Source organism: Acartia tonsa, chromosome 14, assembly GCF_053477335.1.
Source record: "Acartia tonsa isolate MP-2025a chromosome 14, ASM5347733v1, whole genome shotgun sequence".
In the NCBI taxonomy this organism is placed as follows: domain Eukaryota; kingdom Metazoa; phylum Arthropoda; class Copepoda; order Calanoida; family Acartiidae; genus Acartia; species Acartia tonsa.
In genome coordinates, this window is record NC_137273.1 from 31,290,938 (window position 1) to 31,363,026 (window position 72,089).

At 32.0% G+C, this 72,089-nt stretch overlaps 4 protein-coding genes across 6 annotated transcripts; 1 reads left to right on the plus strand and 3 right to left on the minus strand.

The window, feature by feature from the left end:
• Positions 1 to 555: 555 nt before the first annotated feature.
• LOC145305412 (uncharacterized) lies at positions 556 to 12,606 on the minus strand. Its single transcript, XM_080147030.1, has 10 exons — positions 12,554 to 12,606; positions 10,074 to 10,143; positions 9,597 to 9,929; positions 9,163 to 9,170; positions 8,677 to 9,034; positions 8,094 to 8,183; positions 7,444 to 7,548; positions 4,075 to 4,086; positions 1,491 to 1,533; positions 556 to 748 (listed from the first exon to the last, which is right to left on the minus strand). Exons 1-10 carry the CDS (start codon positions 12,604 to 12,606, stop codon positions 693 to 695), a joined length of 1,128 nt encoding a protein of 375 aa, XP_080003156.1. The 3' UTR covers positions 556 to 692.
• On the minus strand, positions 12,550 to 40,798 carry LOC145306283 (aquaporin-7-like). 2 transcript variants are annotated; one of them, XM_080148356.1, is made up of 15 exons: positions 40,599 to 40,798; positions 29,912 to 30,005; positions 29,036 to 29,085; positions 27,465 to 27,529; positions 25,919 to 26,004; positions 25,412 to 25,517; positions 24,932 to 24,994; positions 24,418 to 24,541; positions 23,559 to 23,645; positions 22,130 to 22,175; positions 19,906 to 19,975; positions 14,989 to 15,078; positions 14,307 to 14,380; positions 13,506 to 13,554; positions 12,550 to 12,654 (listed from the first exon to the last, which is right to left on the minus strand). In XM_080148356.1, exons 1-13 carry the CDS (start codon positions 40,657 to 40,659, stop codon positions 14,309 to 14,311), a joined length of 1,014 nt encoding a protein of 337 aa, XP_080004482.1. In that variant the 5' UTR covers positions 40,660 to 40,798; the 3' UTR covers positions 12,550 to 12,654; positions 13,506 to 13,554; positions 14,307 to 14,308. The 2 variants fall into 2 exon arrangements, with proteins under 2 accessions (XP_080004482.1, XP_080004484.1); XM_080148358.1 differs by having other exon boundaries at positions 15,016 to 15,078; positions 40,599 to 40,797.
• Positions 40,799 to 50,685: 9,887 nt separating this feature from the next.
• On the plus strand, positions 50,686 to 56,140 carry LOC145305975 (uncharacterized). The gene is made up of 8 exons (XM_080147889.1): positions 50,686 to 50,848; positions 51,931 to 52,004; positions 52,163 to 52,221; positions 52,907 to 53,075; positions 53,873 to 54,127; positions 54,386 to 54,452; positions 54,960 to 55,035; positions 55,388 to 56,140. The coding sequence occupies exons 1-8, from the start codon at positions 50,691 to 50,693 to the stop codon at positions 55,457 to 55,459; spliced, it is 930 nt and encodes a 309-aa protein (XP_080004015.1). The 5' UTR covers positions 50,686 to 50,690; the 3' UTR covers positions 55,460 to 56,140.
• Positions 56,141 to 60,273: 4,133 nt separating this feature from the next.
• LOC145305653 (uncharacterized) lies at positions 60,274 to 66,040 on the minus strand. 2 transcript variants are annotated; one of them, XM_080147359.1, is made up of 8 exons: positions 65,796 to 66,040; positions 65,077 to 65,213; positions 64,168 to 64,254; positions 63,764 to 63,855; positions 62,090 to 62,714; positions 61,284 to 61,344; positions 60,813 to 60,937; positions 60,274 to 60,296 (listed from the first exon to the last, which is right to left on the minus strand). In XM_080147359.1, exons 1-5 carry the CDS (start codon positions 66,010 to 66,012, stop codon positions 62,639 to 62,641), a joined length of 609 nt encoding a protein of 202 aa, XP_080003485.1. In that variant the 5' UTR covers positions 66,013 to 66,040; the 3' UTR covers positions 60,274 to 60,296; positions 60,813 to 60,937; positions 61,284 to 61,344; positions 62,090 to 62,638. The 2 variants fall into 2 exon arrangements, with proteins under 2 accessions (XP_080003485.1, XP_080003484.1); XM_080147358.1 differs by having other exon boundaries at positions 63,764 to 63,879.
• Positions 66,041 to 72,089: the final 6,049 nt, after the last annotated feature.

The following is a 72,089-nucleotide window of genomic DNA, read 5'->3' on the forward strand; positions in this document are numbered from 1 at the left end:
TGGGGGAGAAGAGATGGGGGGGGGGGGAGAGATGAGGGATATAAATGGGAAATAGGGATGGGGGAAGGGATGGGGAAGAAGGGATAAGAACTAGAAGGCCCATAATCAAATAATTCCACCCCTTAAAACGCCCTTTTTTAAAATTAGTATATATAATCAAAATGCCCCCCCCTAAAGCAAAGTGCCCCCCCGGGGCACTTTGATTTAGGGGGGGGGCAAAATTTTACAAAATCTTCAAAATGCCCCCCCCTAGACAAAGTGCTTCGCACGCCACTGGGCCCAAGTAACAAAACTGGTATCAATTTTATGATTCTTATTGAAATATTTAAAGTAAATTGTCAGTAATATGTTGCTATACATGATTTTTCAGTATGGCCTGATAACCGGTTCTAATCGGTTTCGAAGCCATACTGAAAAAAACACTGTAGATCTTTATACTTTGTATTATTACACCAGACATAACATTATATCATTTTTATTATTTTTTCAGGATACATTTTTTTAGAATCTAAAATTGATATTTCGTTAATTTTGAGCAAACTGTTATTTTCTTAAAAGATAAAAATGAAATAATGTTAAATTCTACTCTAACTATTGATGAAAAAATATATTCTCTGTTTATTTTTTTGACCACTTTTTTGTTGGCTAAAAAGTCCAAAAGTTTGCTAATTTGATTGGTCCTCTTTTGGGTGTTAGAGCGACCATTTCTTGAGCGGAGTCTCCTCCGAAATTTTGGAATACGAAGTCCCTGAAATAAAAATAAAATTATCTAAAAAATAAAATAAAGAATTATTTGAAATAAAGGGGGGGGGGGTGGCGGTGGGGTGTTTTTTACTATGCCTAACCACTGCGGGGGACTCTAACCCTACAGGACTATCCATTACCTTACCTAACCTGACCTAAAGTAATATGCAAACAAACAAAAAAGTACAACCAGTATTTTCAATGTATTCCAAAATAAGGGGAATTTGGGCTGATTTTCTTTTCTCCAAGGAGGAAGACAAAGGGGTGCCCCCCCCCCCAAAAAAAAAAAAAGCTCCAATGTCCTTGGGAGTGGCTACTCTATAAATAAAGCCATGGTTATCAGTTGAAAACACTCGTTATAATCTTCTCCCCTCCCCCCAACCCCCCAAAAAAAGCTTGGACACCCTCTTGCGTAGCTTCTCTATAATTAAATCCTAAAGAAAACTCTAATTTGCAGACAATTATTTACAATATTCAACGAGGTTTGGTGAATATTTTTTTAATACCATGGAAGACAATTATTAGCCAAATTTATTTAGTTTGCATCTTCTTTTACGCCACCAACGCAAGTATTTATTTAGATTGCATCTTCCTTTACGCCACCAACACAAGTATTTATTTAGTTTGCATCTTCCTTTACGCCACCAACGCAAGTAGGTTTCGTGGTTTTTTCCTAAAATTGTTGACCAGACAGGCGTTCCCTAGTCCTTGGAAGAAGCTTCCATATAATTAACGCCATAATTTACCTGTCTCTGACTGTGGAATACGATAGGCAGAAGAAAATTCATCCTAAAACACAAAAATTAAATAATATCGTTTAATTAAATCTTATAATTTGAATAACTTTGGAAAGTTGTCTGTAATGCGATGCGTTAAATAAATATCAAATTTGTTTGTGTTTAACAAATACTTTTTTTTTTAACTTTTTCTAATAAATCTAAGTGGTAAATTTAATAAAACTTTTCGTCTTTTTCTTAGTTAGGGCGAATTAGTTAGACTTTTTTTGTCATTCAAGTTTATTTTTTTCATTTCATATATTGGGTAATAAACATGCATTAAACTACTCTATAATATGAACAATAAAGATATCAAAATAAAAATATCTAACTACGCTTCATTACCATGGATCTTAAGGGATAAGACAATGGACGATAAATTGATCAACATCCCCAATGATAATAAACAAAATTTCCATTCTCTAGAGAAAATTAGGGGTTGAAAAGTTTGGACACTGCTTGGTTGAACAAACCAATCAAATATTAATAAAAGTAACCTTAGTTTTGAAGGCAAAGAATGAGAGAATGTATTTATAAAACTTTGGGTACCATTTTAATTTACAGCCCTTTGTCCCCTCTCTCCCTGTGAAGATGTAAAGTTAATAGATTCCCACAGGGGCTTGAAACTTGGTGGATTGGAAAGAGAGGGGTTAAGCTTATTCATTATTGATCAAATGATAAAAATTTATAAATGTTGAAGAAATAAAATGTCAAACTGTCAAAAACATATAATTAAAAATCTCTATCAAATAAAAAGTAAAAGTAAAATAAATTAAGATTAAATTTGATTTATAGGAAAAATCATCTTTCAAAATTCTTAAATAGATAATTAAGCCTTAATTAAGACCTTAGAGACTTTGAATCAAAATGCGACAGCTTTTCTAATAAGTAATTAAATTGACAAAGCCCAAATTTTGTTGAAATTGTGTCAAAAATGATCCACGTGACGTAATAAAAAGAGATGGATAATCCTTCATTTTTATTATATCACATGGATCATTTTTGGCACAATTTGAACACAATTTTGGCTTTGTCATTAAAATGGCTCGAAAGCCACGTGTAAGCCTCAGTAAAGTCGTCAAATTATAACTTTGAAATTTCAGCTGGACGTCTAAACCTGTACCTAAACAGACAATCCATCTTTTTAGACTTTTTTTGCACAAAAGTAGGTTAAATTTGAGGCTCTTGCGCGGCTGCCGAGCCCTGTAAATTAATGGAATTAAAAATACAAAATATTGTATAAATATCTAATTCACTTTTAAAAGCATGCTAAAAATCATGCAACAAAGAAAAAGCAACAAAACAAGCATATACATATATATATATTATATATATATATGTATATATTAATCTTATTATTTATTATTTCAATGCTTCTATAAAATAATAGGATACATGTGTTTTCAACACGGTTCAGAACCGGTTTGTTTTCAGTCTTTAAAAAAGGATCAGTTGTCAACTTAAAACATGCTAAAAGTGTCACTAACATTTTGAGTATTTAATGTATTTTTGACTTTTTAAAGCATTTAACACAACTTAAATGCTAGTTGATTTATCCTTCATTTAAAGCAAAACAATTTTGCTTTACATTCTTAATCACTATTACTTATATTAAAGTAACAGGATCTGGCCCTTTATCTGAACGAATGGATCTCACTAACTACTGAACCAATATGGTTCTCCTTTACATTTTAGCTTTTCCTAAGTCCTGGGAGGGTATATAACTATTTTAGGGGAGGGTACAACCACCCCACCAAAAATGAGGTCTCTCGGGGCGTAACAGAAGAAAGATAGGATTTTATGTTTTTGCAACAAAAAAAAAAGTTGGTTAAAAGCTGAGCATTATCCAAACAATTAATAAACAACACAACACAATAAAACAGGGTAAGATAAATTGAAGATTAATATCTCTCCCCTCATTTATTAAAACTACAAAAGGCAGACTTTTGCACGTGAGTAGTGTGGGAAAGGTTAATTTTCTTCCCATTACCAATTATACCAAAAAAAAAACTAACACCAAAATATCAACAAAACAGGTTTTTTTTCAGGGATTAAATGAACAATTGACTGCAAATTGCACTGGTACCCAACGTTTTATATACACCTTATATTCATAACTTTAGGTGCTTATTCAAATTGATTGGTTAGTTCTAAACTAGTAGTATCAAAGCCAATAGTTTCATTTAAGAAAAATAATTATAGGTACCAAAGTTTAGACATTGCAAGTTTGTACCAATCAATTAAATTCCTGTAAAAGTATCTCAAGCCATATATAAGTAAACGTGTCTATAAAAAGTTGTGTACTTGTATAATTTACATTCCAATGTTCCCTTCAAACTTAAAAACAAAAAATTCAAACAAAACATGTTTTTTGGGGGGTATATATATTGGCACGCGATAACTTACCACAACATTACAACAACAACAACTGCTGCTACGCCGCGCGCGTGCAATGCCGAGCAAGGGAGAGTGGAGCTAGAGAGTGTCACGTGATGTCTAGTTTTGGCTAATCCTGTTTTTTTAAAGTCCTGGACACCTTAACCACGTCACTCACCTCCTCGGTTGCCTGGAACAACAGTTTTTTGGCGTTTGGTTTGGTTTGGCATACAACACTGAGTGTGCATTACAGATCATCATTTACAATACGCACAGACCAGGTCACCTTGGTTCGATGCCTGTTGGTCACACATCCGCACCTATGGACAGACGCACACGGTAAATTTTGGTTTAGATTCAGTGTGGTCCAAAAAAACTCATTTGATACCTATATTTGCGACAACTTTTATTACACATGAACTGCTATTTTTTTACACCAAAAAATTTTCGTGTTTCTAATAAACTTATGATTATTACATCTGGGGATCATTATTAACAACCTACATCCAGATTTTTTAAGTAGGTTCTTAGGCAAAAAATATCCCAAAGTTTGCAGACAACCAACCTTTAATTGTACAATCTTTATTTGGAAGACCTAATTATGCAGGGTAAAGAGTTACACTTGTTTGAATTATCTAGCCATCTCTTTATGCTTATACAGGTATAAGTTTAACATCTTTAATATGATGAAGCTTGGAAAAGACAACGGGTAAATGTTTTATTTATATTATTATGTTATTTAACTTATCTTAAATCAAAAACTAATAATTCCATTCACACAATTAATATATCCATCCACGCACATGTTATGCAAGATAAAAATAAAGAAAAACTTTTTGTCTCCAATTACTTTTCCTTAAGCCAATAATAATCAGTATTTGTAATAGTATAAGAAAAATTATAATGGGCAAAATCCTTCAAAATGGAACAAGTTGGGTTTTTTATAAGTCTTACAAATTATTTAATATCTGAAGAAGGATAGCCTAGGAAATTTTTTAGGATTTTGAAAATTATTGGCAAATTATTTTTTTATACATTTTTATTTTTAAAAATAATTTACCACATATTTTTACCTACACAAACATTCATTTACTTTTCTGATGAAACATTTTCTAAATATATATCTACTAGTAATACTATCAATTTATGTAGCATATTCCACAACATACATACATACATATAAACATAAAGACATTCAATGCATTGATTCCTAAGTAATGTGTTTACATAAGCCAAATCAATTGTTTCTTGATTGGACAAAAGCGTTTGATTGTTGTCTGTATAATTCTCTGATTAAAACTATTTCATTTGTGTTCAGTGTCTTTCTAGCTATAGTTTGTTGTTAAAACATTATACATACAGTGTGATCATGTAAAATCTTTCATTTTAATTGGAATTTATGGATTAATATTAATCTATTTTGTCTGCAACTTTTTGGTCATAAAAAAAAGTTATTAATATTATAGGAACATATCAAAAACAACTAAATATTGCTTTACCTTTCAAAGACAAAAAAAATAGTAATTTGTGTGTAAAAAATTCATACTTCATTAGGCTTCAAAAACTGTTTAGGTAAAAGTGTTTAAGGATCACACTGTATACAGTTTAATAAGAAGATGCTCTACGCCTGGCATCTTTATGTTTAAGCAATAGCAGATGTTCAATGAAAGGGAAATGATATCTGATAAAAAACAATTTCTCCAACTATTCTCTTTTTAAAAAAATGATTAAGACAGAATGTTTTTTTTTCAGTATGGGTTCCAAACCGATTAATATTCGCTTGATTAGAACCGGTTCTCAGCAACACTAAAAAAATCATGTACATCATCGAATTGCAAACAATTTTCCACGAATATCAAAATCAAAATCATAAAATTAATATCAGTTTTTTTAGCCCAGGCCTTTGGCCCCTCGGAACATAGCTAAACTGGCCTTAGTCTTAAAATTTTTCATTATAAATCCGCAGAAAGATGTCTAAAATACGATGCAATAAATAACTGTTCTGCATTCATTTGTGCAATGTTTTAATTAAAAAACTGAGATTTCAATGGCATTAAGGGACACATTACAAACTGTCCCAATTTTGTATAACTTTTGCGGAACAAGTTCCATTTACGTCATATTTTTCTTTCCCGAAAAAGGGAAGAGGGAAAGAAAAAAAAGGGAAGGGGGGAAGAAAAAAGAGATGGGAGAAAAGGGAATTTTCCCCATCTCTTTTGAAGAGATTTCCTTCCCCCCTTCTCTTTTTCGGGAAAGAAAAATATGACGTAACTAGAACATGTTCCGCAAAAGTTATACAAAATTGGGACAGTTTGTAATGTGTCGCATTAAGGCCAAATGTTTTTTTCAGATATCCTCACCCTGTCTTTGCAAATGTTATTGTTGCAAATTCTGGATGCAAATCCGCAAAATTATTTGAAATGTGTGCAAGAGGCCACAACACTAGAAGCTTGTGTATGTCAGGTTGACGAAACTTTACACCAAAGTATCTTTTAGATTTTTTTAGATATTTAACATAAAAAAATTTAGGGGGGGACCGGGGAAGTTGGGTGTCCCAAAAAAATTTAAATTATTAACAGTAAAGCTTAAAATTATTATTTTCAAATATTTACTCTCATATTTCTAGGATCTAAAGGGATAAGACAATACCCGATAAATTAATGTACATTCCCAATGATGATACACTTTTGTAGAATTAGATTACAATTAGGTGTTGAAACATTTGAAGACTCAAGTTAATGAACCAACCAATCAAAATTTAATAGTCCCCAAAGTTGTTGAGCCAACCAATAAGAAAATGTTATTATAAAACTTTAGGTGCTAGTGTGATAAACAGCCCAATGTCCCCTCCCTCCCTTCTACTAGTTTGATTAGAGAAGAAAGTGTTTCAAAATCTTTCTATGGTCATTCCATTTTTGTAAACAAATAATCAGAAAAATAGGATCTGTTTCTGTCTATACCGAAGGATCTATTTTGGGGGAATGTACTTTGTACAATCACCCCCGAAAAAAAACTTTTCGATATATGGGGTCGAATTTAACGCATCATATCAAGTGCCCCTAGAGGCCTCTAGTGAAAAAGAAGGCAGTAAGTTTCACCAACACATCTATGCATCTTGTATACAGAAAGTGCAGAATGTTTTTACTTTAACATAAATTGAAATAAATGTGTAGTTTTTTTTATGCTTGAGTGTGGATGTATTTACTTGTCAAGTGAAATAGATTAAAATTTACAGAACAAAAAAGGCCTTTTTAATGTTATGAATACAAAGATTTTAGCTGCTGGTCCGTCTGTCTGTAGGATTTACTTCTTAATTTACAATTGCGTAGCAAAATGGGGATAGATATCACTGCTTTTGGCCTACCTATTCTATTTACGTCATAATAGAGGGAAAGAAAAAGAGTTTGGGGAAAGAAACCCCCTAGAAAAGATATGAGGTATAGGACATTTCCTGACGCCAATAGAATAGGCAGGCCAAAAGCAGTGACATCTATCCCCATTTTCCTAGAGCACTAAACACAGCTACTCCAAAATATATTCTGCCTACCTGGGCAAGAAGTAGGGGGGATTCCCTATCATGGATATGGGCAGGACAGTCACACATAGACTCTTGGTCGGAGGGGAAGTCTAGCTCCTTCTCCGGGCCATCATCCTAGCAGAAAGATAGATAAATAGACTCTTGGTCGGAGGGGAAGTCTAGCTCCTTCTCAGGGCCATCATCCTAGCAGATAGATAGATAGATTGTTACATAGATAGATACATAGACAGGTAAATAGACTTTTTGTCATAGGAAAAGTCTAGCTCTTTCTCCGGGCCATCATCCTAGCAGATAGATAGATAGATAGACTCTTGGTCGGAGAGGAAGTCTAGCTCCTTCTCCGGGCCATCATCCTAGCAGATAGATAGATAGATAAATAGACTCTTGGTCAGAGGGGAAGTCTAGCTCCTTCTCCGGGCCATCATCCTAGCAGATAGATAGATAAATGGATTCATTGATTGATTTGTAGATAGAAGGATAATTGACACTAATTAATTGATTTCTTTATTAGATTGATTCATTTATTAATTAATAGACAGATTCATTGATTGGTTGATATATAGATATAAAGTTAGATTGACTGACTGATTATTAGACAGATAAAATATTTAAATCGATAATATTAATAGAACATGCTTTGCATTTTGAAAAAAACTTACCACTTCTCTGCTAGCAGCTTCCCTGCTGGCAGCCGCCGCATGGGCAGCTGCAGCCGCTGCTACAGCCCTTTCCTGTCTACGTTCAATCTCCTGAAAGTAAGAAGACCAGTTGAAGAGTAGCAAACATATAATTATTTTTATAAAAATTGTATTTTAATTCTTTTATATATTAATATAAGATATTTTCTTTATTTGTTCATGGTTTAAATTCTTTCAGAAGAACCTAGTAATAGTGTCTAACTTTTTATCTTTGTGACGTAACAAAAATCGAAGGATGAGAGGGGAGGTGGGAAAGGAACCCCTAAAAAAGAGATGGATTTTTGTTACGTCACAGAGATAAAAAGTTAGACACTATTACTAGGTTCCTTTCAGAAGGAGTACAGAAGTACTTTTTCTGTCTTAGTCATGAACAGGGATATGGCACATGGAGAAAAATTATTGAACTTCCAAAAACTTTTCTGCCGGTGAAAATCAGCAATAAATATATTAATCATAATGTAGTTTTGATTATTGACTAGCGGAAAAATTTGTGGCATAACAGGTTTTCTAGGTGCCCCATCCCTTCCTGGATTTAATGTTCTACCTGTTCAATTCTGTGTACCTGTAGCAGCTTGATGGTCAGCTCATCCCCTTGCTCCATTACATCCCTCCTGTCCTTCACTCCCTTCCCTCCTCTGTCTTTCCCGCCGACCGCCTTGTCCTTGCGCTCTCTGGGCCTCTCATCGTGATGCGCCACCATCATACCACTACCCCGTGGCTCCCCACTTCCTCTGCTGTGGTGCCGTCTCTCTCCCCCTCCTCTCTCCCTCTCTACCGCTCTCTCTGCTCCAACTCCGCCGTAGCCTGCCTGATCTGTTGTGCCAACGCCTCGGTCTTTCCTCTCCCTTTTTTCGCCGCCTGTTGTTGTTCCGCCTCTCTCTTTCCTCTCCTTTCTTTCTCGCCTGGGGGTTATTTAAATGTGTTTTGCAAGATTTCAAACCTTTAACGTCAATTTACATTTTTTTAGATTTCAACATTTTTAAATTTTAACTGTTGAGCATAAGGGATAAGATAATGGATGATAAATTACTTTACATCCTAAACGAACATTATCACAAAATAGCATTTTCTAAAGATAAAAATCATTGATTGTGTCCATGCTAGTGTAAACCATCTAATCAAAAATATTCAGTATTTTATAAGCCAATGAATAAAAAAGCAATCCTTTTAAAACTTTGGGTGACTGTATAGTTTATAATCCAGTGTCCCCTCCCTCCCTGAAATTATTAATTAAAAATAGCTATTTTTAGAAAGAATTTCAATTGAAAAAATATTTGAATCTACTTTTTCTCATAAATTCAACACATTTCAATTCCTGTCAATAGTTTTAGTTAGATTAGAAGATTGTTGAACAATTGTTGAACTACTAATATTATAGTGCTGGGGTGGAAGGGGGGCAGACGCGTGGGCCATTGCATTCCCGTTAAAATTGGGGGGCGGCGGAGCCGTCGGGGGATAATTGACCTGCGGATAATTTGACCGCTCGGGCGGGGGATAATTGGACGGGGAAAATGTTGCTTTGGTTGGGGAGTAATTTTTGGAGGTTTGCGGGGTTAGGTTGTAGTTGGGGGTGGTGGAGGGAGCCGTAGTCGGCGCGTACGTCGGTTTTGAATCCATTATGGGCATGGGGGGTGGAATTGGAGGGGTTAGGGGGCGAGGTGCTGCCGCCGGTGGCGGCTTTACTGGGGATTTGTGGGTGTCGGTGGAGGGCCGCTGTTGGTGCTGGGTTTGAGACTCAGCCTCGCAAGAAGGTTTAGCGGGGCTGGCCTCCACCTCCCGAAATTCAAATACTTCAACCTTCATAAAAGAACAAGATTAGTTTTCATTAAAACGTACGCTTTACAATATAGAAAAATTTTAACAATAGTTTTAAATAGAAAGGACAATTCTAAATTGACGATTAATAAGGCTTAGAAACAGATTCAAGAAATGTATTTTTACCTCAGTTTTGGGAATTTCAGATAGGTTTGCTGTAGAAGAATCATTTGAGTCTCCGGGTATTTTCTTTAAGCTGAAATATTTATAAATAGATAGATGGATGGTTAGATGAATTGATAGATAGATAGATAGATGGAAGGATAGATGGATGTATGGCTGGATGGATGGATAGATGGATGGATGGATGGATGGATGAATGGATGGATGGATGGATGGATGGATGGATGGATGGATGGATGGATGGATAGACGGATGGATGAATGGATGGATAGATTGATGGATAATTGGATAAATGGATGGATGGATAGATGGATGGATGGATGGATGGATAAATGGATGGATGGATAAATGGATGGATGGATGGATGAATAGATGGATGGATGGATGGATAAATGGATAAATGGATAAATGGATAAATGGATAGATAAGTGGATAAATGGATGGATGGATAGATGAATTGATAGATAGATAGATGGATGAATGGATGGATGGATGGATAGATAGAAAAATAGACAGATAGATAGATAAGTAGATAAATAGATAGAAAGATAGACAGATAGATACATAAGTAGATAGAAAGATAGATAGATAAGTAGATAGATAGATAGATAGACATATATGAGAAGGGAGATATTAAACAAAGAAACAACATTAAAAGTTGTCCGGGAAATATACATTTTGTCTACAGTTGTTGATTTGTTGATCAATCCTATATTATAAAAGTAGTAAAATCTTGGTCTTTTATATGGGGAGAAGTCTTTTGTTAAAAGGGAAAAACACTCGAAAATTTACTATATTTTGCAGATTATATCCTTATTCATTACAACATAAATTATTCAGAATTCTTATTAATTTAGATATTTAACCTTAAGGTTTAAGGTTGTTAATTTGACAAAAGAACAACCTTAGTCTAACTTGTATGGTTGTGATTTTGTCCGTCCCATTAGATGTAAGAATGGATATAGAATATGCATGGATATTATGACAAGGGAAAAATTTCGTCAATTTAGATTGCTAACATGGAAATCTTTTATTGGTCAGTTCGTTCATCCAGTAGGAGGGGAGGGAATGGGGTATAGGTTATTTTAGCTAGCTACGAGTTTCACTTTATTAGAATACATGAAAATCTGGTACAACATCCAAGTAATAAAAAATCAATTGTATTAAGCAAATATAGTTAACTAGTAGCTTAGACAAAACAACAACAAATGAAAATTTGATTTAGCAATTTTTATAAAATATGAAATATTATTAGCCAATATTCATTGATATTAAAGGATAAGACAATATGAAACTAAATTGATGCACAGACCCAATAATGATAAACAAATATACCATTCCGAAGAATAAGTTTTTTGTACAAACCACCGAAAATAAAACTCCTTAATGATTTCTGGGACAATAAATGAGAGAATTATAATTATTTTTTAGCCCCGAGGTGCCGAAGACACCGGCTAAAAAAACTGGTTTTAATCTTATGATTGTACATTTTTATATTGTAGAAAGCTGGATATAATACGATGCTAGACATAGTTTTTTTCGTATGGATGAGAACCGGTTCCTATCCACCGGATTCGAATGAATGCGAGAAAGTAATTTAAAAACTTTGGGTACGAGTAAAATAAAGGATAAATGATTAGATCTTATACCAGATTATAATGTACTCTAATAAAGTGAAGCTTGTAGCTAGCTAAAATAACGATCCCCTCTATTCCTTCCTTTTGCCACACCCCTCCCCTCCTTCTGGATGAGAGAACTGACCAATAAGTATAGTAATGTCTATGCTGGCAACCCAAATTGACATGAATTTTCCCCGAGTCAAGATATCTACATCTATATTAGTACAATTTACAGTCCAATGCCCCCTCTCTTATTGTTTCAACGACAGTAATCATTTACTAAAGTTTTGGGAGAAGGTTCATTTATTGTAAAATTTCTCCGTTTTGTGTAAACATCTGTAAGGTTAGATAAAGTTTTTAACACAGAAAACTTTTGGCAAGTCTATCTTGTTTAGCACAGGATATATCTAGAGCAACATGTAATTATCATAGTTAGATAGATAAATATATAGATAGATAGATAGATAGATAGATAGATAGATAGATAGATAGATAGATAGATAGATAGATAGGTAGATAGATAGATAGATAGATAGATTGATAGACAGATAGATAGATAGATAGATAGATAGATAGATAGATAGACAGACAGACAGACAGACAGACAGACAGACAGACAGACAGACAGACAGACAGACAGATAGATAGATAGATAGATAGATAGATAGATAGATAGATAGATAGATAGATAGATAGATAGATAGATAGATAGATAGATAGATAGATAGATAGATAGATAGATAGATAGGTAGATAGATAGATAGATAGATTGATAGACAGATTTTTAAATAGATTGATAGATAGGTAGATAGATAGATATATAGATAGATAGAATGATAGAAAGATATTTATTAAGCTGATTACCTATTTGAGGGTGAAGATTTTGGTGTAGGTGGTAGGGGTGCATAGGGTGCCATATTATAATTTATTTCAACATCATCTAGTCCTATTCCATCAGTCACATTCTAGAATATATTAAATCAGTGAGACACCTATTGGATATATTCTAAACTAAAAATCAAATGGAAAATAACTCATACATTTAGTTTGGTTCTTTCAGTTACAGAAAAAAATGTATGTAGATAGAACAATAAACAAGGATGACAACATCCATAAGTAGCGAAGCTAAAAAATCATGGAAGAACATCCAGAATGAGCTATAGAGTATCATATCATGATTTATAAAGTGGAAATCTAGGAATCGATCTAGCACCACAACCAATAAGTAAATCTTAATGAAACTTTGTGGAATTATGTAAAATGTAAACTTATTCAATCCCTAAAAATTTCAGCCATCTAACTGGACTAGGAGTTTTTAAAAAGCTTGAAAACTTAAATAACTAGGAATCGATCTAGCACCCCAACAAATAAGCAAATCTCACCAAAACTATGTAGAAGTGTGCAGAATTTGAATCTATTTGATCCTTGAAAACTTTAGACTTCTATCTTTAATAGGAATCGAGAAAATCATGAAAACTTAAAAATCTAGGAATCGATCTAGCACGCAATTAATTGACATATCTCAATGAAACTTGGTGGAAATTTGAAGAATGTTAATTTATTTAATCCCTAAAAATTTCAGCTGTCTATCTTTTATAGGAGCCGAGTAAATCACGTTTCCCCCAAAACGTTTCAGACATACAGACGGACATTTTAAATTATAGAGTAGCTTCGCTACTAAAAAAAACTATCTTTTTAAAAAGAAAATAGTAATTCCATTTATATGAAAATAGTAGAATTTAGGACATCGAAACACAGACAGACAGAAACATAGATTGACATCCTGTTACATTTGTATAAGAATGACAAAACTTACTTTACCATCCTCTAGATTTGTTTGAGGTTCCGAGACAGGGACTTCGCATCTGAATATAAAAAGCTATTTTGGATTCAATTAAGGAACAATGGAAATAGGTATGAAAAAACCTAAGGGATCAAGGGATAGGACAATGTTCTTGGCTGTTTTGGCTTTGGGTAATAGAACTAATGCAACTTTTCTTATTTTGCCTAATTTTAATGACTTTGGGGATTAGCGCACATAATGCCGCTGAATTTGTTACAATGCTAGCAGACAAAATTAAAAGAAAATAATCAATACAAACACAAGCAGATAACAAAATCCGTATTTAAGAAAATTACTTTTTTTCTTCCCAAATTTCTCATTTAATATATGGAAACTCTACTGTGATATTTCTGTAATTTAAATCTATCAAATCCTTGGGCACCTAGCCATGATGGGTATCTGACATTAGAAGAAAGAGTCTAAACCCCAGATAAAACACCCTACAACCGCCTTATATCACCTAGAGACCGCTTTAAAGGTTCTCAAAAAAGAATAATCCATTTGTTCTGGCAAATTAAAAGATCTTAATAATTTCGTATTTATAGATATATCCTAGAGGCTGAGCCCCTTGCATCTATGGACTTTCTATTCTAAAGAGCAGGGAGAAAAATAGCCTAAAACTAATCCATTAAAATTTAATAACCTTTAATGGAAATTTCAATCTGATCAGTGGTTAGTGAGATCTTAACAGACAAACAAACAAAACCTTACTACTTTATCTAAAAAACATCTGTAATTGAATCCATTTTTAAGTTTTAAATAAATTAAACTCACCTCTATTTATTTACTTTTTTGGTTAGTTCATCGTGAAACGCTGCTTTCGTAGGTAACGCTCGATAATTTGGGTCCTGAAAATATAAATTATTTTTCAATTTTCGAAGATTTTTTCTAGTATGGCTTCTAAACCGATTAATATCTTATGGATGAGAATTAGTTCTCAGCCATAATGAAAAATCATGAACAGCATCGTATTAAAGACAATTTTCCACAAATATTTAAAAAAAATTAAAATTGATACCAGTTTTGTTGGTTCGGGCGTTAGGCCCATTGGGCTACCAAAACTGATTTTATTATTTTTTTATTTTATTTAAACTGTTAATAATACGATATAATAAATAACTATTTCTGATAATTTGTCTTAAATAGTAACAGACAATAAAAACCCATGGATAAAATGAATTTGTGATTGTTATATTGGGATAGGTTATTTCAAACAAATATTTAGGTAAGTGCCCCGCAGGATTATATATTCTGAAGAACTTAATATCATGATTGGTATGACTTTGTCTATTAGGTACAATTTATACATACCTTAAATGTCCTTAAAGTACTGTGGATGGACGAACATAGCATATTTATAAAACAGATGCGATAATCAAAGGTTATTTAAACCAAAAGTTAAGATTACCTCCAAGTGATAAAAAATTATCAAAATTGGGGGGTTGTGTAATGTTACCTCTGGGGGTTGGGGGCTCTGTATTACCTCGGGTGGGGGGTTCAATTTCTTCTCCTCCTCCTCTCTCTCATTTGGCCTTCCGTTGGGGTACTGAATAAATTAAATATTTTATTTTGCTTGTTTCAGAACCTTGAACTTCAATGTACAATATTATGATTGGAGAAATAAGTTGCTATATTAGCCAGCTGGAAGGACCATTTTATTAGAATAGGCGAAAATATAATGCAACATCCAGATAATTATATATTGATTGATAAAATACAATGATTGTAGAACCCCCTTCTCTCCACCAAAAGATATGGGGGTTATTTTAGAAGTGTCAAAAGAGTAGTTACTGTCTTAGCTAAATTAATAAGAGAATACTTACGTTTCAATACACAACCAAAATAAACTTGTTTCAATTGGATTAATGAAAAAAACATATAATAAGAAGCTACTAAAAACGGATGGCAACAAATTCAAATAAATCCATGAGATAATATTTTAGATGAAAATGCATTTTGAGTTTTGGAACTAGAACACATAAACTTTTAGGAAAATATTGAAAGTTCTTCAGATTATTTTTATAGGTTAATATGCTAGCTGTCTGAAATAGATGGATTTTTATCTTTGCCGTTAAAATGCATAGGGAAAAGACAATGTTATTTTCTAGAAAAATTTTAACATTTGATTTTGGCAAGGAGAAATTTTATTTAGCTGAATTTCCAATAATTAGAAAAAGTTTTAAGTGTCTTCAGTATTTTTTAAAATTCTTTTAATGGCATAATAGGCTAGCTGTCTATAATAGATGGATATTTGTCTGTCTGTCTAATGGCTTTAAAATGCAATGATATAGAGAAAGACAATGTGCAATTAATTCATTTAATTAGGCAAGAAAAAATAAATCAATAATTTAAAAAAAAAAAAAAATAATTGATTTTGCGTGTCCCAAGTCTTTAAGTTCTTTTTTGGATACAGTTAAATCTAATTTATCTTAACCTATCCCTTCCTTCTTGATATGAACAGTACACCTATTTCACTAGATGGGAAAATAGGTGTACTTATTCCATCTTGTAGCAGCAGGAAAATGGCACACAATATTCTATATATGCAAAAGCGCGCAATTCGTTTTGCAAACTTTGTTTTGTTCCCAAAGAATATATAGATTTCTAAAATTACACTAAAATTTCAGGCTTGCCCAAGCTGAAGTTTAACTGTAACAATCCAGTTTTTGGACTTGGCAAGAGCATTTGATAGCATTAACCCTGCAACTATTAAAACCTTTACAGGGATTAGAGATAGACATTGAACAGGGATAGAACAAAGGATAAAAAATAAATTCATCCCTCAATTGTCGTTTCTTGGTCAATATAGGATTACTATGTAATAGTAAAGGAAGGGAAAAGCCTAGAACCATCCTGGGACCTATTTTAAGCTTCCCAAAGAATTATCAATTATCAAATCTTAAGCTAAAGACAATAAATCCTTATAAAGATTCAAAATGCAAAGACATATATTTTTTAATTATGATTTTTAACATCTTAATTGGAACAGAAGATCAATTAGATTAGCTAAACAATGGTATTCAATGAATAAAATTATAAAAAAAATAAGATTTGAATATATCAATAATTTATATAATAAGGTATTTTGATTATAACATCAACTTTAGCATCTTCCAAATTAGCTTTTAAGATGCTAATAATTCAGCAATTACATTTTTATTCAAAAAAATTAATTGAAAGTTAAAGGGTTTTGTATGGGTCAAACATTTATCTGTGAGAAACTCTCCATAATTCTTCCATAAAAAAAATGATGGTATGGACCATACATTTATTCCTGAGTCTGTGAGAAACTCTGAACAACAAATACATCACAGAAATAAAAAGATTGATATGGACCATCCATTCATCCATGAATATTTGAGAAACTCTCAGCCTCCAGGTTTTGAGTACATTTCTCTTCAAAGTGTGCATAAACATCCACAAAAAATGGATATGGACAATCCATTTTTCCCTGATCCTGTGAGAAACTCTGAACAACAAATATACCACAGAAAAAAATATTGATATGGACCATCCATTCATCCCTGATCCTGTAAGAAACTCTGAACAACAAATACATCACAGAAAATAAAGATTGATATGGACCATCCATTCATCCCTGATCCTGTAAGAAACTCTGAACAACAAATATACACAGAAAATAAAGATTGATATGAACCATCCATTCATCCCTGATCCTGTGAGAAACTCTAAACAACAAATACACCACAGAAAATAAAGATTGATATGGACCATCCATTCATTCCTGATCCTGTGAGAAACTCTGAACAACAAATATACACAGAAAATAAAGATTGATATGGACCATCCATTCATCTCTGATCATGTGAGAAACTCTGAACAACAAATACATCACAGAAAAAAATATTGATATGGACCATCCATTCATCCCTGATTCTGTGACAAACTTTAACCAACAAATATAGCACAAATTTATATGGACCATCCATTCCTCCCTGATCCTATGAGAAACTCTGAACAACAAATACACCACAGAAAAAAAGATTGATATGGACCATCCATTCCTCCCTGATCATGTGAGAAACTCTGAACAACAAATACACCACAGAAAAAAAGATTGATATGGACCATCCATTCCTCCCTGATCCTGTGATAAACTCTGAACAACAAACATACCACAGAGAAAAAAGATTGATATGGACCATCCATTTATTCCTGAGTCTGTGAGAAACTCTGAACAACAAATACACCACAGAAAAAAAGATTGATATGGACCATCCATTCATCCCTGATCCTATGAGAAACTCTGAACAACAAATATACCACAGAAAATAAAGATTGATATGGACCATCCATTCATCCCTGATCCTATGAGAAACTCTCTGCCTCCAGGTTTAGAGTACATTTCTCTTCAAAGTGTGCATAAACTTCCGCATTTTTTACGGCTGATATTAACATTAACAACTTATTTCTCAACTTAGATATTATAAAAAGAAAAACATCTTAAGTGCTGCTTGTGGACTCTAGGAGCAAAGCTGCTAGTAACAAATAAAACAACATTCATAGTAATGACCACTTTTATTTAATGCCAAAAACCAGCGAAATTATGTTAGGTTAAGCCCAACATTTTAAGTACCAATGGTCCATAATACAATTTTATATGTTCAAAGTTAGAGAGAGGAAAATGGATATAGAATATACGTGGATATTATGACAGGGGGAAAATTGTTGCTAACATGGACATCATTTATTGAACAGTTCGTTCGTCCAGTAGGAGGTTAGGGGATGAGGTAAAAGGGGTTGGTGGGGGGGGGGAGCGTTATTTTAGCCAGCTTACAAGTTTCACTTCATTAGAGACCATGAAAATCTGGTGTAAGATCCAAGTAATAATATATCTATTTTCTTGAACTAAACTTATTCACCCAGAAATTCCTGGTTTTGTTAAAGATTTTAAGGGATAATACAATAGACGATAAATGAATGTTTAAAAACATTGGGTACTTTTATTAAACCTTGATTAGTTCTTTCCAATTTCAAATGTTTAAAATATTCAACCAATAATTTCTAATCTAGAGAAGTGATAATTTTATTTATTGGGGGTGTGTATAAATTTATCAACCATTATCTTATCCCTTCAGATTCCTGCACACACATCCATATAAGGAAAATGTAAACTACAAAAGGAATAAAATTACACAAAGTTAGGGAAATAATTTTAAATTACCTTTCTCACAATGGATTTATTATTACCTGGATATTACAACCAGTTTTTCATGCACTCTATTAATGTGAAATTGTAGCTGGCTAAAATAACGATTACCCATCCTCCCCTTTTACCCCATTCCCTAATCTCCTACTAGATTAACAAACTGACCAATAAATGAAGTCCATGTTAGCAACCGAAATTAACGACAATTTTTCCCCTGTCATAATATCCTCGTATATTATATATCTATTTTCTTCTCTCTAACTTTGAACACATAAATTTTGTATCATGGACTATTTGTACTTAACATGTTAGGCTAAATTTAAATCTTATAAAAAAGTAACAGGATGTTTGTGTGTGTGTGTCTGTCTGTACTGAAAGATCTCGCTTCTCATAGGTCCTGGAAAGGTTTTTTACTATTTTGGGGGAGGGTACCACCACCATCATAAGAGAAATCGCACCTAGAAAAAAATTAACCCCCCCCCTCATTATTTTACAAAAAAAAATATAAATGCGGGAGGGTCGACGCCCTAAATTTTTTTTTTACTTTTTCTTTTTTAATCTAAAACTATTCTGTTAATCGTGCTATTTTAGACACTTTGACGTTAGCAAAGCCTTTGATAAAATATATATTTTTTTTTTCTTTGTTTATACAACTAAATAAAATCAACTATAACTTTTTATAAATATATTATTCTGTCTAATATATTCTTTTATTAACAATAATGACAATGAAATCAATCGTTCTATCTAAATGTTTCTCTAAAAATTATTGCCATTCTATCTATCTATTCATGTATATATATCTATATATAAACCTGGATATAAGAACTTTTAACTCCAGGAGACTGTTTTGTAACATATTCCTCATCAGAAAATTCTATCTGTCTATCTATCTACCTATCTAAGTACCTGGATATAAAAACTTTTAACTCCAGGAGACTGTTTTGTAACATATTCCTCGTCAGAAAATTCTTTCTGTCTATCTATCTATCTATCTAAATACCTGGATATAAGAACTTTTAACGCCAGGAGACTGTTTTGTAACATATTCCTCATCAGAAAATTCTATCTGTCTATCTATCTATCTATCTATATATAAACCTGGATATAAGAACTTTTAACTCCAGGAGACTGTTTTGTAACATATTCCTCATCAGAAAATTATATCTGTCTATCTGTCTATCTATCTATCTATCTAAATACCTGGATATAAGAACTTTTAACGCCAGGAGACTGTTTTGTAACATATTCCTCATCAGAAAATTCAACATCTCTAAAAAATAAAACAAGAATGACACTACTCTAACGAAGCCAAGAAAGAGAGGTGTCGGGTTCGATTCTGGACCAAACTGCCTCATACTAGAGACGTTAATAATGCCTACTGATGCTCTAGCAGGAACGTGAAATTAAGATTGTGGTTATTCCTTTTTCTGTTAATAGGTTCTACTTATTACTTTTCACAGTTATGACTTTCAGACAAAAGTCGTACATTGAAAAGGATGGTTGTCTGTTCAGTGTCCTAATTTGTAAGTAATAATCTTGCCTTTTAAAATTAAATTATATACGATTGAGAATGATAACTCTTTTTTGATTTAACGAAACATTTGTTATCCAATACTATTGGAAAAACTTTAAAAATGTACTTTTTAAAAGTTTAAACTTGCAGTTTTGATTAAAGCTCTTTTTTGCACACTTTTGCACATTGATTGCATATATCATCTTTATATTGCAACCAGGGATTTTAAGAGATAAGACAATGGACGAGATTATTTTAAGAAAAGTAAATACACTGCTAGTTTGTACCTACCAATTAAGATTTAATAAATTAAGTTTTTAAATCAATGTATTAAAACTTTGGGTACCAGTGTAATTCCTTCTTAAGTGCATCTCCTTTCAGGAAAGATAAAAGAACTGAAAACAAGTAGGGGGGATTGAACGTTGCATAAAAATTCAGTTTTTCAATGGAAATAGTAAAATAATTTTCTACTTATATGAAACTGACAGCTTTCGTCGATGTGCAATCTAAATTGTTGGCTCTAATGGAATAAAGTGGTAAATGCTGACTTAATTTCGACATGTTACTTTTTCATGATATTTTCAGCGATTTTCACTTTAAATTTTAGTTTTGATAAACAAATAAGTAAAAATAAGGGGAGATTTATCTTGGGAGGGTGGTGGTACCTTCCTTCAAAACAATCTTACACCTCTCCAGGACATATGAGAAGAAACACTGTAAAGATGAACCATATCGATTCAGGGTTTTGAGAGATTCTTAGGGACAGACACAGATCCTTTTACTTATATTTATAATGATTGGGCATTGAACAATTTTCTAATAAATCTTTCCAGGACCTATGAGAAACTACACTGTAAAGGAGAACCATATAGGTTCAGTGGTTAGCGAGATCCTTCGGGACATGCGCCACTAATACTTTTATAATAATTGTACATATAGCAACATGCCAATGATTTAATTATTACATAATAACTAACAATCTTTTTACATGATCTTATGACAAATATTCCTAAAAATATAAATCTTATAACTTTTTAAAATTTACATATATCTACCACTTTTTCCATGTAATTTTCATATATTTTTCCTTGTGCAAGAAAAAATTATTATAATTTGAATTATTGCGCTTATAATTTACTTGCACTTTTTGTACATCTTTTAAAGCGAAGCTTTTTATAATTAGAGACAGTCGGTCAGCACGTCCCAAACGGTTAGCTTTTTACTTTATTTTGGCATGTTAGAATGGTCCTATTTTAAATTATGATTCCTATAATAATTATGTTCGATCTAGAACTCTACAATCGTTACCAAAATATCTGGACGTTCATTTAAATCATGTTGATAATTAACTTTTGGGATAACAATTTTTATGTAATATTATCATCCTGTATATCTCATTTTTGTAATACAGATTTCTTGGACAACAATCGGATTATTATATCACATAAAAATTTATTGTTAAATGTTTTAAATGGACTACGGATTTTCAGGCACTTATTATAAAATTGTTTCACTATCTTAATCGTACCTTGCTGTCACAGGAATCATCATCCAAAGTTTGAAAAACAATATGACAATACTAACATGTCAAAACTAACGAACAGAGCTAACCGTGACGTACGGAATTTCATACGGGCGGACTCTAATTGTAGAAATGCTCCGCTTTTAATAAAACTTTCAAAGAACTGCTTATTACACTAGTCCCCGAAATTTTAAAATAACGTTTTTTTATTCGTTGGCTTATCAACTTTGGTGAATTTTAATTGGTTGCTTTATTAAGTTGAATGTTCAAAGGTTTCAATCACTAATTCTAATCTACAGAAGGGGTAATTTCTTCATAATTGGGGATGTACATCAGTTTATCGGCCATTGTCATATCCCTTTAGGTCCCTGAAAAAAAACTTTGCTTACCTTGGCCAGTTCATTTCAATACAGAGGAAGTACAGCCAAGCACCAGCTATAGAGGAGTTTTATAAATAAAAATAACAAGGATGACATCATACATCAAACAGCGAAGCATAATTATCATGGGTGGAATCACAAATTATTTAAGGTATTAGAAGCGGATACGCCCCTAGCATCTAGGGGCACCGTATTCTAAGGGGCATTCCCTGGCTAGAAAAATAGCTTGAAACCATCCTAAGACTTAAATCCGTGAAAAAAGCAGCTAAAAACATCGTTTACCAAAAATAGAGAAACAAATAGGTGTAGTATTGTTAAAACTTAAGCTTTAGACAAAACCCCTTACTACTTTATATGATTCTATATATTCTAATATAACGCCATTCGTGATATTTTGGCCAAGCTTTTTGAAATTTATCCTCTTTTTTGCCAAAGGCTCTATAAAGAGCTTAAAATATCATAATAGTTATTTCTCGCATCGTATTATAAACGGCTTTCCGCGGATATAGAAAGTACAATTATGAGATTAAAACTAGTTTTTTTAGCCCCGAGGTGCCAAAGGCACCGGCTAAAAAAACTGGTTTTAATCTTATGATTGTACATTTCTATATTCGTAGAAAGGTGGATATAAAACGATGCTAGACATAGTTTTTTCGTATAGATGAGAACCGGTTCCTATCCACCGGATTCGAATGAATACGAGAAATGTATTTAATTACATGACTGATAGACTAACTGAATAAGTAAATAATATACTGGTTGCAAATTAATGTAGATAATCTTCACAAAAAATAACAGCTGCCTATCTTCTATAGGAGCTGAGAAAATAACGTTTTCCTCATATGTTACAGATAGACGAACGTATATATAAATGGACCCTTCAAATTATGAAGTAGCATTTATACTAACAAAAGCATTGTATAAATTAAACTATTGAAGCTTTTGATTTTCGGGTACTTAAAATTACTTATCTAATACTTACAAATTCCTTTTTATAAAATTTTTAAAACCATACATAAATGTTTTTAAAAATGCAATTTAATATGTAAGTGTAATTTATCCTAGAATGCACTTAAAACTTTGTATTTTAATTAAAAATGGCAACAAATAATAGCCTTCGGCATCTAAATACTCTGTATAAAAGTGGTAAATAAGAAGAGAAAGAAAAATAGCCTAAACCTCCCCAAGGTCTAAAACTAAAAATAAATTAGCCTGAAATAATCTCGAGATCATGTAAAGCTTCCCAAAAGGAGAACTCAATCAGAAATCTTAAGCTTTAGACAACAAATTTAGTTGTTTGTGAGAAAATTGATTTACTTTGCTGCTATATGAGACTACTAACTAATGAAATCAATCCTGAGCAATTTTTAACCTTTAGTTAAGCTATACTGTTTTATCGCTAGCCATCCTTGTTTATTAATTGATTTATAAATTGTTCCTATAGCTCCAACATGGGTGGCTATGACGGGCACCACCCACCACTGGGAATAGAAAGAGAACACCTCTGGTCCCCAACCAGCCAGGGCTAAAAAATAAATAAATATATAAAGTAACAGGATGTCTGTTTGTCTTTATGTATGTCCGTCTGTCTAAGGATCTCCTGCTTTACATATATTGTTCTCCTTAATAGTAAAGCTATACATATGGTAAATGGTCACTCAAAAATCAGACATGTGAGTGACGTCAAAAAAAAATGAGTTACTATCCATCTATTTTTTAGGGGTTTTCTTTCCCACTTCTCCTCTCATTTCCCACATCTTTATGACGTAACAAGTAAAATTTTAGGGGTTTTCTTTCCCACTTTTCCTCTCATTTCCCACATCTTTATGACGTAACATGTAAAATTTTTGAGTGACTTTCGCCATTTTCTTTATATGTTCATGGAATGCCTGTAGCTATTTTGGGGAGGGTACCTCAACTATTCCAAGAGAAATTGCAACTAAAAAAAAAATACCCCTTCCCCCCCAAAAAAAAAAAATGTTATTTTACTTTTTCTTTTTAAAAGCTAAAATTAATAGTGGGGTGACGACTTCCCAAACTCCCCTTAACCTTTTATTACTTTTATTAGTCGCAAAAGTAAAAATAAAGGATTTGGGGTCTTATGTGTTTAAGATTTGAAAAGATCTATTGCATTTTAATAAGCTAGAAAACCATGGGGGATAAAACAATAATCTTTTACTTTACTATTACTATAATCCTGATATATTTGTTGTAACTAATTGTTTCATTAGTTTTCTGGCAATCAATTTGTATACATAAAAATTAGGTTGTATATTTCTATATCTATCTATCTATACCTGTAAAAAGCCTAGGAGCAAGGTCCCTGGCCGGATTGATGGCATATCCGCAGTTAGCTCCAAAACAGATTCCAATTCCAAGCACGGTCAGGCCAATATAGAGCGGTACAAGTTGCTTGCTTACCTTGATTAAATTTTTAAAACTTTTTTTGTTAGATAGTTTGAAGGTTATTCAAACCATAAAGTAAATAACAAAAGAGTAGCAACCCAAAAACTACGTTTGTTTTTCATCATTGGAACTGTACCTCTATTTATCGTACATTGTCTTATCCCTTAAGATCCTTTGGTCTTTTAGTAGCGAAGCTACTCTATAAGTTCCCGCGTCTGTCTGTCTGTCCTTCTGTAAAGCACAAATCTCTTGGTACAATTTAAACTTATTGTCAAGGCAGGTTTTCTGCTAGATTGCTTGTGTTTATTGAGCGCCTAACTCAAGAATTAATTAATAAAAGCAATTGTAAGTAAGGAGGGCGACATTTGAGATGAAAATGAATTGCGGCATTGCCGTGACACTTACATTCATATTCTTGCTGTCGGTGATAGCGCAGACACATGCCGCTAGCATCGCGGTGCTCAAAATCTGGTCAAGAAACTCTTTATAGTGCCTGTTAAATGACGTCATACAATACAAATGACAAATAATAGGCCAATACACAGACTAAATTACCAATGGCAGGCTAGTATTTATTTTAATTAACCTATGGTAGGCCAGTATACCTTTAATTGAATAATAGTAGGCCATTATACATTTTAATTGACCAATGGTATTCCAGTATACATTTTAATTGACCAATGGAAGGCAAGTATACATTTTGATTTACAAATGGTAGGCCAGTATATATTTTAATTGACCAATGGTAGGCAAATATACACTTTTATTTTCCAATGGTAAGCCAGTAGACATTTTAATTGACCATTGGTAAGTCAGCATACATTTTAATTGACCAATGGTAGGCCAGCATGGCGTCATTTTCTACAGGCACTATAAAAAGCTTCCCTGGTCCCCAATGCCGCCCAGCCAGGAGAGATGAGGGGCAGGGTAGGTGGCGAATATTCCCGCTGTGTCCGGGGTGGACCGGTACGCGCCACGGTTATGCTCATACCTGAATTAAAAAATGATTAGGTAATTTCCTTAAGAAATTTAAAAATTAACTTTTAGTTAAAATTGACACATTTCAAATCTAAGATTTTAATTCTAATATCTTTAACTGATACTAACTTTTAACGATCTATAAGAATCTGGTATATCTAGTCAATTAAATTTTATGTTGTATCTTAAATAAAATACTTACCGAAAATTTGATAAATTAAGAGATTTAAACCAGTTTTGTTAACCCCGAAGGCATGTCTAACAAACTGGTATCAATTTAATGTTTTTTTTTATTATTCGTGGAAAATTGTCTGTAATACGATGCTATACATGGCATTTCAATATGGCAGATGGCCGGTTCTAATTCAACGGATATCGATCGGTTTGAGCCATACTAGAAAGATGTTTCCTTACCAGACAAGGGCGTCCCAGTAGACCAGGAAGGTGACACAAGACGCGGCAAAGGACCCAAGGTACTGCGCTCCAAGATAATGGGGCACCTACAATAATAATTACATTTTATATGAAAGTAACAGGATGTCTATAAGTCTATCTGTTTGTACTGAAATATCTCGCTAACCACTTAACCAATATGGTTCTTTTCTACAGAATAGTTTCTCATAGGTCATGGGAAGGTTTGAAACTATTATGGATGAGGGCACCACCAACCTCCAAAGAATAATCACCCATAAAAAAAATTATCCTCCACTTCAAGTGCCCATAAAGCGCCTTAATTATAATTGTACATATTTTGAGTCCAACTTTGTTAAAATATTAAGAGTGGGGCTTTGAAAATAAATGTACAAAATTAGAGTTTTACCTTCCACCGTGGAAACTTTCCAAGAGTTGTCATAGTTTATAATTACTTTGTGAGAGCGCCATAATAGTTATTGTACAAATTTTGAGTCTAGTCTCTTTAAGAAATAAGAGTGGCGCCATGATAAATGTTCAAAATTAGAGTTCTACCTTCCAACAAAAAAACTTGACAAGAGGGGTAGCAGTTTGTATTTTTTATAGGGTGTCTTATTTAAAGAGTGCCATAAAATTTTTTATACAAATTTTGAGTTTATCCTTGTTAAGATATTATAGAATGGCGGCGCCATAAAAATAAATGTACAAAATTTGAGTTTTACCTTCCAACATGGGAACTTGCTAAGAGCAGCCACGGTTTGCAATTTATAATAGAGTATCATATTTTATGAGCGCCATCAAAATGATCATACAAATTTTGATCCTGCCCTAGTTAAATTATTACATAAGCGCCATAAAAAATATGCAAAAAAAACTCGAGTTTTACCTTCCACAATGGAAACTTGCCAAGAGTGGCTATTGTTTATAATTACTTTATTACTTTATGGGGTCATAATTAGTGATGGGAATCCGGATCCGGATTCCGAATCCAGAATCCAGAATCCGCCCAATTTTCGGCCAATTTTGGAATCCGAATCCGGAATCCGTTTTTTATAGCGGATTCCGGATTCTAAATTGGTAGGCTAAAATTACCGTTTTTTTCTTATAACTCCCTCTGTTTGAAGGCAAAGATCAAAAAAAAATTTTCTACATAACAAATTTTAATAATTACTAATGTGATGTAAATGTTTTAGTTATGCTGGAAGTCAACACTTTAAACAAATCAAGGCCTCAACCAAGTATCATAGTGATAAATTAACGAAAAAAGCTATCCCTCTGTGACGGACAGCCTTTTAAAATACTGCTAGAATCCGGAATCCGAATCCGGAATCCGCCAAAAATAAGAATCCGGAATCCGCAAGAATCCGTCACTTTTTTTGACGGATTCCTTCAGAATCCGGAATCCGAATCCGGCCCAAAAATTCGACGGATTCCCATCCCTAGTCATAATTTAAGACATCCATGATAATAATTGTACAAATTTTGAGTTTAACCATGTTAGGATATTATAAAGGCGCCAAAAAAGAATTGTACAAAATTTCAGTTTTACCTTCCACCATGGAAACTTGCCAAGAGTGGCCACAGCTACGGATACTGCGGGATTCAAGTGCCCACCTAAACAATACATTTATTAACTTAGAAAAACTCTCAGGCACAATAATCTGTCAAACTTAAAAAGGGAATTTCTATCAGACGAAGATTTTTAATTCTCTAATAATTCGAGCCACGAAAATCAACTATCCATTGCTGACTTATCCTTATAATAAAGTAACAGGATGTTTGTCTATCTGTCTGTACCGAAGGATCTCGCTAACCGCCAAACGAAGCTAGTAAAATAAGCTGACTCAGATTATGACGTCAAAAAAATTAACGAATGAGAGGCCACTATAAATATTACCATTGGTCAATTACAGTGTATACTGGCCTCTCATTGGTTAATCTTTTTTGACGTCATAATCTGAGTCAGCCACTTTTACTAGCTTCCCGCCGAACCGATCGGGTTCTCCTTTACAGAGTGGAATCTTTACAGGTTCGGGGAAGGTTTATAACTATCTTTACGAATTTTTCCTAGACTAAATTCTTCTTAGTAATATTTACTGATTATGGATCTAGATATACTATATTTATTTACTAAACAATACACATGTTATTATTTGTTTATTTTATATTTATTTACAGGGGATCTAAAGGGATAAGACAATGGATGATATATTTTTGTACATCCCCAATGATGGTAGATTAAAATTAATGTTAGTTTGAACCAACCAATCAAGATTTAATAAAAGTCTCAACATTTTAAGCATATGAATGAGATATCGGTTATATAAAACTTTGGGTTCCAGTGTTATTTGAGTACAATGTCCTCTCCCTCCATATTTTCCTATTATATAAAGTATATCCATGGACACAGTGTTTCGCCCTTTTAGGGCTCATCAGTATGGCTCAATTCATTAGAGTTAATTTTGCACTTGACGGAGTTTAACCCGGGAACCCTTAGATTACCAGGCCAACACCCTACCCATTGCGCCATTACCCCATGACGAGTAAGGAATGAAATTTCGACCATAGAGCTCAACCAACTTATGATTAGTTGGGGTCCTTGCACTGTAGTGCGAGTCTATTTAAGATCTAAATAACTACTTAACTTTAAGTAAGATTCATATAGGTTCCGTGATGGTTTTAGGCTATTTTATTTTCAGATTTAAGTTTTGGGGTGGTTTTAAGCTATTTTTCAGCCTCTTTCCGAATATCCCCTAGATGCTAGGTGAGCAGCCGCTAGTTTTCTTTATAAAGATGTTAAGAGAGTAGTGTTTGACCTAATTTCATAAGTTGGAATAATTATATAAGGAAAACAAGACTATTATTTCAGAGAGGGAGGGGATATTTGACTATAAATTATAAGGGTACCCAAATAATTTCAAAATAAGGTTTCCCTTTTGTTGGCTTCAAAACTTTGGGTACTTTTATTAGATATTGATTGGCTGGTCCAAACTTTGTTTAGAGAACGGGTTATTTGGTTTACATCCTTTGCATCTATAATATTTCTAGCTGTTTATCTGCCTGCCTGTCTGTCTATCTATCAGTCTGTCTGTCTGTCTATCAAATTATCTATTTATATACCTGAAACTCCTCCGCTTACAAGAATACCAAGAATAATTCCAACACACCATCTAAAAAATCAAAATTTTATTTTAAATAAAAAGATTTGTACCAATTTTGAGAGTCCTTTTTTGCTGCTAAAGGGTAGACTGGGCTATAGAACATACTTACACGAGGATAAAGGTTCTTTTAACCAAATGAACTTACCCCCAATTAATGGAGAAAAAGTCTCCTTTGCTACTGAGGGAGAGGGTAGATTGGGCTATGAAACATACATGTAGACAAAGGTTCTTTAAATCAAATAAACTTACCCCCATTTAATGAGAAAAAAGTCTCCGTTGAAACTAAGGGAAAGGGTGATCTAGGCTATGTAACAGACAAGAAGACAAAGGTTGTATAAATCAAATGAACTTACCCCCAATTAATGTAGAAAAAAGTCTCCTTTGCTAATAAGGAAGATGGTATACTGAGCTAAATATAAAATGTAGACAAAGGTTCTTTAAATCAAATGAACTTACCCCCAATAAATGGAGAAAAAGTCTCCTTTGCTACTGAGGGAAAGTGTAGATTGGGCTATGTAACATACATGTAGACAAAGGTTCTTTAAATCAAATAAACTTACCCCCATTTAATGAGAAAAAAGTCTCCGTTGAAACTAAGGGAAAGGGTGATCTAGGCTATGTAACAGACAAGAAGACAAAGGTTGTATAAATCAAATGAACTTACCCCCAATTAATGGAGAAAAAGTCTCCTTTGCTATTAAAGGAGAGAGTTGATTGGGCTATATGACATACATGTTGAAAAAGGTCCTTTAAATCAAATGAACTTATGCTACTTATTGAAATGGGCTATATAACATACATGTAGACAAAGGTTCTTTAAATCAAATGAACTTACCCCCAATTAATGGAGAAAAAGTCTCCTTTGCTACTGAGGGAGAGGGTAGATTGGGCTATGGAACAGTTTCCAAACAAAACTAGCACAAAGGTTCCTAAAATAATAAAATATTAAATATTATACAGAACAAGGATGACAACATCTATAATTAGCGAAGCACATGATTTAATATGTTCAGTAGTCAAAAAAAAGATAGGGAAATACAAATAGAAGAATTATAGAAAATCATGAAACCTTAAGTTAAAAGCCTTTTGGTATATGACCGAAGGACGGACGGACAGACAAAGTAAAATGCATACTGGAAACTGATTAAAAAAGGGATATCTTCAAACCAAATAATTAGCTTAAATAGCAGCCGAGAAAATCACCTTTTTACTAAAGTAGTACAGACCGACGATGGGAGAGGCAAAATGAATTATAGAGTGCTATGATTACAGAAACCAGAAAGATATACGGACGGAAATTTAGTTACAGAGGGAGGGAAACATTGAACTGTAAGTGTTACATACTGGTACCCAAAGTTTTATATGCTTACTCTCATCAATGGCTAAACTTTTAAACCAATAATTTTAATCTACAGATGAGGTAATTTTGTTCATCATAACTGAGGATGTACATCAATGTATAGCCCATTGTCTAATCCCTTAAGAACCCTGATTGGTTTAAAGATTAAAATAATAATCCATTGGCCTATCCCGAATTATGTATATGGCTTCTAAAGTTCTAATTATTAAGGATAAAATTAGAGGTCAACAGCATATTATTATAACAACACAAACAGCCCAATTTATTATTTACTAGTTTTTACGCCCCTAGAGGCCTCTAGGGGAACGTAAAACGTTTTCTTGAATGTTAAGTATCTATGTTAAGTTCAGCTGTTTACAAAAAATTATTTTTTTGCCGCTAGATGGGGTTAGTTATTTTTTTAGGATTTCTTTTGGGAGGGTGGATTGTGGTACCCTCCACCAAGCTAGCCAGAATCCTTCCCAGGACCTATAAGTAGCTATCCTGTAAAGGTTCAGTGGTTAGCAAGATCAATTGGGAAGTCAAAATTTTAGCAAAACCCTGGGCACGCCACTGAATTAACAGATAATATGTGGAATCGTATGCACACCAAAATTTTAATTTGATGCATTAATCTTCTAGAATAAGAAAATGTGACAAATTAAAAAACGATAAATTAAGTTGAAACAACAATGAAAATATCCATAAAAGCGAAGCTCTGAAACGGAAAGACAAACGAACATTAACACTTTGTAGTAGAGTGTCAGAACTGAGGTGAGTTCTTAAAAAAAATTTGCCTCACTAAAACAGTTTCCACTACTAAAATCAGTGAGGCTCACTAAAAATTTAGAGGGGATAATTTTGCCTCACTAAAATTTTAGTGGGGCAAACTGATTTTAGTGAGGCAAAAGTTTTTTTTAAGAATTCACCTCTGAATAAGCAGAATATATGTAAATGTAAAAGACTAAACAAAATTTGATGCTTGTAAAAATGCATGAGTTAAGGCTACTATTTAACGACATACTTACATTTTAAGAAACTTGATCATAGAGATGTATCGATTATAACATTAAACTTTGTTGTCCTAGGAATTATCATGCTTTAAAAAAGTTAAATCTACATGTTTTAATTGGACCTACGGACATTTTGGTTAGGGTGTTCAAACTTTTGAACCCATAATTTTGAATAAATTAACGTTGTGTAGATTTTAAATATTTGTAGAAAAGTTTAGACACAAAAGTTTTTGCACAAACCAATCAATGATCAAAACTTATCAGCCAAGGACTGAAAGGACTTTATAAAACTTTGGGTATCAGTGTAATTTACAGTCCAATGTCCCCTCCCTCCCAGGGTTTATGAGAATCGATAATTAATTTCTAACATTAATTATTGTTTATCAATTTAATCCTCTTCTTTTCATTAGAAAGATTAATTAAAAACAATGTTTTTTTAGTACAGGGAGGGGACATTGTTTAATAAATATATTATATAAATGTATAAGTCTAAACAAAATTTTAAGTAATATTCAATTTTTTGAACCCATAATTTTGAATAAATTAACGTTGTGTAGATTTTAAAAATTTGTAGAAAAGTTAAGACACTGTTGATTTGTACACACTAATCAATAATCAAAACTTATCAGCCAAGGACTGAGAGGACTTTATAAAAATTTGGGTACCAGTGTAATTTACAGTCCAATGTCCCCTCCCTCCCTGGATTTAAGAGAATCGATAATTAATAATAATGCTTTTCTAATACTAATTATTGTTTATCAATCTAATACTCTTTTCGTTAAAAAGATTAATTAAAAACAATGTTTTTTTTAGTACAGGGATGAGCCGCGACCGTGGCTCAACACGTAGCGCATCCGCTCGTCGTCGGGAAGGTGAAAGGTTCGAATCTCGGTCCGACACCGCGTCATAACTAAAGACGTTAAAAATGGTTTCCACTGATACTATGTCAGATGCGCGACGTAAATAGTTAGAGTGGGGGGAATGCCTTGGCCCAAAACAGGCGCAACTCGTTACCATGCACAGTTAGGACTTCTCAGACAAAGGTCGTGCATCACAGAGAGTTGGTTGTCTGTAATGCACTGTACCACGGGTATGAGGTGATGGACCAAGAGTCTGGCCTTGAGTTGACAAGTTGACAGTTCAGTCCAGGTGCAACTCACCCATACGACATTAGCATAGTACAGGGATGGAGGGGACATTATTTATTTAAAACATCTCATTTGTAGACTTAAAACGTTTCGTGTCAAATCTTGATTAGGCTGTACATATTATAGAATTATAGGGTAGCTTCTCTACTAGCAAGAGTGGTGTTAATAGTTATTTATCGTATCATAGACAGCTTTCCGCCGGTATAAAAATGAAAAATCATAAGGTTAAAATCAGTTTTGTTATACCCAGGGGACTAAATGCTCGGGATAACAAAACTTTAATTTGTCATGATTTTTGTTTTAATATTCATGGACAATTGTCTGCAATGCGATGCCATACATGATTTTTCAAAGAGGCTGAGAACTGGTTCTAATCCAGCAGATTTTAGTCGGTTTCAAAGCCATATTGGAAATAATGTTTAATAAAGCCAAGGATAAAGAGAAATTTGCAGGGACCTAAAGGGATAGATTAATGTAAATTCCTAATGATGATACACAAAATTATCCCTTTTGTAGATAAAAATTTTTGGTTGAAACGTTTGAACACATAACTAAATAAAACAACTAATCAAAATTATGTAAATCCCCAAAGTTGTAAGGTAACAAATAAGAATATAATTATTTTAAAACTTTGGGGACTAGTGGAGTAAACATCCCATTGTCCACTTTCTCACAGGAAATTTGTGCTGTTGTAATAGTATACGATTGTTATGATTTGATATTAGGAAGTAACTGCAGTATACTAATAGATATAAGATATACGTGGATATATTGTTATGATTTGATAATAGGAAGTAACTGCAGTATACTAATGGATATAAGATATACATGGATATATTGTTATGATTTGATAATAGGAAGTAACTGCAGTATACTAATAGATATAAGATATACATGGATATATTGTTATGATTTGATAATAGGAAGTGACTGCAGTATACTAATTGATATAAGATATACATGGATATATTGTTATGATTTGATAATAGGAAGTAACTGCAGTATACTAATAGATATAAGATATACGTGGATATATTGTTATGATTTGATAATAGGAAGTAACTGCAGTATACTAATGGATATAAGATATACATGGATATATTGTTATGATTTGATAATAGGAAGTAACTGCAGTATACTAATAGATATAAGATATACATGGATATATTGTTATGATTTGATAATAGGAAGTGACTGCAGTATACTAATAGATATAAGATATACGTGGATATATTGTTATGATTTGATAATAGGAAGTAACTGCAGTATACTAATGGATATAAGATATACATGGATATATTGTTATGATTTGATAATAGGAAGTGACTGCAGTATACTAATTGATATAAGATATACATGGATATATTGTTATGATTTGATAATAGGAAGTAACTGCAGTATACTAATGGATATAAGATATACGTGGATATATTGTTATGATTTGATAATAGGAAGTAACTGCAGTATACTAATGGATATAAGATATACATGGATATATTGTTATGATTTGATAATAGGAAGTAACTGCAGTATACTAATGGATATAAGATATACATGGATATATTGTTATGATTTGATAATAGGAAGTAACTGCAGTATACTAATAGATATAAGATATACATGGATATATTGTTATGATTTGATAATAGGAAGTAACTGCAGTATACTAATGGATATAAGATATACATGGATATATTGTTATGATTTGATAATAGGAAGTAACTGCAGTATACTAATGGATATAAGATATACGTGGATATATTGTTATGATTTGATAATAGGAAGTAACTGCAGTATACTAATGGATATAAGATATACATGGATATATTGTTATGATTTGATAATAGGAAGTGACTGCAGTATACTAATGGATATAAGATATACGTGGATATATTGTTATGATTTGATAATAGGAAGTAACTGCAGTATACTAATAGATAAAAGATATACATGGATATAGTGTTATGATTTGATAATAGGAAGTAACTGCAGTATACTAATGGATATAAGATATACATGGATATAGTGTTATGATTTGATAATAGGAAGTAACTGCAGTATACTAATGGATATAAGATATACATGGATATATTGTTATGATTTGATAATAGGAAGTGATTGCAGTATACTAATTGATATAAGATATACATGGATATATTGTTATGATTTGATAATAGGAAGTAACTGCAGTATACTAATGGATATAAGATATATGTGGATATATTGTTATGATTTGATAATAGGAAGTAACTGCAGTATACTAATTGATATAAGATATACATGGATATATTGTTATGATTTGATAATAGGAAGTAACTGCAGTATACTAATGGATATAAGATATACATGGATATATTGTTATGATTTGATAATAGGAAGTAACTGCAGTATACTAATGGATATAAGATATACATGGATATATTGTTATGATTTGATAATAGGAAGTAACTGCAGTATACTAATGGATATAAGATATACATGGATATATTGTTATGATTTGATAATAGGAAGTAACTGCAGTATACTAATAGATATAAGATATACATGGATATATTGTTATGATTTGATAATAGGAAGTGACTGCAGTATACTAATGGATATAAGATATACATGGATATATTGTTATGATTTGATAATAGGAAGTAACTGCAGTATACTAATGGATATAAGATATACATGGATATATTGTTATGATTTGATAATAGGAAGTGACTGCAGTATACTAATGGATATAAGATATACGTGGATATATTGTTATGATTTGATAATAGGAAGTGACTGCAGTATACTAATTGATATAAGATATACATGGATATATTGTTATGATTTGATAATAGGAAGTAACTGCAGTATACTAATGGATATAAGATATACATGGATATATTGTTATGATTTGATAATAGGAAGTGACTGCAGTATACTAATGGATATAAGATATACATGGATATATTGTTATGATTTGATAATAGGAAGTGACTGCAGTATACTAATGGATATAAGATATACATGGATATATTGTTATGATTTGATAATAGGAAGTAACTGCAGTATACTAATGGATATAAGATATACATGGATATATTGTTATGATTTGATAATAGGAAGTGACTGCAGTATACTAATTGATATAAGATATACATGGATATATTGTTATGATTTGATAATAGGAAGTAACTGCAGTATACTAATGGATATAAGATATACGTGGATATATTGTTATGATTTGATAATAGGAAGTAACTGCAGTATACTAATGGATATAAGATATACGTGGATATATTGTTATGATTTGATAATAGGAAGTGACTGCAGTATACTAATTGATATAAGATATACATGGATATATTGTTATGATTTGATAATAGGAAGTGACTGCAGTATACTAATGGATATAAGATATACGTGGATATATTGTTATGATTTGATAATAGGAAGTGACTGCAGTATACTAATTGATATAAGATATACATGGATATATTGTTATGATTTGATAATAGGAAGTAACTGCAGTATACTAATGGATATAAGATATACATGGATATATTGTTATGATTTGATAATAGGAAGTGACTGCAGTATACTAATGGATATAAGATATACGTGGATATATTGTTATGATTTGATAATAGGAAGTAACTGCAGTATACTAATTGATATAAGATATACATGGATATATTGTTATGATTTGATAATAGGAAGTGACTGCAGTATACTAATTGATATAAGATATACATGGATATATTGTTATGATTTGATAATAGGAAGTGACTGCAGTATACTAATTGATATAAGATATACATGGATATATTGTTATGATTTGATAATAGGAAGTAACTGCAGTATACTAATGGATATAAGATATACATGGATATATTGTTATGATTTGATAATAGGAAGTGACTGCAGTATACTAATGGATATAAGATATACATGGATATATTGTTATGATTTGATAATAGGAAGTAACTGCAGTATACTAATGGATATAAGATATACATGGATATATTGTTATGATTTGATAATAGGAAGTGACTGCAGTATACTAATGGATATAAGATATACGTGGATATATTGTTATGATTTGATAATAGGAAGTAACTGCAGTATACTAATGGATATAAGATATACATGGATATATTGTTATGATTTGATAATAGGAAGTAACTGCAGTATACTAATGGATATAAGATATACATGGATATATTGTTATGATTTGATAATAGGAAGTAACTGCAGTATACTAATGGATATAAGATATACGTGGATATATTGTTATGATTTGATAATAGGAAGTGACTGCAGTATACTAATTGATATAAGATATACACGGATATATTGTTATGATTTGATAATAGGAAGTAACTGCAGTATACTAATGGATATAAGATATACATGGATATATTGTTATGATTTGATAATAGGAAGTGACTGCAGTATACTAATGGATATAAGATATACATGGATATATTGTTATGATTTGATAATAGGAAGTAACTGCAGTATACTAATGGATATAAGATATACATGGATATATTGTTATGATTTGATAATAGGAAGTAACTGCAGTATACTAATGGATATAAGATATACGTGGATATATTGTTATGATTTGATAATAGGAAGTGACTCCAGTATACTAATTGATATAAGATATACATGGATATATTGTTATGATTTGATAATAGGAAGTAACTGCAGTATACTAATGGATATAAGATATACATGGATATATTGTTATGATTTGATAATAGGAAGTAACTGCAGTATACTAATGGATATAAGATATACGTGGATATATTGTTATGATTTGATAATAGGAAGTAACTGCAGTATACTAATGGATATAAGATATACATGGATATATTGTTATGATTTGATAATAGGAAGTAACTGCAGTATACTAATGGATATAAGATATACATGGATATATTGTTATGATTTGATAATAGGAAGTAACTGCAGTATACTAATGGATATAAGATATACGTGGATATATTGTTATGATTTGATAATAGGAAGTGACTGCAGTATACTAATTGATATAAGATATACATGGATATATTGTTATGATTTGATAATAGGAAGTAACTGCAGTATACTAATGGATATAAGATATACATGGATATATTGTTATGATTTGATAATAGGAAGTGACTGCAGTATACTAATGGATATAAGATATACGTGGATATATTGTTATGATTTGATGATAGGAAGTAACTGCAGTATACTAATGGATATAAGATATACATGGATATATTGTTATGATTTGATAATAGGAAGTAACTGCAGTATACTAATGGATATAAGATATACATGGATATATTGTTATGATTTGATAATAGGAAGTAACTGCAGTATACTAATGGATATAAGATATACATGGATATATTGTTATGATTTGATAATAGGAAGTAACTGCAGTATACTAATGGATATAAGATATACATGGATATATTGTTATGATTTGATAATAGGAAGTAACTGCAGTATACTAATGGATATAAGATATACGTGGATATATTGTTATGATTTGATGATAGGAAGTAACTGCAGTATACTAATGGATATAAGATATACATGGATATATTGTTATGATTTGATAATAGGAAGTAACTGCAGTATACTAATGGATATAAGATATACGTGGATATATTGTTATGATTTGATAATAGGAAGTAACTGCAGTATACTAATGGATATAAGATATACGTGGATATATTGTTATGATTTGATAATAGGAAGTAACTGCAGTATACTAATGGATATAAGATATACGTGGATATATTGTTATGATTTGATAATAGGAAGTAACTGCAGTATACTAATGGATATAAGATATACGTGGATATATTGTTATGATTTGATAATAGGAAGTAACTGCAGTATACTAATGGATATAAGATATACGTGGATATATTGTTATGATTTGATAATAGGAAGTAACTGCAGTATACTAATGGATATAAGATATACGTGGATATATTGTTATGATTTGATAATAGGAAGTAACTGCAGTATACTAATGGATATAAGATATACATGGATATATTGTTATGATTTGATAATAGGAAGTAACTGCAGTATACTAATGGATATAAGATATACGTGGATATATTGTTATGATTTGATAATAGGAAGTAACTGCAGTATACTAATGGATATAAGATATACGTGGATATATTGTTATGATTTGATGATAATAAGTGACTGCAGTATACTAATGGATATAAGATATACGTGGATATATTGTTATGATTTGATGATAATAAGTGACTGCAGTATACTAATGGATATAAGATATACGTGGATATAGTGTTATGATTTGATGATAATAAGTGACTGCAGTATACTAATGGATATAAGATATACGTGGATATATTGTTATGATTTGATAATAATAAGTGACTGCAGTATACTAATGGATTTAAGATATACGTGGATATATTGTTATGATTTGATAATAGGAAGTAACTGCAGTATACTAATGGATATAAGATATACGTGGATATATTGTTATGATTTGATAATAGGTAGTAACTGCAGTATACTAATGTATATAAGATATACGTGGATATATTGTTATGATTTGATAATAGGAAGTGACTCCAGTATACTAATGGATATAAGATATACGTGGATATATTGTTATGATTTGATAATAGGAAGTAACTGCAGTATACTAATAGATATAACATATACGTGGATACAGTGACAGGGGAAAATTTGTCGCCAATTTAGCCTGCTAAAATGGGCCTCATTTATTGGTCAGTTCTTTCATACAGTTGGAGGGGAGGATGTAGGGTGTAGGGGGGTGAATGAGGATTCTCTTTATTTTAGCCAGCTGCGGGCATCACTTTATAAGAGTACATGAAAATCTGGTTCAACATCCAAGTAATAATATATCAATTATTATACCATATCAAACCAATATCTCCTATATAAAACGACCAAGCTAATATTGCTTGATTCACTTCTCCAAGAGACAAAATGAATTGAAAATGATTGATAAAATCGAAATATATGTCTTAGAATAGTGTATTTTTTTTTTTTTTTAAAAGGTTGAAAAACATACTAACTTTAAAATACTATATTAATTACTAGTAGCTTTGCCCCTAGCCTGTAGGGGCCCCGCCCCATGAGAGATGATATCACGGAAAGTTTTAGCACATTATACCCGATATTTTTTACCAAAAAAAAGTGAAACTGAGTGAAAAAACGGAAGAGATAGAGAGTGAAAGAGATAAAGTTAGAGAAAAAGAGATAAATTGGCCGAAAGAAAAAATATATTTTTGGTAGACCAATGCACTTAAAAATGAATTATTTCTTCCCCAATATTTCAACTGTCAAAAATTATCATTATTATAACAAAATGTATCTTAATTAAAACTTATTCTGCTTTGTTAATCTCTTTATTATTCAGGGGCCTTTTATTCAGAAGGGTGGTATAGGGCAAAAATAGCTGAAATCCTTTTTGAAGACCTAAATTTAAGACAAAATAGCCCAAAACCATCCCGGGACCTTTGTGAAGCTTCCCTAAAATAGAAAATCTAATCTGTTTACTAGTTATCAAAGGCTACAGAAATAAGAACATTAATACTTTATATAGTAGGATGAACTGTATCGACTTGCCCTAGTTATAGATAAGCTGCACTACTACAAATGTATAATAAAAGTACAAAGACTAGCATATATACAGATTGAGTTATAGAGCTCCCTCGCTCCGTGATAGATAAGAGAGTAACATTTGGGTTGTATGCCTGGTCGGCACAGGAATACAGGTATATATAAATGGAAAATAAATCACTTTTATACCTTTAACAACCATAACACTTCAAAAATGCCAAACAAGACACTTTTTAAATATTAGGAAAATGATATATTTATCTGCAATTGTCATAGCCCTGCGTCCCTGGGGTCTGTATGACCTTGTGTGGCCCTACATTGCAAAATCTCCATCCTGTATGCTTTTTACACATATTTTCGTTCATCCAGAGGGACACAAAAAAGCAAAAGCATTACCTAAAAACTCCGCAAGAAACTCCCGCATCACGGGGCTGCGGATGCGCGGGGAACAGCCCATTTTGGCGGGCTTTTTTTCGCGCGCTTTCTGTTTCTGCTCTGGTTGTGTGTGTACACTCACGTGTGGTACCCGCTGTGGTACGGGTGGGAGGGCCTCATGGCTGCGCGAGGCCTAGCAATACACTGAATTGGGAACTCTCTCTCGAGGCTCTCTCAACTCTCACACACACACACACTAATGTACACCCCACGAACACAGCAGACTACAAAAAAGAAGGGATAGGGGTAGAGACAAAACAGGGAAGGGGTAAAGAGAGGACGTAAAGCAGAGGCAAAAGAGGGAAGGAGGATGTTTAGTAAAAGTGGAAGGGATAGAAAAATAACCAAACATTACAGCCAATGTAAAAACTTAGCTCATTTTATATCAAGTGTAGAACAAACGAACATTAACGCTTGTAAAGTGTCAGATCTAGATAAGCAGAATATTAATCTATAAGTCAAAACAAAATTGTTTATAAATTTATTGCTTATATTCATATAACTGTTTAAGGACATAATTACTTTTTTAGATTTAATTATGGAGATGCTTTGCTAGTAATAATTTACCCCCTTTCATAGATATCATTGTTTCGTAGATTTATGTATCTTTCTTCCTTTACTTACATATTTACATTTTTTACATTATCCAGATGTTTAGTGTACCTTTGCTGTTTTGAATGGACGCGCCATTTTCGGAGGCCGTTTTGCGAAGGCCTAGATTTGATGAGGGGGAGAGAGGGGTGGTTGGTCAAAAGGCCCAAAAGATCAGGGATAACACAATGGACGATAAATTGACATACATCCCAAAGGAAAAAATAGCCACAATAGATTAAAAGCTTGGACGCTGATAGTTTGAACTAACCAATCATTATTTTATCAAAGTAACAAACTTTTTTGGCTCAAGTAATGAGAGAGTACGTTTTTAAAAAAAAAGTATAATTTACAGTGCAATATCCCCCGTGTCCCTGTAAAAGATAGACACAAAGAATGGATATAATATTATTTCAATCTAACACCAGATTTTTATGTTCTCTAAAAGAATAAACTTGTAGCTTGCTAAAATACCGATGCCTCCCTTCCACACCCTTTTCTAAACCCCTCCCCTCCTACAGGATGAAAGAACTGACCAACAAGTGATGTCCATGTTAGCAACCAAATTATTCCCCTGTCATAATGTCCCCGTTTATACTACATCCATTATAGAAAGATAAAGTGTTAGCTAGGGGGGGGGGGGTGGAGTATTGAGGTTCTATTGAGTAGAGAGAAAGAAAGATAGATAATTATGTGAGGGAGGGAGGGAGAAAGTTGAAGAGAATTAGAGAGAGACAGAGAGAGAGAGAGAGAGAGAAAGAGAGTGTCGAGAGTTAGAGAGAGAGAAAGAGAGAAAGAGAGAGAGAGAGAGAGAGAGAGAGAGAGAGAGAGAAAGAGAGAGAGAGAGAGAGAGAGAGAGAGAGAGAGAGAGAGAAAGAAAGAGATACGGACATAGATAAAGTGCAATCCATCCATCAAGAAAGACAAATATAAAAAGGAGAGACAAAGAGGTAAAGCGGGGGGGGGGGAGAATTTGCAAACCTCTTGTAATCAATTTTCCAGGATGGCTACGAAACCGATTGACCTCCGGTGGATAAGAACCGGTTCTGTAATAATGAAAATTCATGTATAGCCCCTTGGGGCTAATACAACTGGTTTTAATCTTATAATATTCATTTTAATATCCACATTCAGCTGTCTTTAATACGATATAATAAATAATTATTCCAGGATGACTGTGAATCCGTTCCATTTCCGCTGGATTTCAACTGGTTCTGAGCCATAAGTAAAAATTATGGGGTATAGTCATCGTAACATCGCACCTTATGGGGCGATTCTTCGTATTTTTCACCGTAGCTTTTCTCCTTTTTCTAGCCTCTGCGGGACAATCACCTAACCCAATATAACCTAACCTAACCTAAAATAACCTATTAAAAGCCATTTTAACAAGGATGACAACATCCATAAAAGCGAAGCATTGAAACGGTAGGACAAACGGACACTAACACTTGTATTGTGTCAGAACTGAATAATCAGAATATAAATGTATAAATGTCGAAGCAAAATTGTAAGTAAAATTGTTGAAAAACTGCTTGATACAGAATAATGTTTATGGACAATCTTACATTTTTAGGACTTGAGTATAGAGTTGCTTCGCTTATAATATTGTACTTTGTTGTCCCAGAAATCAGAATACCAAAAATCAGATCAATCGGATTATTAGATCACATAAAAATTTGTTGTTAAAAAAGTAAAAAAAAATCAACTTGTTTAAAATGGACGTACGGACATTCTGGTAATGGTTATAGAGTTGCTACGCTTTCTAGCTCGTACCTAACTATTACAGGAATCACTATGCAAAATTTAAAATCGATAGGACAATTCTAACATGCCTAAATTAACGAAAAAAGCTATTTAAAAAAGTAAAAAAATCAACATATTTAAAATGGACGTACGGACATTTTGGTAATGATTATAGAGTTGCTACGCTTTCTAAATCGTACCTAACTATTAAAGGAATCACCATGCAAAATTTGAAATCAATAGGACAATTCTAACATGTCTAAATTAACAAAAAAAAAAGCTATCCGTTACGGACGGACGGACCGACCCTAATTATAGAAAAGCTTCGCTTTTAAAAATACGACGAATAGCCCCTTATGGGATGAATTGTGGGATATAGAAATAATTGGATTTGGGAAGCTTTGTATTATTCCAGATAATACAGTGTGTTTTTTTTTATGAGCACTTTTTTTAAAGCAATTTTACCCCACTTATAGTTATCAGAATTTAATGATTAATGGCTTATTTTCTTCGTTTTTTAAGGGAAATTATGAAACAACCAAAAAAAATTACAGTTTTTGTTGAAAAAGTACAGTAAAGTTGAAAATTAAAAACTTAGGTGACAACATCTAAAAATGGTTTTAGCGCATCTTTCTTATGCTCAAAATTGGATTTTCAGTAGTCGACTTTGGGGGGCCAGTACTTTCTCCCTGATTGAGATATGTCCTTCAAACTTTGACCTATTCTAGTACATGTCCCCAATAATATCTGTATAAATTTATAGCTCTATATCTCAATTTTGAAGCGTTTTGCAGCCATTCTTGCAAAAGGTAGAATATTTGAACATAAGAAAAATGCTCTAAAACCATTTTTAAATGTTGACACCTAAGTTTTTAATTTTCAACTTTACTGTACTTTTTCAACAAAAACTGAAATTTTTTTTGGTTGTTTCATAATTTCCCTTAAAAAACGAAGAAAATAAGCCATTAATCATTAAATTCTGATAACTATAAGTGGGGTAAAATTGCTTTCAAAAAAGTGCTCATAAAAAAAACACACTGTATATGTAAAAATACTCAGGGAGGGAGGGGACATTTGGCTGTTTATTACAGTAGTCCCTGAAGTATTATAATAACATTTTTTATCCGTTGGTATAACAACCTTGGGGGCTTTTTTGAATAATGAGTGGTTGGTTCATTTAGTTAAGTGTCAAAACGTTTCAACCACTTATTGTAATGTACACAAGTGATAATTTTGTGTATCATCATTGGTACGTACATCAATTTATCGGCTATTATCTTATCCCTCTAATTCTCTGAAAAACGCTTCCCTCACTGACTCACTATGAACTGTTGTATACTGTTATTATTAGAATGGATGTAGTAGAATATACATGGATTTTATTATTACAGTAGGAAAATTGTCGTCAATTTAGGTTGCTATTTCTCCTATCATTCATTGGTCAATTCGTTGATTCAGTAGAAGGGGAGGGATATCGTAATTTAGCCCGCTACAAAGTACACTTCATTATAAAACATGATAATCTAGTGTAATATCCAAATGAAAATAAATCCGCTGCTATTAATGATTAATGTATTCTTAGAGTCAACGTTATTAGAATATTAGAAGTTGATAACAGTCATTTTAAATTTGTATACCTTAACTTTTTAGTAGCGAAGCTACTCTATAAATCACATTGTCCGTCCGTCAGTCCGTAACGCTATGGGGGAAATAGGATTTACTCAGCTCCTATAAAAGATAGAAAGCTGAAGAACCCGGTATTAGTGTCTTAGAAATTATCTTAGTGACGTAAAAAAAATAGGATGTGTCGATACTACTAGGATTTTTAAGAATTGTTAATATAGGCCTGAAATCAAGATTTTTTGTGCTTTTAAAAAATATTAAAAATATTTCTAAAAATTCTACATTAGTTTTGCTCACTTTTAAAAAACAAAATCAACTTTTTTTTATTTTTTTTTATAAAATTATCTTTCAAAATTGAAATAAGATCTATCAGCTGATATTGTACTTCTTACATAACTCAAGAGTTGACTTACAATGTGTAAATATTTTATAGATTATTTAGCAAAATAATAAAAAACCTATATGTAATTTCGTGATTAATAATTGGCTTAATCTTACATTAAACATTGAATGATTTTAAATAATTTTCAAATATTTGCTTTTATAATTATACTTATTGTATAAACCCTTCATAAGTTAGCGCAAAATGCTATATATTTTATCACATATGAGCTATTTTTTAAGCCAGCTTTTTAGTCAAAATTTCAAACCAATAACAATTAAATCAAAAGATATTAGGTTAAAACTATATATAAACGAGAGTAAAGAAATAAGATATTGCTATCAACAACAACAAAAAAGGGTTTTGTCTAGTTTTTGGTAAAAATAACGCATATTTATCATTTTAAATTAAAGCTATCTTTTCAAGATTACATCTATAAATTCGTCTGTATTTTATAACTTATACCTGTTACCATGAAAAATCAATTGATTTTCCATAATAATTTTATTTCTATATTAAATTTAGAGACAGCTAATTTTTCTTTAAATATAATGAGATGTTTATCAGAAATTTTTAATTAAGCATAATAATGTATATATAAAAAAGACAATTACGAATAAAAACAAAACAATCAATTATTAGATTATTTATATCAATAAATTTAACGGAATTTGAACGTAATTGTTAAAAAAGCTAGCTTAAACAGTTTTGCCATTAAAAAATAACCTTCTTTATGAATGGTACATTCTAACAAGGGTAATGATATCCAGTAGAGCAACATATTTAACAAATATGTCTTTAAATAATCAGTCTATTTAACAAATATCTTTTTAAAATGCATAAGTTATATTACCTCTCACAAGATTGTTTAGTCCTTTGACACTGTACATAATTATTATTTGATTGATCTATCCTTAATTTTTATTCATATTCAATTTTATTGTTTGTATATAAATATTTAATACCTGTATTATAATAAGGTTATTATTTTTTTTGCTATGTTTTTATAAAATAAATATCTAAGCAAATGTTACCAATTCTTATAATTATCTGGAATTGAAAAGAATTACTTTTATTCGGTTGCTAAAAAGAGGAGAAAAAGAAATGTATTGAGTCAGATAGTAGCCTTAACCTGTACAGCTTTACATTTATTTCATAGATAAATTGAAATTGAAATTAGATAAAATTATTAATTGATTTTAGATTATTAAACAAGACATGTTAGAATTATCCTATCAATTTCAAACTCTTCATGATGATTCCTATGACAGTTAGGTATAATTTAGAAAGCAACTCTATCATTGTTAACAGAAAGTCAGTACGTCCATTTAAAACATGCTTTGTGTGTTTTTTGGCTGCTATTGAAGAAAGACAACTGAAATTTTAAGTGAAAAGGTCTTTTAAGAGGTGTTTTAATGTATTTTTTTTTACAGTAGCTTTTGATGGATTATTTTAGGTTAGGTTAGGTGATTGCCCTGCAGGGTTAGGAAAATGGCCCCGCATGGATAGAGCCCCCCCCCCCCCCGCAGTGGCTAGAAATAGGATAAAATCTACTGTGAAAATACCAAGAAACGTCCCTTAAGAGGCATTGTCATGAAAGGGACTATACCCAAGATATATGTGCATCTACTTAACGACTTCCAAAATTTGAGGGTGCCCTCAAGTAATCACCCCTTCCCCCCCCCCTGCATCTACTCTATACATTATTTTGTCTGTCTGACTGTCGGTCATGCTTAAAAAACCTTATTGTTGGAGAAATGTTATTTTCACGACTGCTTTTTTAGATAGCCAGCTGTAAGTTTTAGTCAAGATACCTTATATTTATACAGATCTGCTCCATATATTTATTGTCTGTCTGTCTGACAGATATACTTAAAAGGACAATTTAGTTTTAAAAGAAAAAAAATTAAAAAATGTTGGTGGTTTTTTTTCTAAGCGCGTGAGGGTGCAGGTACCCTATCCTAAAATAGTTAAAAACCTTCCCATGAACTATGACCTATGTCCCTGCAAAGGAGAAGCATATTAGTTAGGAAGATCCTTCCATATAAATAGACACACACACACAAACATTCTTTTACTTTGATATAAGGATTAGCATTTTGTTACTGTATCCTATTACTAGCGGCTACGCCTTAGAGGCCTCTTGGGGCACTTGAGGAGGAGAGAGTTCAATTTAATAAACCAATTTATTTTTCTAGATTTTAAAAGAAAAAGACAAACAAACAAACAAAGAGACAGACAAACAGACATCCTGTTACTTTATTATATCCTATTATATAAATTAGTAAGCTAAGCTTTTTTTGACTGTAGCAACGGATCTTGTTAACCGCTGAACCTAAAGGGTTCTTCTTTACAGTGAAGCTTATTATAGGTATAGAGAAGTTTATAACTATTTAGGAAGAGGGCTCTCCACTCTCCAAAAAAAATAACACCTAGAAAAAAAGTACCATCTCCGCAATTTTACTTCTTTGTTTTAAAACTTAAATTGAAAATTGGAAGAATGAACTTTCCCCCCTACCACCCTAAAAGCTTCTAGTGATGTTACTGCTAGTGATAATATATTATAGTTTATATCAACATAATATGCGGATTTTAAGAAAAATTTAATCAAATATGCGGACTTTTTTCAACCTTTTTTTGACAACATTTATTAGACATATTAGAATTATACTATTGATTTCAAATTTTGCACGGAAGTATGTCCTTTTACTGTATGCTATATTTACGCAATTTTGCAACAAATTTATGTGCAATTTCATTTAGACTTCAAAATTAATATTCTGCTTATTAAGTTCTGACACTCTAGCTATTGTGCGTTTGTTCTACCTTCTGATTTTTGTGCTTCGTTTTTATGGATGTTGTCATCCTTGTCTAGAAAATACAAATTAATTAATCTATGGTAGAAAGTACAGAGAGTATAAATTATTTCCTACATTTTCTTTATCAATTATCAATTATCAATCACCTCTATTATCCATCTCTTTTTTAGGGGTTACCTTTCCCACCTCCCCTCTAATCCCTCGTTTTTAGTTACGTCACTAAGATAATTTCTAAGACACTAATACCGGGTTCAAAGCTGAAATTTTTTGACAACATTCCCATCATTAAGGAGCACAATTAACTATAAAACATCAATGGCGGTCGGGCGGCTTTTTAGCAGGTTTTAGGCTATTTTTTATTTTCCACATTTTTCCTCATATCTTTGGTGTTTATGGTCCGATTTAAAAAATTTTTTCAGTTAGATATATCAAAATTAAATTTTCCATCGTTTGAAGAAAACACCAATGGCGGTCAGACTGCCTTTTTGCAGGTTTTTAGCTATTTTTATATTTTTTACATTTTCCCCCATATCTTTGGTGTTTATGGTCCAATTTTCAAACTTTTTTCAGTTAAAGATATCAAAATTAAATTTCCCTTCGTTTGAGGAAAATAACAATGACGGTCAGACTGCCTTTTTGCAGGTTTTTGGCTATTTTTATATTTTTTACATTTTCCCCCATATCTTTGGTGTTTATGGACCGATTTTCAAAATTTTTTCAGTTAAAGATATCAAAATTAAATTTCCGCTCATTTGAAGAAATCAACAATGACGGGATGGTGTCGTAGTGTCTGAAGTTGTTGGTGTTGCTAGCGGTGTGCAAGTGTTACTGTGCCCCCCTGTCACTTCCTATTCCCAAGAACCTGATTAATGGTCCAGGTAAAAATTAATATAGATGCTTTTGAGCAGAATCCCAACTACTGTTTAGATTCCATTTTTTACGGTGATTGGGCTGAGTTCAGTTCTGAAATGAATATAAAAAGCAATTATATCTCAGAATTAGACATAGCCCAAGAATTAAGTAATGTCAACAATAACTTAAGCTTGTTTTCACTTAACACTCAATCATTATTTGCAAAGCATAATGATCTTTCATGTTTTATTTATAATTTAAACAATAAAAATATTTTTCCAAGTGTCCTATGTCTCCAAGAAACTTGGATTAGTTCTAAAATTAACTTGGATTATATTAAATTAAATGAATATAATTGGACTGGTAAAAACAGAATCAAATCCAAAGGAGGCGGCATAGGTTTTTATTTATATAACAAATTTAAGCATAAAGAATTATTTGAAAATTATTTTATAGAAGGCATTTTTGAATGCATGTGTCTAAAAATCTCCTACAATAATCTACACTTTATTATGATTAACATCTACCGTCCCCCCCATGAAACCTCCCAGCAGCTTGAACAATTTTTTGATATTTTTCTTGATCTAATGCAACAAGTAAATGATATTAACTTACCAATTTTTATATGCGGAGATATTAATCTAAACATTTTTGAGACCTACTCTACAAGTAATGCTAGTAGGTTTGTTGATATAATGACAACTTTTGGGTTTTTAAATACACAACTTAGAGCCACTCGCGTAACTACGCATTCCTTTTCCCTCATTGATGTATTCTTTATGAAAAATTACATACCCAACCATGAAAAATCTTTAACTATAGCCCAGTTCACAAAAGCTAAACAGTCGACCGATAGAAATTTTCAGTTAACCTTTTTTGAGGTCAACCTTTTTTCAGTCATACTTTTGAATTTTTACTTCAAAAATAAATTAGTTAATGTTCCTTTTTCCCTGAGAATAACAGCTGTAAGTCAGACTTTAGAAAATTTAGACCGACGTCCTCATGATCCCCCAAAAAAATAATTTCAATAATATTTAATTTTCAAGAAAAATGATATCTGCAATCTTAAAGTACTTTGAATGTAATTAGTTAATGAAATTAAAACGAAATAATTTTGGTGTTGTATTTATTATAATAGTTTTGCAATGGTGAAGAAACGTCCTTCAACTTTTTAGTACATGCTACAGCTGAGAGTTGATTATTAAAAAGTCCGACTAACTTAAAAAAAAATGGCGGTCAAAACAAATACCTTTTCGAAGTTTTATTGAAATTGTTACAATACTTAAACTCTTTAAATATTATTATATTATATTTATTTTATTTGCGATTTTTTTCCAATATCACAATATATTAACGTTTGCTTAAAGTTATTAAACATCTTGCGAGGCAAAGAGAAGGGTTAGTTTGTGATACAAAGGTTACATACTTATGTGTGTATAATAATGTTTGCTTTTCAAATAAAGTGACATAATAGTTACTAGCGGCTACGCCCCTAGAGGCCTCTAGTGGCACTTTAAATGTTTGTTTTTTTGGTTCAAGTCTTTATGAAACTTTTCTATTTTACTTTCAAGTATGTTGCGTTGAAATCTCTAAGTAAAAAAATTCTCTTGGGAGGGAGGTGGTACCCTCCCCCAAAATGGTTATAAACCTTCCCAGGATCTATGAGAAGCTACCCTGTTAAGCAGAACCCGATTGGTTCAGCGGTTACCAAGATCATTCGGTACAAACAGACAGACAAGATAAGAGTTATTACTGTGCTAATTATAGTAAAGGAGATACGTGGTAAAATGTTTCATCTTATTTAAAACTTTTGATTCTTTTCCTCAAGTTTCCAACGTAGCTCCTAAACTACAAATAGCAAAAGAATGTTACTTTTATTTTAATAACTATGTTTATGACGTTTAAAATATGTAACATTTTTTAATATGAACACAAGCCGCGTATTTTGAATTTTAAAAATGTTTGCATTTTTTGCACAACCTTTATATTGTTCATGGTAAAGCAAAACTAAATAAAAATTTTAATCAATTTCAGATTTTAAAAATGACAAAAGCTTGGTCTGCTGCACAGTACCAGAGTCTGGTACTGTGCATGAAAGCCACAACAATTTGCAATGAAAATTCTAATACACAGAAAAACTTTTATTCACTGATGTGTAGCGACCCTAAGACCCGCCAAAAAAACTCTTGGCGTATCCACAGGTAGATATAATTGTTAAGATGATTCTTAATATACCAAAGGGATAGTTGCCTGAAGTACATTTCCGAAAAATGATTTTTAGCAAATGTAATTTTGTATTACAATAAATAATATTCAATTAGACAACACTAAATTAGTCATCATGTTAGAAAAAAAAATCCAGCTATATAAATTGCATATTTTTAAAAGTACATTGTAGAAAATTTAAATGCTCTTATATTTATGCCTTACTGTTAATGTTTAAACCATTGAACAGGAAAACATTTACAGTTCAATAAATTCAATTTTAAATCCATTTCGTGCAACTACCCCTTTACAATATATAAAATTTAGTTTCATATTTCTATTATCAGCATTGAAGGATACTGCATAATTTTAAACATAATAAATTAATTCCGTCTTGATTTATATTTTTGGAGTATAACTAACATGGATTACAACATCCAAAAAAGCAAAGTTATAAAAAAAGATAGTTACTACATTTTTTCAATCGTTTCTAAATGTTAAAGGAATGACTGTGCAAAGTTTAAATCGATAAAACAATTCTAACATGTATAAATTATTATTAACCTTAACAGCCTTTCATATTGGACATATAGGCAAATCGACCATAATTATACAACATATTCGATTTTAAAAAGTCTAAACTGAACAAGATTATAATGCAATATATGTAGCTAGCGGCTACGCCTCTAGAGGCCTCTAGTGGTACTTTAAATGTTTGGTGTTCTAAAAAATAATACGATACTTTGCAATGTTACGTAGGAGTTTCAAAAAAAAATTGATTTATTGTGATTTCTCTTGGGAGGGTGGTGGTACCCTCCCCCAAAATAGTTATAAACCGTCCTGGGACCTATGAGAAGATACCCTGTTAAGGAGAACCCGATCGGTCCAGCGGTTAGCATGATCCTTCAGTACAAACATACAAACACACAGTCAAACATCCTATTACTTTATCATAAGGATTATGTATACGTTGAACACAAAGATTTGACATTACATTGTGCTAACTTTCAATTGTAATTTATGAAATTACTTTAATTATTCTTATATTAATGCAGTCAATTAAAAAAATATTTTATAGCTTGTGGAAAACCGTCCTCACAAAGTTCAACAACGTGAACGAAAACTCCTCCAAAAGCCTCGCTCAAATAAAAGGTAGTAGTTATGTTCATTTGTATTCTAACTTTTTAAGTATTTATATACATTTAGGGTTGGTGCGTCTGTCAGTTATTATTTTTCATTTCAAAAAGGCAAACGTGATGTTTAAAACTTACATTTTATTTCCTTTTTTTTTTAAATTCTCTTATTTCTAGCAAAATGGAAAAGAGAAAATATTACAAAACCCCAGGAACAGACAAGGGACAAGGCCGAGGTAAATTATTTTCATTTTAGATGTTAATTACATTTGTACATATTTTTAAATTCTTGCAGATCTACTTGTATACGTATGGTTTTAATGCTAATTAACCTACTCTACATTTCCTTAGCTATGTTAATTTTTAAAGTGGGCTACTTAATTGCAGAGATTTTCTGTTATAACTAACGATGTGAAAACAATATTATGGGCAAAATGAATTACCATTACTTGAATTTTAGTGATCATCTAGAAAATCCAAAGCATAATCAACGTGTAATGGGATACGATACTCTAACACCCAAGGATATTAGGTTAAGTAACATCCATAAGACAACCAACTCTCTGTGATGCACGACCTTTGTCTGAGAAGTCCTAACTGTGCATGGTAACGAGTTGCGCCTGTTTTGGGCCAAGGCATTCTCCCCACTCTTAACTATTTACATAGCTCATCTGACATGGTAGCAATGGGAACCAATTTTAACGCCTTTAGCTATGACGCGGTGTCCGACCGAGATTCGAACCTATCACCTTGTCAACGACGAGCGGATGAATAGATGCACATAGGTCATAAGAATTATCACAACAAATTTCAGCTTTTTATCTTCAATACAAGCTGCAAGAAATCGTATTTTCTTGCAACTATTTAAACAGACAAAATTAGCAATAGAGCATCTATGCTACTTACAAAAAATATATTTAGATAAAAACCAAAAGTCGACTAGAACAATACGAGAAGAAGTTAAAAAAAAGAAACTCGTTGGCGAAAAAAACTGGTGGAGGCCCCCCACCAGTGGAGCCATCTTTTCCTTCAGCCTCCGAGGACGATGAACCTATTTTTAACCGCTATAGACTACTTTCTCGGCCTAAAGGTATAATAGTTTTGAGTCATGTAAAAATGAAGGTCATTTAAAGTAAACACGAACATAAAATGTAAGTGAGGGTGCTGTCAAAAAAAGTTTTAGAAGGTGGGGGTTTTGGTAGAGGTTGGAGAGGGGTTTCTCGTGAATTTATGAATCACAAAGCAAAAGTGTGTTGGGGGGGGGGGGGGGGGGGTAATCAACCATCTCGTAATCAATGCGCAATTGGCACTTAGAATTCTAATTTCATTATAAAACTTGGCATGAGTAATCAAAAAAGTAAAAAAATCATCTTGTTTTAAATGGACGAACGGACTTTCTGGTAACGATTATAGAGTTGCTACGCTTTCTAAATCGTACCTAACAAACTGTTATAAGAATCAGCGTGCACAGTTAGAAATAGGACAATTCTAACCTGTTTAAATTAATGAAAAGAGCTAACGTTACGGACGTACATACGACCCTAATTAAAAGGAGATCGCACTATAGATCATCAAACACTTAGACACAAAAACAAACTTGTGTGTTATATTTTAAAGTGATTATAGTTTGTATTAATAAAGTAGTAGAGCTAACAAAAACCCAGGAATAGTGTATAACCAACAAGCGAAATTAATATAAAATAATATTAGGGGGGCAAATGGAGAGGTCGTCATTTTTATCATGACAGCTGAAAAACATGTATAGGTTTCGTGATTATTTACAAATTCATTTCATTATTGGTATAAGCTGACAAAAACCCACAAGGATAAAGGATTTTTTTCTCTATGCAAAAACCTAATTTATTTATCAATAAATGTATAATTTAGGCAGCAAGCTCACATACCCCGTTGATGAAAATATTTCTACTCCAAAACCTTCATCCTCAAAGTTATCCTCGTCCACGCCCATTTTTAGCAATAGTCCTGACCATGTTACTTCCCAACTTTTAACTCCAAAAATCACCCTAAATTCTCCTTTTCAAACGCCCACCTCTGTAACACCTTTTTCATCCCCTGCCACAAGTTTCCCCAACACCAACGTTTCCCCCGTGCAACAACAAATTACCAGCAGAACAGTTCTAGGTAATCAAAATATGACATTAATCAATTTCTTCCTTTTTACATAGATACCTTCCTTTTAACAAATGTCTTTGGAAACAACAATATCTAGAAAACCTGATCACTTGATGTTGATTTCAAATTACGACTTTATACATATTTCAATTACCAAATGTCCATATGACTTTCTTATGTCTATCATATTTATTAAAATGATTTAAAAGTTTCAATGCAAAATCCACCTAAATAACTTACCTACTTACATGATATTACAATTTTTAGAAAACGGAGACACCATCTTTGAATTAAACTGTTCTGTCTCCAAAATAAAAGAAAAAAACATTGAAAGGTAATAAAACTAGGATAACATCCAATAAAGCAAAGCTCAAAATAAAAATGATGACAAACAAACATTGACATGTGTAGAGTGATAGAGCTTCAATGATCAGAATACAAATATTAAAGTTTTAACAAATTTGTACTTTAATTTGTTTCAAAACAATGTAAAGTCTGTTTAATGTACTTTTTCATTTCACGTCATTCTAAAATGTTTTTTTGTTTTATTTTATTTAGCACTTTCAACTCAACAAAACATTTGATAAAATTTCTTCAAAAATCAATTATAATTTAAATTTTTTTTTATTCAATAAGTTGAAAATCCACATTTTTTAAAAGAACGTTTTTACTTTTTGGTAATGATTATAGAGCTACTATACTTTTAAAAATCCAACATTACTTACAGGAATCATGATGCAAAGCTTGAACTCGATAGGACTATGATAATACGACTTAATAAAAGATAAGGTTAAGGTCCAAGGATGGCCTTGACGTGAACTATACCATCAACAATATTTAGTTGGTCAATAGAGCAGCTGGAGAGGGCCAAAAAAATTGTGGAATTAAAATCTGCAATGGAGAAAAGAAATCTAGAGGTACAGTTTATATTAATTCAATTTAGATAATATTTATTCAACAAGGGATGGCAATATCCATAAGTAGCTGAGCACAAAAAATCATGGATAAGAATTCGGACAAGGACATTAAAAAGCAGGTTTTTAAAATCAATAATAAATTCTTTGAGAAAAGTATAATGAAACATTCATTTATTTCGTATTATATTTTGTATGATGACTGACAGACTGATAGTCATATTAATAAATATGTGGAAAAATATTACTAAAAAAAAAATTAAAATCGAGGTAGGTTTAAACAATTTAGTTCTCTACAGAAGCATAACTTTTAGTCTCTATATATCAATGATTATAATTAATTTCCCTCATTTAGAAACAACTTTTGGTGGAACAGATCGAATTCATGCGAAAAATAAATGAAGCGAAACTTAAAAAATTCACTTGAACATTTGACATAAATTAATATTCTATATCTTATTTTCTATATTGGTTGGAGAGTTTTGTATGTGAAAAAAAATATTTAGCGATTTTCAACAAATTTAGCTTTAAAAACCAGTTAAAAATTGTCTATTTTTCCAAGATTAATGAACCTTGACCAATTTAAGAGTTGCAAAAATGCGTATATTTTTAAAATTCAAATTTCGCGGCTTTTATTAATAGTTTTTTGTTTGTAAATATCATATTTATGCTATTTGTACGTTGCATTTTGTGCTATGTTGGAAAGTTTTAAGTCAGATGGAACATTTACCACTTAGCTCTTGAAAAATACGTAGCACAGGAATCATACTTAAATATACAAAAACTAGAGTTTAAGACGATTTTAACGGTATGCATAACATATTTCTACTATTAACACAAGCCACACAATTCGAATAAAAAAATTACGCATTTTTCCACACTCTTTAATTAATTTGTTAAGCAATACTTTTTTCCTTTTAAAAAAACACCCTGCATTTTTGTGATCGATTTCCTTTCAGTTTTAGGTTTGGTCTCAAAAGGTGTCTTATCCACCCCCCCCCCCCCTCTCTATATTTCCATAGTAAAGTTTAAAAAATAATATGTAATTTAAAACCCTGTAATTTTAAAATATTTTTGTTTCTTTCTTAAATAAAAATTGTTAACTATCGATGTTTAATTTTTTTTTGTGTATACTGTATTAGTGTATATTCATGGATATTATCAACTTGCAAAACGTGTTCGAATTAGCTTTGAATAACTAACTTAATTTGTATTTTTAAAAGCGAAGCTTTTCTATAATTAGGGTCGGTCCGTTTGTACGTCCGTCCGTAACGGATAGCTTTTTCCGTTAATTTAGGCATGTTAGAATTGTCCTATCGATTTCAAATTTTGCATGGTGATTCCTTTAGTAGTTAGGTACGATTTAGAAAGCGTAGCAACTCTATAATCATTACCAAAATGTCCGTACGTCCATTTTAAACATGTTGATTTTTTTTACTTTTTTAAATAGCTTTTTTTCGTTAATTTAGGCATGTTAGAATTGTCCTATCGATTTCAAATTTTGCATGGTGATTCCTTTAATAGTTAGGTACGATTTAGAAAGCGTAGCAACTCTATAATCATCACCAAAATGTCCGTACGTCCATTTTAAACATTTTGATTATTTTACTTTTTTAACAACAAATTTTTATGTGATCTGATCATCCGATTGATCTGGTTTTTGGTGTATTGATTCCTGGGACAACAAAGTATAATGTAATAAGCGAAGCAACTCTGTAATCAAGTCCTAAAAATGTAAGTATGTCCATAAACATTATCCTGAATCAAGCTGTTTTTCAACAAATTTACTTACAATTTTGCGTTGACTCTTATACATTTATATTCTGATTATTCAGTTCTGACACTAGACAAGTATTAATGTCCGTTTGTCTTACCGTTTCTGTGCTTCGCTTTTATGGATGTTGTCATCCTTGTTATTACATTGTTGATTATAATGAGTGGAATTCTATTTCTATTTATGATCTTTGCTTTTATGAAAATTGTATTCCTAAAAAGTAATGAATCATAACATATTTTTAGAAAACTTTATTGGATTCATCTTTTCATTGGTGAAATAAACATTACTCAGGAGTGAAAACAGGGATATTAAGGGATAAGACAATAGCTGATAAATATATGTGCACAACCAATGTTAATACACAAAATTACTCCTTCTATAAATGAAAATAGTAGTTAAAATGTTTGGGCACTTACCTTAATAAAGCAAATAATCAAAGTTCATTTAAAGTCACCAAAGTTGTTAAGCCAATAAACTTAAGGGAATAGTTTAATAAACGGCTCATTGTCCCCTCTCTCTCTGACTGACAAACGTCGGATAGGAGACTTTACCTAAACTATCTTACATGTTTTCTAAATGCCTAACCCCGGCCATGCGGGGGCTTATTTGTACACTTGTTAACATTGAACCTCATTAGCAAGATTAATTTTCATTTAAACTTTTACAATTTAAACTTAAAGAAAACTAGATTACATTTTTAAAATTAAAGATTACTTTCTACTCGTATAAATACAAAAAATCCGTAGACATATAAAAGGAGGGGGGGGGGGCGGATGTGCCACTTTTTGAAACTAAAAGTAGAACATGCATGATTTCAGCCCATAAAAGAGTTACAGCTCTAAAATTCGGCACAGCAGTTGCTTTTAAGAAGAAGAATATGGAACTGTGAAGAAATGGCAACGGAACCGCCGCTCCCGCCAAAAATGTTTTTTGCCTGTTTCCTCCAAATTTGACAGTTCTCTATCATCGAGATAAACTTTTTTTTCTCATAAAAATTTCCCCCACATTTTCATGTAACACTTGTAATACTTCAAACATGTCAATATTAAAAAAAGTGTCAAGTGAAAATATAAGGGAAATTTTTATGAAAAAAAAAGTTTATCTCAGATGATTTAAAATCGTTTAATATGGCGAAAAAAGAGAAACAACATTTTTGCCGGGAAATGGCTATTTTCGGCGGGAGCGGCGGTTCCGCCGCCGTTTCTTCACAGTTCCATATTGTTCTCCTCAAAAGCAACTTCTGTGCCGAATTTTAGACCTGTAACTCTTTTAAAGGCTGAGTTCATGCGCGTTTTACTTTTGTTTTAAAAAAGTGGCACATCCGCCTCCCCCCTTTTAATCTTGGACTTACAGGCTTAATAATAATCTATATTTCAAAATTTTCTTCTCCGGAACCATCCAGTTCGATGTCGTCGGAGAATTCACTCAAATTTCCATCTTCATTCATCAGTCTTCCCCCAAGCATTACAACTTCCCCTACAAGATTAAGTAGGTAATAAAGGATTGTACAGCACAATTTATTTTTCTTTATATTTTCATATATTAATTGAAACCAATTTTAATCTTTAATTATTTAACAGTATGATCATATTTATCCCCCCCCCCCCCAAAAAAAAAAATAACTGTGGTAAAAAAGATTTTGTCTCATCTTCACTTAACAATATTTGACAGTAACCTAACATATTTATTTAAAAAATTCTTGTCACTGCTTGAAGGTGCTTATCATCGCTTCTCACCTTTATGCATGGTCCCCATTTTAGTTGTCTTTATAAACAAGTTATGTACCCAAAGTTTTAAATGTATCATAGCTTAAATCATACCTTGAGTTTCAAATGGAGCCATATGGCTTCTCATTCTATCTCTGGCTTCAACACCTTAGAATGAGGTTGGAATAATAAACTTAACTTCAAATGTATGTTGGTAGTTTCAATAAGTTTTTTGTTTAGCTTAAAAACTGGTGTTATAAAAAATAAGAAATGAGTGAAAATGTGCTCATTTAACTTTTAAGAATTTCTTCCAACCCTGCCTGTCAAATTATGAAACTCTGCAATATCGGGCTCTTCATAATCTTCGAGGTTAAAATCATCTGGGTTTTTAGTTTTCCCATCATGGTCATGGTTCAAAATTTCCCCTGCGTTCAAGATCCATACTTAATAATCTTAATATAATGATAGTCACTATCAAATAAAAAAGCTTGAAAATCAAATAAAAACCTATCTAGTCAATTGAAATAAATTACAGTTTGTAGGTGCTTTATTATAAATGTTTATTCTTTTGGGAAATATAAATGCACTATGTTTTTGGTTAAAGAAATTTTATTTTTGATTGTTTTACTTTTTTTCTAAGTTCTCTACATATATTAGGACCATTAGTAAATTTAAATAAAACACGCATTTTTCAATGCTGTAAAACTTTATCCAGTAAGTCTTGCCTAATTTAATGCTCATATTGTGCAAAATGCAACAACCTATCAATTTAAAATTAAATAACTTCTCAACAGATAATAAAAGTTGGTTTTTATTAAATAATTCCTATTTTAAACAAGGATGATAACATCCATAAAAGCGAAGCTCTGAAACGATAGGACAAACGGACATTAACACTTGTATAGTGTCAGAACTGAATACTCAGAATATAAATGAATACTTGAGTCAAAGCAAAATTGTGAGTAAATTTGTTGAAAAACTTCTATGGACGGACGGACGTACGTACCTACCCTAATTATAGAAAAGCTTCGTATTAAAAAATTTTGATGTTATTAATACACATATGTACATTCTACTACATTGGCATATGGACATCCAACTACTGCATAAAATTATATTATAGTACTTTAAAAGGAAACAGTTTTAATTTAATTTTAAATTTTCCTATGACTACTTTTTGATAATGCTCAACATGAACTCGGGCACCACGAAGCACTGTAAATCGTCCTAAAGAAAAAGGTAGAAGGTGGGTGGTTTTAACCTACTCATAGTCAGTACACAAATGGTACTTCTGCAAACAAAATGCATAATTAATCCTTGGTGTGTTAATTTTCTCTTAACAAAATAAATAGTTCAAAATAAACATCGATTTTTTTAAGAAAAATATTTGAGATAGCCAAAATGAGTAATGCAAAGAGTACTGAAAACTTTTCTCCCACCTCCCAGGGGTGAATATTCTGCACATATTTTTATATTATCCCCCCTCCCACATATTCTTTTAGTTTTTCTCGACAAGGAGGGGAGAAAAATGGAAAATAATGTTTTAGTTCTCTCAATTTATACATTTTTTTTATCCCAACCACATAGCAGGATCAACCATGCAGAATATGCACCCCTCCCACCTCCTTAATAAAATAACAGAGGAGGGGGGGGGGATAAAATATTTTGCAGCCACAGAAAAATATAATTCTTGTGCAAAATTACACTCCTGATTTAGGCATTAATAATTGAGCTACCTTTCATTATTCCATAGGTATTCTCCGTCATCTCTACCCTCGCACCTTAAAAACATATATTTTTTCTATAATAAGGGTTCAAAAAAGCTAGCAACCCCACAATCGGCACCAGAAAGTCCCTACTTCCATTTAATACATGCTGATTTCTTTTATTTTTTGTATGATATGATTATCCTATTCATATGCATATGATTCTCAGGACAACAATGTCAAGTAATATAAGCAATGCAACTCTATAATCAAATCTTAAAAATGAAAGTATGTCCTTTTTCTGTAGGATCCTATATTAACACAATTTTGCAACAAATTTAAGCACAATTTTGTTTACACTTATAAATTAATGTCCAATTTATTTGATTTTTTTAATACTGATTCCTATTACAACAAAGTACAATGCTATAAGCGAAGCATCTCTATAAACAAGTAAAAAAGTAAGTATGTCCTTAAACAGAACCATCCTTTTTAGCTAAAGATAAATATTAAAAAATTAATAAAATAACTGAAAATGGCAATTTGAAAAAACATTTTCTTCTTTCCTGTTCTCTATCAGATAAGATTTACCTGACAATCTTATATTAAAGAGAGCCTTATTCCTATCCTCTTCAGCTTCTTTCTCGCTGTATGGTCTTATTAAACTGTTTGACAAGGCAAACCCTTTGTCTCCAAGGCAGATCTGTCTTGGAACTCTGAAAAATGTTTCAAAATAAACAGGCAGGAAAATATATTTCATTCAATCACCCCCCCCCCCCCCCCCTCCCCTAGATTAAATGAAATTTCATATCATTCTTATGAATTTATGTGTCTGTAATTGAGAGGCCAATTAGCTTTTTACTATTTTTCAAATATCTTCCCATATTTTTAATGTTTTTGGTCGAATTAAAAAAATTTCATTGATTATATTAACTTCAGGTGTTTACAGTGTGTTTCATTTTTTTAATCCCACAACCCCTTAGCAGGGGATCCCATGCAGAATATACCCCTATACTTTCAGTCTAGAGCAGAAGCTTAGTAAATAATCATAGTTTATAATACCTGCTCTCTAGGTAAGCCTTTACTTCTGTCTGCCTGTATATTCCTGCATCATGTGACCTTCCTATATATTATAAGGGGCGTCATTTTTTCTAATTATTTTCTGTAGAGGTATGTGTTTAAGGACTTTAAAACAGTAGTAGAATGCTACAATTTGGCATTGAAGTTGCTCTAATTGAGTAGAATATGAAACTTTAGAGAAACGGTGGCGAAACCGCTGTGCCGCCATGATCCTATTTTTTATGCAGACTTTATGCTTTTTCTCGATAAATTAGATAATTTTGAAAACGGCATAAAAAAAAACTTATCTCAAATGATTCGAATTTGTCTAGTTTGGCGAGAAATAGCCAAAAAAATATTCGTCGATGATGCCCTTATTAAAATCTTAACATTAAACAAAATTTTAGTTCAATTGTATTTTGTGGATCATCTTGAACTTTGCAGGCCATGGCGGAAATTTCAATTCGTTATATCTTAACTCCAACTAACTTTATTTATTGCACTAGCGGATACGCCCCTAGAGGCTCTAAGTTAAATTGTTTCTTTTCAATCTACATTAAAGTCACCTATTTACATATGTCTTGCTAATTGCCAAAAACATCAGCAGGGTTGCGTCTTTTTATTTTTTTGTGATTTCTCTGGGGAAAGATGTGGTACTCTCCCATAAAATAAACCTTTCAAGGACCTATGAGAAGCTACCCTGTAAAGGATTACCATATCAGTTCAGCAGTTAACGAGAACCTTCGGTACAGACAGACAGAGATCCTGTTACTTTGTAAGGATTGTCGAAAACTTAAATAAAAACAAACCTGGCGCATTTTCCACAACATCATAAATGATGTGGTCTGGCCCTTATTACATATTTTGATTGAGGAATTATATAAAATCATTATTTTTCTATACAATTCATGAAAATTATATTATATAAGTAGAATTTGGTTTTTAGAAGAAAAGCAAAGCTGCAGAGAAGTTAATATGTTCAAATTGATCTTAGAAATTTAAATTCAAAAACTCAAATTTATTTAAATCAAAATTCCTGCTGTTACTAGTAAGTTTAAAGAATAATCTAAATGTCTAATAAATTATTATAACACTTAACTTGCTAACAAAATTAATATGTTAATTTCAAAGACCAATTTTTTTTTTTATGTAATCAGCTCCTATTAATGCCGAAGTAAAAAAAGCGTCTGATACATAAGTATTGCTGTTTTCGGCGTTAAAAACCTTTTTTTTCAGCAGTTGCATTTAGTAAAAATGACTTGACCAATACGGGCTAAATAATCTATAGCACTTCTTTATCTAGAACATCCCTATCATAATTGTGATATTGTATGTAACCCACTCGACTGTTTCAATTTTTAAATAAGTGTATTATAAAGATTCCTGTTTAAAAAATCTTCTGTGTTCTTGTCTTCAGGTAATCCTCGCGGTGCACTGAATATAAATATTGTATTTTATGCTATTACTGATAAACTACATACCGACATACAAATGCCAAAATGCAGATGCCATAGTGTCAAAATTGATTAGGATAAGTTGGACAAATTTAAAACTAAAGAACCACAAACAAACGAACGCAAACGAAATTGCCCTATAAAAATCACCTCGATATCAATAAAAACTAACAAAAAAAGAACTATTCCTATATCTCTTTTATAGGCATATAAGTTTGATTTTTTAGCTAAAATACATACAGACTAATGGACATACAAATGAAAGAAAGCAGACGCCATAATGTCATAGATTAATTAAGCTCAAAAACACCAAAATCAAACAGTGAAAAACACTTTTAAAGCTGTGCTATATCCAAAAGTGTAATTAACAATCTATCAAACAAATGATTAGACGGACAGAAAGACAAACTTTTTGTGCACCATCATTTTATTTTTTATACATATGTTATTGAATGTTTTGTTGGATTTAAGCTGTATAAATTTGTTAAAATCATGATAGAACTTATTAGGTAGGTATTTAGTTCAATTAAACATATTCAATAATAACCTAAAGAAATAGTTGCACGAAGTGCATTTAAACTTGAATTTAGAGAACTGCATATTTTTTGTGTTCCAATTGTTAAACTACATTTATAGGACGTATAGGTATTTTTTTAGATTTTTAATTATCAAAACTTGAAAATAATTTTTTTCGATATATGCAACATAAATGTCTGTATTGTTTTTACAAAAACAGCATAATGACTATTTAATTGGTGTGTAATTAATCGTTATTTATTGTAATACAAAATTTTATATGTTAGATGGTATACTTGTAACTTTAAATTATTTTTCTGAAATGCATTACATGCAACTATCCCTTTACCAAAAATATAACAGCCCAGGGTAATTACTTAAATCACTATCTCTTTTTCATGCATGTCGTTTAAAAATTAAAACTTGATAAAGAAAAACTATTTTGATTTAATATTTAAGGGTCCTTGGTACAATAAAAAAAATCAGTTTGAGGTACATGTAATAATAAAATACCTTTGAAACAGAGAGTGGGTTCCATCAATCCCCATGCAGACGCCCTTTAGTCTGTATTTTCGCCAGATTTTCTTCTTATTTTCCTTGCACTCCTGATCATTAGGCATTCGTATGTACTTAAACACAAATATTTAATTTTATACAGGGTGTTTTTTTTAATATGACAAAAAATATTGCTTAATTTAACCCACTTGCCATTGACAGAATTTAATAATTTGTATCTTAATTTCTTTATTATCCCGAAAACTTTTTGGACGGATATTTTATATTATAGAGTAAATTCGTTAATAATAAGTTATATTGTTTTTTTTCTTTCTTTTTTCTATAAAAACAAAAGAGATACTACTGTTTAACTGCTACGAGGATGTGTTTTTTCCACAACAGAAAAGAAAATTCATATCTACCTCGTTCTTGCAGTTACTAATCAAGGCATCACAAAACTTGTACAAGTATTTATTAACTGTAGATGTACCAACACCTATAAGATCTCCCTAGAATACAGTTTTTTAGTAATATTTTTCAGTACAAGGATGACAAAATTCATAAAAGCAAAGCTTAGGAATTAACAAATGATTATGAAAACTAGAGTGTCAGAACTGAATAAGTATAATAGAAATATATAAGCTTTTAGGAAAAGTAAATTTGATGTAACTGCTCAAATACAGGATACTTATCGTTAGGACTTGATTAATATTATAGAGAAGCATCGCTTATAACATTGTACTTTGTTATCCTAGGAATCAGTATTCCAAAAATCATATTAAAAGGATAATTATATTATGTGAAAATTTTTCTTTATAAAAATAAAAAAAAACAGCATGTTTGAAATGGACGTACGTATTTCTGATAACGATTAGAGTTGCTAAATTGTACCTTAAGGGTATAGGAATCATCATTAAAAATTTGAATTTAATAGGGACAATTCTAACATGTCCAAATTAATGTAAAGAAACTGAAGTACAGACTTATTGGATGTATGGACAGACAAACCATAATTACAGAAAAGCTTCTCTTTTAAAAATCTATTATATTAAACAAGCTAAATTTTCAACCAATCTTAAATTGAAGCAAAAAAAAACATCTTTAGAATTGGTATCACCTCTAGACCCAAAGCTATTCATAGTATATATTATACTCTGTTATAGTCTTAAAATCTCAGAAAGTGTTTGTTTGAATGTGTTGCAATTTTCAGGGAGCCTTTTGGTGGTTTAAGTTCAACTTTGCTTTTATAGAAGAAAAAAAATTTAAGTCATTAACAATGGCTTAAGTTAAAATTCAAGAAGAAAAATGCTAGTGTTACATTATGTATTTACCTGGGTGCGTTGAAAATGGCCACTAGCCATTTGCTCTAGTGCCAAGCAAACTATTTGAGGGGTTGACAGTGGATTTCCGCGTCGATCTTGAGGGGCCAGAGATGGAGACACTTTTTCAACAATTACTCGTACATTCTCTTAAATAAAATTGATTGTTATTATAACAGGACTTAAAAATTTACCTAAAAATATAATTTTTTAAATTCTTTTTTTCATTTAGATATAGTACCTGGCTTATGTACTACTAAGTTTCATAATTATATCTCAATATTAAGTCCATTTTGTTCAAGGTTTTACGAACAGCACCAAGAACCCACCCCCTCTTTTTTTAAAATATAAGGAAATTAGTTGTTATTGACAAAAGCGGCTACAAAACTGTTATTGATATTTTATACTTAAGCTTTGTAATGATGCCAACGTTGACAAGAAGTTTCAACTAGGTATTTTTTTATATAAGAACAGAGCAAATCATGTTTTACCAAAAATGTTTCAGGTGGACAGACAGATAGACATTTGAATTACAGAGTAATTTACTTAAAAAAATAACAGAGCAATGTTTAAGTTATTAGTTTTAATTGTGCTAATTTTACCTGCTTATAAGAAATCTATTACTTGAAAATCTTAAGTCTTCATATAGTTGATAATTTGTGTGTTTTAAACTTCAACAAAGCATTTAATATTTTAAGAAAAATAATAGAATAACTTTGCATAAAAAATACCTTTTCTGAATCGATATTTTTTTTTAAATCTTACATCAGGGATGGTGAATGGATTGATTCGGTATCTTTGTACAATTTCGTCATCTTCGTGGTTGTTAGGATCATCTTGGTTAATGGGTACATCTGGGTTCTCATCCTGTTGGCCTTCTTCCAACTGTTCCAGGACTTCAAAATCATGGACATCTTGAAGATCTAGGACATCCAGAATATCATCCATTTTCTAGAACTGAAAATAATTACCTATGTGACTAATAAGGGGGGGGGCGAAAGTGACACTTTTTGAAACCAAAACTAAAAGTCAAAGGAACTCAACTAAAAAAAGTGTTACAGGTCTGACATTTTGCATGGCAGTTGCTTTATAGGGGTACAATAAGGAACTGTGAAAAAACGGCGGCGCAACCGCCGAAAATCGCCGAGAAAAGGCAACAAAAATTACGGCGGGAAACGGCGGTTTCCGGCGGTTGCGCCGCCGTTTCTTCACAGTTCCATATTGTACCCCTATAAAGCAACTGCCATGCAAAATCTCAGACCTGTAACCCTTTTTTTAGTTCAGTTCCTTTGTTGACTCTTAGTTTTGGTTTCAAAAAGTGTCACTTTCGCCCCCCCCCTTTGTACTAGGGGCTCTATGAGAACTTGGGGTTGGGTGGGGGGGGGGGGGGGGGGTGGTAGCTCAGTCGACCCCTGTCCATCATTTCGATGGGAAGGGGCATTAATTATACGGGCGATTCATCTTAGGAGGGTGGTGGTGCCCCCCATCCCCAAAAAATATTTTTAAACATTCCTTTAACCTTTGGGAAGATATATTGGAAAGGAAACTATTGTAAGATTTAGCATAACATACAATCATCCTATTACTAGTATATAATGATATTACAGTGGAGGGGAATTTAGACCCCACCCCTGGTCGTATGGACTTTCTAGTAACGAATATAGAGTGGCTACGCTTCCTAAATCGTAACTTATTGTTATAGGAATCATCAAGCTAAATTTAAAATTGATAGGATGCTTTTAACATGTCTTAATTAACGAAAAGAGCTAACAGCTAAGGACAGATCCTATTTATAAAAAATCTACGCTTTTAAAATCCGTTGTAGATCTAGAATATTTATTGAGTAACTTGTTAAACTACAGGGGAAAGTAGGTTTTTCAGATACAGTAAAGGTGTGCGTTTTAAGACTTTAAAATAGGAGTAGAATTTTAAAATTTGCAGGACATACTGGTTTTAGGGGGTAGCGGTGGTTTTGTCGCCGTTTGTTCACAGTTCTTTATTGTACCATATTAGAGCAACTGCCATACCAAATTTTAGAGTTCTACTCCTTTTTTTAAAGTCATAAAACACACACTTTTACAGGATTCTCCGAAAGCTACCTCTCCTTTATGGATATATCCCTTTCACGACACCAAAACTTTGATTTACAAAAACTTATGTTGTACGATAGCCTTAAAGATATTTTTGAAAGGAATAGCAACAGATTGCGTTTAATAACAGACTGAAATACAATTATAAACCTGTCAAGGACTAAATAATCTATAAAAGATTTATTACTCAAATACGTCACTAACTTAAAGAAATTATATTAATTAATTACCTAAATAATAATATATATTGTTTAAGCTATTAAGACAATAATTTGTTTTTTTATCGTTGAAACCAGCGTTTCGGAGCCGGGGGCAGCAACATTTTTGGTGGAGCTAGAGCGGTATTTTTCGTTAAAAACGGCTCCGGCTCCAGATTGGCTAAAAATGATTTTTAAAGTAATATTATAATTTGGCGACGGTCTATTTCTATAAAATAAACTGAAAAACTATTGTTACCTAACAAATAGACACACATCCTTCTACTTTTATATAACTTTAATCAAATAAAAGCCGTATTTCCAGATCTACGTCTCCGCGGAGCCGCATCAAAATTTTACGGCTCCGAAACTGTTGAAACTGTTTACGTAAATGATTTAAACTTTCGATGCGTAGAAAACTTGATTTTAAAACACACGTATCTTAGTTCCTAACTTGTCCAATGACAACTCTTCTTTCGCAAAACGACCAATCAAAATTCGTAAATTAGTTTAAAGTGGCGTAAGAATCCTTCCCTTTTCTTTTGACCACCTAACCAACGTGTGCTCTTACTTTAACCCTCCGTCTGACCTGAATTGATTAGATAAAGGAAGGGTCCTTATAAATTATTATTGATAGGTAGCGGTCTAATAAATATTAAATTGTGCCCTTTTTATAAAGATTATCCTACCATAAAAATGTAAGTAATTTTTTTTCTACCTTCGACCCTTCTAAGTCACCTTCGTTTTAGGTCCTTTTTGAAAACAAAGCTTTTCTATAATTAGGATCGGTCCGTCCGTCACGGATAGCTTTTTTCGTTAATTTAGACATGTTAGAATTGTCCTATCGATTTCAAATTTTGCATGGTGATTCCTTTAGTAGTTAGCTACGATTTAGAAAGCGTAGCAACTCTATAACCATTACCAAAATGTCCGTACGTCTATTTTAAACATGTTGATTTTTTTACATTTTTAACAACAAAGGGGGGGGGGGGGCGAAAGTGACACTTTTTGAAACCAAAACTAAGAGTCAACAAAGGAACTCAACTAAAAAAAGGGTTACAGGTCTGAGATTTTGCATGGCAGTTGCTTTATAGGGGTACAATATGGAACTGTGAAGAAACGGCGGCGCAACCGCCGAAAACCGCCGTAATTTTTGTTGCCTTTTCTCGGCGGTTTTCGGCGGTTGCGCCGCCGTTTCTTCACAGTTCCATATTGTACCCCTATAAAGCAACTGCCATGCAAAATGTCAGACCTGTAACTCTTTTTTTAGTTGAGTTCCTTTGACTTTTAGTTTTGGTTTCAAAAAGTGTCACTTTCGCCCCCCCCCCCCCCTTTGTATGTGACTTAATGATCCGATTGGTCTGATTTTTGGTATACTGATTCCTGGGACAACAAAGTACAATATTATAAGCGAAGCAACTCTATAATTAAGTCCTAAAAATGTAAGTATGTCCATAATCATTATCCTGTATCAAGCAGTTTTTCAACAAATTTACTTACAATTTTGCTTTGACTCTTATACATTCGCATTCTGATTATTAAGTTCTGACATTATACAAGTGTTAATGTCCGTTTGTCCTACCGTTTCAGAGCTTCGCTTTTATAGATGTTGTCATCCTTGTTTACTTTAAACTACGATAGTTTTTATTTGCTTTGAGGGAGCAGGGCGCTAGATCTTAAGAATTTCAAAATTATTATTCACCCCTCCCCACCACCCACCCCCTATATAAGAGTTAACTACAATAAGCACGAGAATTTAAACGTCCGGAAGAAGGGGTCATGAGGGAACAGGAAATTCTTAGCTGCTATATAGGATAGCTGAAACATTTTAAAGGTTCTCAATAACAATGGAAATGAACACAAACTCAATGATCGATTGTCTCATCTTCTATCTTTCCAGTGGGATTTTGTATTATTTTTTTCCGACATTTCAATAGTTAATTAAATGATGCTTATCTAATCTAGAACATGTTGTTCTTCTGCACTGCCTGAAATGCATTAAATTTCCGAGATTTTTTTCAAAGCTGTTGTCAATGATATAAAGCAATTTTCAGGAATTAACATATTGCCAATAAAAATTTGTTTAATACTTTCTATTTCTGTATACACTTCATGTTATATTCGCTACTTATGATCGTTGTCATTCTTGTTAAAACAAAATATTGATTAATAATTTTTGAATATCAATACGTTTATTAAATTTAATGTTTTAAGGTTATATAATTAAATACGATACACAAATAAAAAATCACATTTAAATCTATTTACGGCGTTCTCCTCTTCTTCAATTTTAAAAATTTAAGTACTCCCCCCCCCCCCCCTCCCCCGACAGAACATCATTTTTAGGTTAGGTTTTATGCTAGGGAGCCGAGCGCTGCGGCTAGGCAGGCAAGGCGGCCGAGCGCCGCGGCCATAGTTCATAGTTCTGTCAAGGGGGGGGGGGTACTCAAATTTTCAAAATTTAAAAAAAATATTTCTAAGAGGATATTACCCTATTTACATTAGGTACCACACCAAAATTAAAAAGTTTAAATTGAAGGCTTTCTATGAAAAAGATAAATTTTAAAATTAGATGAAAGGTAAAAGACCAACGGCCAAACACGCTACTTATATGTAACCACTGAAAGTGGATAAAAATTAAAATCTTACAATTTTACTAATTTTTTTATAAAACAAATTATAATTAAAAGAAAATTTATTTATATCTTTCAAGCATAAATCAGCCTAAAAGACAAGATAACTAGTACAAAGAAATATCAATGAAGCTGTACTGTGTTGTATATTATACTTTTTTACACAATAATAACATTAAAAAATATTACAAAATCTATTAAAATGAACAAAAAATATTATTGTGTTAATTTTATTTAAGAGCTTTTTAATTCAAATAATGTTATAATCAAATGTTAAAGACTTGTTAAAGTTTGTTTATTTAAAATTTTATAGAAATTGTACGTTTGTTTTTTATTAATTTTTAAAATAAAATAAAGCTTAGGTAGTACACATTTCTACTTTTAAGGTTGGCAAGATTGACTTCAATTGACATTTATATTTAGGATGAAAGCATATAACAAACTATTTTACATGATTAAATTAATTTAGATTTGAGATAGGAAATTTCTTGTGTTTGGGCTATCATTTGTTAAGAAATAAAAATAAATGAGATTTGTTTCATTAAAAACATCCCCTTTTAAAAAATAAACTTTACTTTTGTCTAAAGAAGTGCAAAACACACAGAACTACTAAAGGTTATTCTGATGCTTATAAGCAAAATAATAAACATGTGATGAAAAAAAGTTTATACAATCAGACACAAAATATTAATAAACCTACATACATAAAAAATGTGTTTTTTGCCAAAAGTCATTGAAAGCTATACTGTTTCTTTCTTTGTATACTATTACTCAGCATGTGTCTTATCCATTTTTCTGTATCAGGTTCAGGTCATCTAAAAAAAAATTTTAAAATCATTATTTAAGGAAATAAAAATATGAATTTTAAATTTATTGAATGGATCAAGAGGGGGGGGGGGGGGTTGACACAAATGCGTAAACTGTGTGTATAGGCTTTATCTTTAGACTGAGAGGATAGTTTATTAGGGATAAAATCATTCTTATATAATAAATTTTCCAAAGTTTTAAGATTTTTTTGATAGGCCTCGACATTTAGGAGCTGTAGGCCTCTAGGTTCAGAAGCTATAGTCCTCCAGGTCGTCTATGAAGAAGTAAAATAATTGTTTTTTTTGAAGAGTTACAATTTATAAAACAAAATAATCATCTTTTGTTATTTAAGTTGATATAAAGTTTTACGATTTTTTGGATAGGCCTCCAAGTTCAGGAGCTGCAGCCCTCCAGGTGAAAAAAGTTTTATTTTTTCTTGTTCAGAGACGACCTGAAGGCCTGTAGCTCCTGAACCTGGAGGCCTACAGCTCATAAACCTGGAGGCCTATCTAAAATATCATAAAACTTTGGAAAATTTATTATATAAGAATGATATTATCCCTAATAACCTAACATCTCAGTCCAAAGATAAAGCAAATACACACGGTTTATGCAAATGTATCTTAACCCCCTTCCCCTATTTTGTTTATAAAAGACTCATTTTAAAGATGTGTTTATAAATCTTAATCATTTGAGACAGATATATTTTATTGAAATTTTTAGTTTCATATTTATTTTTATTACTGTAGTGGTGTGCACAGGGTTTTCTCGCCCTCCCCCCATTAAATTTTTTTTTTTGGGTGGTCTGGTTTTACCCTCTCCCTAAATAGTTATAAACCTTTCCAGGACCTGTGAAGGATAACTATATCGTTTGCATTTAGCGAGATCCGGTAGAGTCTTCTTAGAAATTTTTAAAAATTTGAAATTTTTATATCCCACCTTCCCCCAAACAAAATAATGACCATGGCCGCTGCCCACTGACCTGCGTAGCCGCAGCGCTTGTCTCACCTGTCTGCCTAACCTTATCGTATTTTTAAAAAAAATAAGGAACCGGGAGGGGGGAGGGTGGGGTGAAAAATTTTCAAAGTTATAAAAAAAAGAGCACACAGACAGACACCATCCTGTTACTTTATTACAAGGATATATGACTAGAAATAGTTAATTATCACATCGTATTATAAACAGCTTTCCGCGGCGCCAGGGGACTAAAAAACTGATTTTATCCAATAATTGTAAGTTTTAATACTTGTAGAAAACTTGATAAAATACGATGCTATGCATAATTTTTCAGTATGGCC

Bases quoted from the DNA above. Each gene is read 5' to 3' on its own strand.
- LOC145306283 (XM_080148356.1), bottom strand. From the start codon at position 40,659: ATGGGCTGTTCCCCGCGCATCCGCAGCCCCGTGATGCGGGAGTTTCTT. The intron at 24,995-25,411 runs GGAAGCTTTTTA...TTTCTTGACCAG, and splicing joins TGGGCGGCATTGGGGACCAG to ATTTTGAGCACCGCGATGCT. The intron at 15,079-19,905 runs GTATTTAGATAG...TAATTTATTCAG, and splicing joins TTAAAAGTTCTTATATCCAG to TACCCCAACGGAAGGCCAAA.
- LOC145305975 (XM_080147889.1), top strand. From the start codon at position 50,691: ATGACAAAAGCTTGGTCTGCTGCACAGTACCAGAGTCTGGTACTGTGC. The intron at 53,076-53,872 runs GTATAATAGTTT...TGTATAATTTAG, and splicing joins ACTACTTTCTCGGCCTAAAG to GCAGCAAGCTCACATACCCC. The intron at 55,036-55,387 runs GTACAGTTTATA...TCCCTCATTTAG, and splicing joins TGGAGAAAAGAAATCTAGAG to AAACAACTTTTGGTGGAACA.
- LOC145305412 (XM_080147030.1), bottom strand. From the start codon at position 12,606: ATGGCACCCTATGCACCCCTACCACCTACACCAAAATCTTCACCCTCA. The intron at 9,930-10,073 runs GTAAAAATACAT...TCTTTTATGAAG, and splicing joins CTGAAATTCCCAAAACTGAG to GTTGAAGTATTTGAATTTCG. The intron at 7,549-8,093 runs GTAAGTTTTTTT...TCTTTCTGCTAG, and splicing joins AAGCTGCTAGCAGAGAAGTG to GATGATGGCCCGGAGAAGGA.
- LOC145305653 (XM_080147358.1), bottom strand. From the start codon at position 66,012: ATGGATGATATTCTGGATGTCCTAGATCTTCAAGATGTCCATGATTTT. The intron at 65,214-65,795 runs GTATTTTTTATG...ATTTTATTTAAG, and splicing joins AAAATATCGATTCAGAAAAG to AGAATGTACGAGTAATTGTT. The intron at 63,880-64,167 runs GTAGATATGAAT...TTTGTGTTTAAG, and splicing joins TTAGTAACTGCAAGAACGAG to TACATACGAATGCCTAATGA.